Source organism: Pollicipes pollicipes, unplaced genomic scaffold, assembly GCF_011947565.3.
Source record: "Pollicipes pollicipes isolate AB1234 unplaced genomic scaffold, Ppol_2.1 Scaffold_7231;HRSCAF=8579_pilon_pilon_pilon, whole genome shotgun sequence".
Classification (NCBI taxonomy): Eukaryota; Metazoa; Arthropoda; class Thecostraca; order Pollicipedomorpha; family Pollicipedidae; genus Pollicipes; species Pollicipes pollicipes.
In genome coordinates this window covers 17,480,181-17,541,128 of record NW_023597034.1, presented here as the reverse complement: position 1 = coordinate 17,541,128, position 60,948 = coordinate 17,480,181, and the positions used below count along the sequence as shown (strand labels likewise).

The following is a 60,948-nucleotide window of genomic DNA, read 5'->3' as shown; positions in this document are numbered from 1 at the left end:
CTGGGATGCCAACCAGGGTCCCCAGGGTCCCCCCATCCCAGCTTCTAACCGGAAAGGACATGCCATTACAGGTTACACGTATTCCGTAAAGGTCACACCTCTACGGAATGACTGAGGCGAGGCGTTACTATAACGGAGCAAATAAATGGTTAGACTATGGCCGTCGTCTGGCGAATTCACCATCCACGCAACACTTCTGCTAATTCTCCGGTTGCCGACATGTGCTATTGGTTTTTTTAGAAGAATTGGATGGTGCTCGGGTTTGAGCCGGTACACATGTGGAACCGAACTGCCATCTTGGAATTTTCAGGATTCCAGCCGGAGCTCTTCCCGCTTAGCTCCGTAGTAAGCCGCTGGAGTCGGAATCAAGAGGTCCAGGTTCTAATCACTGCAGTTATAATTACTGCAGGGAATTCCGGCTGTGATGCGTACATGGCTGGAAGCCGAAAGCCACCCAGTCTTTCCAAACACTCAATAACACCTTTCGACGGCCGGAGAATTAACAATCTGAAACTTCGTGTAGATGCTAACACAGCAAACGAAGACGACAGTCTGGACCATTATTCCATGGTAATGTACTCGTTGTCATTATTCCGGAAAAACGGGAGAGTCATTCAAGCACGTCCACACATGGCGGTTGAAGCGGATCTGGGAAGGTCCTGAAGCAAGATTGAGACTACCTGTATTGGGCGTTGAAAAGCGTTTTGACGAGATCTCGCAATCAATTTGTAAGATCCGCAGCACTCTGCTGGCTTGGAACTGGCGTTCTCAAATTAGGTCTAGTTTACGCTAGCTCCGTACCTAGTTTTGCCCTACAAAACCCATCGTCATCCGTAGCATTTCCGGAACTCTCACCTTCCACTCCGTCTTTCTCGCTTGCTGCGTTCGTAGAGAAATTATTTCAGCGATAAAGTATCGAAACAGCCTGAAATACCCAGAAGCTGGGCTGGTTGGGAAATATTTAGTACCTTCCAAAACATTCCAAATTTGGTAGCTCTTACTGTGTACAATTTGTAGGTGAACGAGACAAAATTCAAGGACCGGCAATGCCCATAATACTTTCAATGTAATTGGCACATCGCGCACGTTGAAGTCGGATTGTTTTTGCATCGGGTTTTGCGTACATTCTGATCAGATTATCAGTTGGAGATGGAGTTATACCATTTCAAGGACTCCAGACCTATACCGGATAAAATGTTTGCCTATACAGATGATTTGAAAGGCGTCCCATTGGTAATTGACAATGGTGAGTGGTGATGTTATCTTAATTGAGCTTGCACCTTTGCAGTGCAGGAAAATATTCTGGGCCTTTGTTGGTCCCACATGAAATTAATGGTATGTTTACTTTGCTACTTGCTTTTTAATGTTCACTAAATACAGTAACTCAAGCAAATGACAAAATTAATTTTTGCAAATACTTGTCGTGGTTGCACCATGGGGTCACAGTTAAGAGTTAGCTTCTCATCATGTTTAGGACATAATGCACTCAATTTGTAGCCCAATCAAAGGTGCTAGCTATTCTGGTGTTGATATGTCTTTCCTGTTGGATATTATTAAGATGACAATTTTTAGTACATGCTTGATAACTTCCTTAATTATGCATTTGGTCCTTGGTGGATTTTGATGGGCTGGAGCAAATTGTAAGAGTATAGCCATGTGTGCTTTTTGACTGTAAGTGATGACATCTGAGTGCTCATTTGTTCAGGATCATATACTGCAAAGGTTGGCTGGGCAAATCAGCCAGAGCCAGCAATGATTTTTAAAAACCTCATCACCAAAGTCAGGAAGGAAAGGACTAAAAAGGTGAGTGAAATTGGAATTTTATTTGCCTACATTTAATACACAGCATCAAGTATAATATTTTTGCGCTGTTTTATCATCAGCGATATGTTCCAAGTAACATTTGTGAGTAAACTGGAACCAGATGATACAAAGTACATTTTGCTTACTGCTCACTAACTTTTCAATAAAAAATTCAAGATTATCAGAGCAGCATTGCATAGTGCCAGCATTACATCAATCAGCTGATATGCATTTACTTGTCCATTTTACAGCCTGACAGAGTTCTAGTAATGCTTTTTTGTGTCATACTTTGCTTCTTAACCTCTGCTTCATTACTATATGCATGACAGGCAGGACCTCTTGGTACAGTTTAGCTTTGCACCCAAACTGACCCAAGCACATGCTAATTCTGCCATTGGAAGTGGCTTAAGTACCAATCACTATCCACTGATTCCATCCCATCCCCACCCAGGGTCCCTAACCAAAACCAGCACAGCCCTCACCACTGCACCTGCAGTGCCCAGCCCATCGCGACAGTAGCCGGCCGCGCTCTGTGCACAGGACCTGGAGACCCAGATCGGCAACGACATCGCCAACCTGGAGGCGGGGCGCCTGAACCTGCGCACACAGTTCGACCGCGGCGTGGTGACGCATTTCGAGGCGCAAGAGACGCTGTTGGACTACTCGCTGACGCACCTGGGTGTCAACACGCCCGGGGGCCTCCACCACCCGGTGGTCATCAGCGAGCCGCCGGCCAACATCAACCTGTCACGCGCCGGTGAGGTGTACCGCGTCCCGCCCGGCCGGGCTCGATGCACGCATGTAGGCGGGAGCGCGCCGGGACCCGTTTCAATACAGCTGTCGTGCACGGCAGGGGTCGGTGGAGTGACCTGTTGTGGCGATGACATTTTGTAGGCAGTGCATCCGTTGCAGGCTGCCTTTGTTCTCGTGGTTAAGCTTCATTTGAAGTCTTCGATGGAGCTGGGACGTTGCATTGGAGTAAAGACGCCACGAGGCCAACGCACTGACTCAAGTTGCATAGCTCGGCACGGCTCTGCCGAGGAACTCGTTGAGATGCCGCCTGTAATTCCGTGCTTGCCGCCCACCTCCCGTACAACGATCGTGGTCCCGTGCGTTGATCGCTGTCTGGTGGAGGGCCGATGGATGGCTTGGGCTGCCATGTGATAGCCATAGGTCCATACCATACGTGCCGTCCGCAACCGCCTGTGGCCCGTGTGATGGCCGATAGCTGGCAGTGGCTGTGTGAATGTATCAGAGTCTCGTCAGCCCATCGCTGGAGCGGCGGGAGATGGTACGGTGACGGGCCGCTGTCTGCCCCCAGCCATGTCCGAGCTGCTGTTCGAGTGTTACCGCGTGCCGTCGGTCAGCTACTTCGTGGACGCGCTGGCCAGCCTGCAGCAGAACCAGCCGGATTGCCGGGACGCGCTGGTCATCTCCTGCGGCTACCACGCCACCCACGTCATCCCCGTGCTAGGTCAGCGCGCGTGCCGGGTCGAGAGCAGCCGGTCGCTGCCAGAGGGGGGGGGGGGGGGGAGAGCTGGGCACACCGACGCCGTACGCCGTCGCGACGCTGCAATGGCTGTCGGCGACATATGTACGGACTGACCCGTCCGCCCAGCCCACGAACGCGTCAGGCAGTACTGATCGGCCGGCGGCTCATGTCATTGCGGTGTTGAGTGGCTGCCCGTTCGCGACCGCGCTGTCCTGGGGGTCACGCGGAGCGCCGGCCACGCTGGGACCGTGTCATTTCGGCCTAGTTTCTGGGGGTCATGCTGGTGGTGGTGCGCGCGTGCTGGACAGGCAGACCACCGCCCGGTGGTTGGACACCACCAGGCTGTGCCCCGCGCGTGGTGTGCAAATGCGTCATCTCTTGGTGTCTGACCTGCATCGATCTCGCCCATGAGCTGACAGGCGGTATCTGTCGGAGACGCATGCTCGACGGAAGGCTGAACTCATGACGCATCTCCGCGCTCCACAGACGGCCGGATGGACGCGGCCAACGCTCGACGTATCGGCGTGGGGGGCTTCCTCATGTGCAGCTATCTGCAGCGCCTGCTGCAGCTCAAGTTCCCTTCCGTCATGGCGTCCATCACGCTCTCTCGAGCTGAGGCAGGTGTTCCGACCAGCGGACGAGGTCACGGGTGGCTACGCAGCCGCGCCGTGGGCGTCCGGTGCGGTGACGTCCCCAGCACCGTGCTGTGGTGCTGCGGGAAGGACGAAGTCCAGTCTTTTGATCTATAATCGCGGCGTTGTGGCTGGCTGTTGCCAGCATGGTACGGTTTGTAAGCTGCGGGCACGGGCACGGTTTGGGTTTGTGGCCGTCGCTCTACAAAATGCGCGATTTTGGTTTCATTTTCATCCGTTTTGGAGATAAGACGTGTTCTTCAGCAACCAACCACTACTTCCGGAAGCTGATTCTCGTGGCCATGCAATATCAAACGTCATCTGTCCTATTCTCCTGCGTGCAATCATGATGTCGACTGGGATCACTGCTCCCATCCGTTTGATATCAGTCCCAGTCCAACTGGCTGCCGCCGGTGGGCGCGCGCGCGGCAGCTGCCGACATGTCCACCCCTCTCATCTCACGGCCTCGCAGGAGATCCTGCACGAGCTGGCGGGACTGGCGGTGGACTACCCGTCCGAGCTGGCACACTGGGCCGAACCGGCGCACCGCGAGCAGCGGCGGCGGCGGCTGCAGCTGCCGCTCAGCGCCGCGGTCAGCCGGGAGAGCGGCCCGGAGCCGCCGGCCGTCGACGCCGTGCGAGACAGGAAGCGGAACGCCCAGGCGCGCATGCTCGAGATGCACCGCAAGAAGCGCCAGGCCATGGTGAGGCGGGACGGCGCCTCCCAGCTGTCCAGCCGTCAGTAGCTGTCACGAACGGGGCTCAGGCTCGGGAGCCAGCTGTCTCGGGCGGGACGCAGGCTCAGGAGCCAGCTGTCTCGGGCGGGGCGCAGGCTCGGGAGCCAGCTGTCTCGGGCGGGACGCAGGCTCAGGAGCCAGGTGTCACGGGCGGGGCTCAGGCTCGGGAGTCAGCTGTCTCGGGCGGGACGCAGACTCGAGAGCCAGCTGTCTCGGGCGGGACGCAGGCTCGGGAGCCAGCTGTCTCGGGCGGGACGCAGGCTCGGGAGCCAGCTGTCTCGGGCGGGGCTCAGGCTCGGGAGCCGGCTGTCTCGGGCGGGACGCGGGCTCGGGAGCCAGCTGTTTCGGGCGGGACGCAGGCTCGGGAGCCAGCTGTCTCGGGCGGGGCGCAGGCTCAGGAGCCAGCTGTCTCGGGCGGGGCTCAGGCTCGGGAGCCAGCCGTCTCGGGCGGGACGCAGGCTCAGGAGCCAGGTGTCACGGGCGGGGCTCAGGCTCGGGAGCCAGCTGTCTCGGGCGGGACGCAGGCTCGGGAGCCAGCTGTCTCGGGCGGGACGCAGGCTCAGGAGCCAGCTGTCACGGGCGGGACGCAGGCTCGGGAGCCAGCTGTCTCGGGCGGGACGCAGGCTCAGGAGCCAGCTGTCTCGGGCGGGGCTCAGGCTCGGGAGCCAGCTGTCTCGGGCGGGACGCAGGCTCAGGAGCCAGCTGTCACGGGCGGGACGCAGGCTCGGGAGCCAGCTGTCTCGGGCGGGACGCAGGCTCGGGAGCCAGCTGTCTCGGGCGGGACGCAGGCTCGGGAGCCAGCTGTCTCGGGCGGGACGCAGGCTCGAGAGCCAGCTGTCTCGGGCGGGACGCAGGCTCAGGAGCCAGCTGTCTCGGGCGGGGCTCAGGCTCGGGAGCCAGCTGTCTCGGGCGGGACGCAGGCTCGGGAGCCAGCTGTCTCGGGCGGGGCGCAGGCTCAGGAGCCAGCTGTCTCGGGCGGGACGCAGGCTCAGGAGCCAGCTGTCTCGGGCGGGGCGCAGGCTCAGGAGCCAGCTGTCTCGGGCGGGACGCAGGCTCAGGAGCCAGCTGTCTCGGGAGCCAGCTGTCTCGGGCGGGGTGCAGGCTCGGGAGCCAGCTGTCCCGGGCGGGATGCAGGCTCGGGAGCCAGCTGTCTCGGGCGGGGCTCAGCCTTGGGAAGAAGTCCGATTTTGACGTCACATCAGGCTGATGTCGGCAGCGGGGTTTGCGTCCTTACGCTGCTGTATCATTGCATTTAGTGATTGACTGCCACGAGGAAAGCTTATTGGTGGCCTATTAGAGGAGAAAATGGGCGTCGCTTTTTCATTTCGAGGCAGAAATCAAGTAAGCCTGTATGTAGAACTGATGATAAAATAGATCTGACTGAACTGCTGATTATATCGTTTGTGAAAGAGAATGTCTGTCCGTGGTCGTTTCATGCCGCTCCGAGTGTCTGTCCGTTCCATCCCAGCTACTCTGTGCAGCATTACGCCCACAGTAGGTCGCGCCCTAGTCGCCCATCCGTCCGCCAGGTGGCTGACGACGAGCGGAAGCTGGCGCGCCTGCGTCAGTCGCCGCACGCGGAGCCGGAGCAGCTGCGCGAGCTGGAGGCGCGGCTGGAGACGGGCCGTGCCAAGCTTGCCGGCCTGGCGGCGCGTGGCCGGCAGACGGCGCCCCGTCCGCCGCCGGCTGACCTGGACGCCCAGCTGCAGCAGCTGGAGCGGCGACGGTCAGTGTCGGGGCGAGCTCACGGGGACTGGAGGGACTCGTCTCTCGACGGACCCTGTGGAGGCTGTATGGTGATGGACCGGATCCCGCCGGAGTTTCGTCAGGTTTTGATCGATGTTGTTGCTGGTTGTGGCTCAGGTTGTGCGCCGTTTGTCGGTAATACTCGACATTTTGAATGCGTTGTTGATTCCTTTGCTCACAACCATGGCCCTGTATCAGCCATTGACCTGCTTTTCAAGGTCTCAGATCCACCATATATCACTGAGCTCACCTTTGTTCACCGTGAACCTGCCACAACTTGAACGCTCCACGTGCAGATATCTTACTCTTGGGACCCTATCTTGGCTACGGGTACTCTGTCTCGGCGACAGACAGGTTCCGTTCTGCCTGCCGATGCCGATTTCACCCGCTGGCGCCGGCGGGCGCGCCTCGCCCGGTTCCTGACCGCCTTAGTGACCCACCTTCCCCTCCCCACCGGCAGCCGGGAGTTGTTGGATCGGCGCGCGGCGCGGCGCCAGCGGCGCTCCGAGATGGCGCGCCGCCGCACGGCCGCCAGCCAGCAGCGCATGCGCATCATCAGCCAGCTGGCGCAGCGTGACACCAAGGAGGACACGTTCGGTCAGCGCGACGAGGACTGGGACCTCTACAAGACCATCAACACCGTACGTGATGGGCTGCCGAGGCGGGCGCTGGTCCACTCTGTGATGGAGTACTCTCCTAGTTCCCTGATAATGTGCTGCTTTTTGTTGCGGACTCCAGCATGCCTCGCATTGCCATGGAGATATTCGCTCCACCAATGCTCCCGGCTGCCCTTGCCCGGCTGAGCCGAGTGAGGTGGACGAGTGGTGTCTGTGTGTTGCAGTCCACTGGCTTAGCCAACTTCAGTGCTATGTGTGCTGGAGGCAGGCTGCAGGCACCGCTCGAGAGGCGTCTCGGACGGCGGGATTGTCCGCTGACGGCGCGCGCGGCCGGCAGGAGGGCGGCGACAGTGACTCGGAGGCCGACACCGAGGAGCTGGCCGAGCTGGAGGGCCGACTGCGCCAGCTGGCGCCCGACCTGCCGCGGCGCCAGCAGCCGGCCGGCTCCAGCGCCGAGCTCCACCAGATCGAGCTGACCACCGAGGCGCTGCAGACGCCGGAGGTGCTGTTCCAGCCCAGGTGAGCCGCACCAGGCCCTGCCGAGCTCGGAGGCGCTGCAGACGCCGGAGGTGCTGTTCCAGCCCAGATGAGCCGCACCAGGCCCTGCCGAGCTCGGAGGCGCTGCAGACGCCGGAGGTGCTATTCCAGCCCAGGTGAGCCGCGCCAGGCCCTGCCGAGCTCGGAGGCGCTGCAGACGCCGGAGGTGCTGTTCCAGCCCAGGTGAGCCGCACCAGGCCCTGCCGAGCTCGGAGGCGCTGCAGACGCCGGAGGTGCTGTTCCAGCCCAGATGAGCTGCACCAGGCCCTGCCGAGCTCAGAGGCACCGCAGGCGCCAGCGGTTCCGGCCCTGTCCGGGTATGACCGTGTCTTGTTTTGATGGTCGTGCTTGGTGTACGGTAGGGGACGGTATGGAAGTGTCAGCTCATCGTTCAGCATTGTGTTTGTGGGGCCGACGGGCGAGACGGGGTGATGCATGAACCAGCGTTCGTCGATAGCTGCGTTGTATTTAACCTCAGCCAGCTGTGCCTTGGGCCCGGCGGTGCTTGACGTGCCGTGGCGTGGGACGCACGTGGTAATGGCCTCGTGTGAGCTGTCCGCTCCCTCGCCCTGAGGCCGCCGGCCGTGCCGTTTGCCGCAGTCTGCTGGGTATGAGCCAGGCGGGGCTGGCCGAGACGGTCCAGTTCGTGCTGAACAAGCAGCCGGCGGCCGAGCAGCAGCGGCTGGCCGACAATGTGTTCATCACCGGGGGCCTGGCCCGCCTGCCCGGCTTCCAGGCGCGCATGGAGCGTGAGCTGCGCCAGATGCGGCCCTTCCAGACCAGGTGGGTACCACCTGCGCCCGTACCGTACGTACGAGGTACGGGGTTCGATTCCCCGCGGTCCCCGCCCTTCCTGCTAGGGTGAGAGGCGGGCGACGCCATACAGCCTCAGCAGCTGAGTGCGTCGTAAAGCCCCAATGACACACACCCACACGCACACACACACGCGCTCGTACCGCCTGCACCCACTTACCGCCAGATAGGTGGGTACCCATTCGATCCAGTCCGGTCCGGTCCGGTCCCGTACCGTACCGTACAGCACAGCACAGCACAGCACAGCACAGCACAGCACAGCACAGCACAGCACAGCAGTTCAGTCCAGGTGAGCGACATTGATCCTTCCAGCCTGGTGGGTACCTCCGACCCCTCCAGTCCGCGTGGGTACCACTGATCCTTCCAGTCCAGGTGGGTATCACCCAGGGTGATATACACGGTGTAGAACGAAGTTCTGCAAGAAGCAACAACTGTTGTATAAAACAAGACAGTAATGCTCAACGTAGGCTAAATTTCTAGCTGATACTTATTATTTGGCAACTTGCTATTGAGGGTAGCGTGGTGCAGCTGCCTCATAAGTGCACGCATTTAAAATTGAAATAAATGCTATGTCCAATGACTTTGGGAAAAATTCATGTCTTTATACACTGCACTATACTTTATTTTTTATTTATTATTTATTATCCATTTATGCATATAAAACTTTATACACTGGCAGCGTGTACTGGCCGATGGGGGAAACAAGCATCTCGTCTACCGAATGGCAGCTAGGGGCTTCCTTATTGCAGGCGTCTAGCCAGAGCTGACGAGCGCGTGGGGCGCCTGGCCAGAGCTGACAAGCTTGTGAGTTCGGCTTTGGATGGGGAGCCGCCCCGGAGCGGGACCAACGCCGGTCTGGTGCCGGACCGGCCGTGGTCTGGTGCCGGACCAACCCTGGTCTGGTGCCGGACCAACCCTGCTCGGGTGCCGGACCGGCCGTGGTCTTTCGCCACCGGGGAGTGATGCAGGTGTGGACGCACGTAGGCGCTGCGTGCCCGAGAGTCGGGACGGCGGAAACGAAATCCCATGCTTGCCCTCGATCTTGATGACTGGGACTTGAGGGCGCGCCGACGGCCGAGGCTGCGTTGCGCCCTCGTGCCTCTTTTGCTGTGCCGTGCTTCATTCCAAAAAGGAATTCGACTATGCGCACTCTTTGTATTCAGTCGGGCATTTCCAGCACCTATACGGCGACATCGGCTGATAATAAGCGGACAACGATGGCATTGACAACGAAGCCTTGGGTTGGAGAACAGGATCACGCAGCACTACACACTCAAATGGCACCCAGCGCATCTCCCAATCCGTTCAGCGAACATTTATAGAATGACAGCCGCGCTATTTGCAGCTATCTATGCACCAGCACGACACAGTCTCATGAGAAGGCAGGGTGCACCTGGTCTGCGCGAGGATCACACGCAATAGCGTTATGCGACAGCCAGAAATACTGATCGGTTGTGACAGCCATATGCCCCGTCAGGCCCTGGGTTAGTTGCGTGGCACAAGCGTAGCACATCTTGACGATACAACCGGCACGCTCCCTTGACGATAAGCAAACCTAACTCCTTGGCCAGGATGCACTTCATGCAAAGCATTCATGTTCATGCCGTAAGTATCCACACCAACCAGCTACCCTCATAAAACCCCGATCAATATAACGACAATCATGGCGACTAGCCCCAATTGGACCCTGAAGAATACATATAAACTATCTGAAGCTACTCGCTTGGACGTCCCGTCTCTACCCGCATTACGTTGCCAGCTAATATTGCACCACCCGCGGGAAGGACTGGGTTGCCACCTGAGCTGGCGGACGCCGAGCCCTCCAGACCAGACCCGCGTTCCCTACCCTGGTATCCGACCGTGCATGCCTGACCCGAACTTCGGGGAGCAGCGGACTTGTCAAATGTCGCTGCCCGTCGCAGTGACTGCAAGCTGCGTCTGATTGAAAGGGGTGCAAGCGGACAGGCCGTTTGTGTGCTCGGCTAGGGTGTACAGCCACCGCACGTGCTGCCCGCACAGGTGTCTTGTGTTCGTAGTGCCCATCCCCTCAATGTGGTCATTATGCGAATGCGCAAAATGTGGAATATCATAGTATGATCGTGCCGGTATTGATACGGCTTGTGCATTGTGTACCGGTGTACCATGCTGGCCCGCGGGATTGACTATCCTATCGTGTGTTTCCGCCCCCGTGCCGGCGGGCGGCTGTTTTGTGACGCTGCTGTCGGCCGTCCCCAGCTTCCGCGTCACGCTGGCCAGCCGCCCTTCGCTGGATGCCTGGCTGGGCGCGCGCGCGCTGGCCGCAGCCGGCCGGCTCGGCTTTGTCAGTCGACAGCAGTACGACGAGTGCGGCGCCGAGTTCCTCGCCGAACACCTGCTCTCCAACCCGTTCTGGCCGAGTCCGGACGGCGCGCCGCCGCCGGCCGAACCGTGAACGTCGCCCCTTCGTCGTCGCCGACGTGCGGCGCCTGGGACGAACACGCGCGGCCGGCGGCAAGCTACCTCCGGGGACGGGACGAGCGGTCCCTGGCGGCAGGCGCCGCCGCCGCTGGGGTGGCCCGATGGGGGCTTCGAGGGCCCTCCGCGCCCCGGGTATGGAGGCGAAGCCGCGTCGTGACTGCCAACCAGTGGAAGCGCCCGAAAGCCCCAATTACTACTGCCAACATTGAAAGCGGTTGTGTTCGGTAGGCGTGTTCGGTGGCGCATAAACCGCGAGAATAAATCCGACGACCAGGCGACAGACGCAGGTGTCTGGCATCCAGCACCGCATGCGATTCTTAGATCGCGTGAGGGGGGGGGGACGACATAAAACTACACGCGAACTGAGCCCTCCTCCCCGCCAGTTGACCCCGTTTCCTGGGCGGAGGCGACCACCGTAGGCGCCAACAACGGCCGATCCTCGCCGGGTTCGGCGTCGGCGGGGGAGGCCGGCCGTTCTCTCGCCGACGTCTGTGGCGTGACGTCATCAGAATCGGCAGTGGCGGCGGCCACGTGGTCCGCAGCATTTCCGGCCGGCGGTGTGATGTCGCCAGAGCGGGGCAGTTTTGCGGCGTCCCCAGCGAGGCTGGCGCCTGCTGCTGGTCCGGCGCCTGCCTCCAGTTTCGAGCCGCCTTCGGACGGCGGTCCGCTCCGAAGGGCCGTGTGCCGGCGGCCGGCGGCCGGTGGTGGCCGCGTACACCGCGAACAGGCACCAGCTGGGGACGGAGGGGAGGGGTGGGGGGCACGGTCGCGACGTCAGCGGAACACAGAAGGAGCACCGTCTCACAGCTTCTGACAGACACCAGCCGAGGGCGCGAGGCATCGGTACGACCTAACTTGGCGGGCACATCGCCAGCTCAGAAACAGCTGGGGCACAATCCATGCCCGCGGCACTGGACGAAGACGCGTCAGGGAATCAGCGACGTGTGGGCGTCCCACTGGGGCACGTTGGCGAAGGCCGCGCTGCTGATGTGATGCACCCCAGCTACTGACCATAATCGAAATTATTCTAGCGGTAGTCGCGATCATGCTTCACCTGGTGCGGAAGCTAAAATGCCGATCCATGAAGTAATGACGCGTCGGTCCGACAGAACAACCGTCATCGAAACACATATTCAGCATATCTACACACCCGGCTGTAGCTACCTCTGAAACACCGTATGCCACCAATATGGCTATCGATCAGCCATACAACCAGCCGAAGTACCACAGTCGAGAGCCACTCGAAGCCCATATCACTGCCACAAGATGCTAAAAACAGAAACTCACCCTATCACCCAGAATATGTAGGAAAGGATGATGAGCACGCCGAAGTCCTGCGCGTGCGGAATGAACACCACCAGGAGGTTCTTGGCCGTATCCATGGTCATGTTGAGCGCGCTCTGCACGCCCGATATGGTGCCGCGCCGCCACTCTGGCACGCGCTCCTGCAGCAGCTGAGTCACGCTCAGGTCGCTGATCCAAAGCCCTGTTGGCGGCACGACCGGCCTTCAGCGGGTGAGTCGGGCGCCGGCCCCTCCCGCCACGCACGCAGATGAGGTGCGCGCTCCAAAGGCAGGACAGGCTCCGAACATGCGCTGCACAGGCGGGTGTGTGCGGGTCGGCAGGTACGAGCACCGGCCGCGCAGATGAGGTGCGCGCTCCAAAGGCAGGACAGGCTCCGAACATGCGCTGCGCGGGCGGGTGTGTGCGGGTCGGCAGGTACGAGCACCAGCCGCCGGGCACACACCACGGCCATGCTCCAGTCAGGCCGGCGGCCGAGCCGCGCCACTCACCGCAGCGCGCTAGGATGATGCCGCTGAAGAGGGTGATCACCGAGGTGTGCGTGTGCGGCGCGCCGGACCGCGCCAGGGGGGCGAACGCCGTGCCCGGCAGGAACACCGAGGTCAGGCTGAGAGTCTGGGCGAGCACCGCTAGACTGAAGCCGATCACGCCGGCCAGCTGCGGCGCCGAGGAGCCGGCGTCACGGGCTGGACACGCCGGCCCGGGTTGGACACGGGCCGCGGAGCCAGACTCCACACAGGCCGGGACGCGGCTGTGCATAAATAGAACGCTGCTCGCCGCTGCAGGCGGCGAAATGGTGCGGGGTTCGCGGCACTGGACACACGAATCAGAATCTAGCACCGTATGCTGCGACACCGGGTGAGGCCGCCCCGAGTTGCACAGTTGAAGCCGGGATGAGGGCGGACTGACTAGTCGTCACTCTAACAGGGCCACAGTCAGCACTCGACGTGAATCACGGACGTGAATGGCGACAAGCCGCAAGTGAGTGCCGGGATCGGATCACGCGCCATCCGGTAACCTCGCTGGTGCCGTGAGCGCGCATAGCAGACTGCCGGTGTCACCAGTGTGGCGAAACAGCCACGTAGAATACGAGCTGGTCTCGAAGAATGGTCTCGCGCAAACCCTACGGTCTCACTGCTGCTGGCCTCACGTCTCAGGCGGGTCTGGCCTCGACTATCCGGGCCCAGTCCATCGGGCGACTGACCGTTGGCCCGACGACGGAGCGCAGCTTGGGGAAGCACAGCGAGCCGCAGATGCCAGCGACGGCGCCGGCCGCCGTCAGCAGACTCAGCGTCGACTCGGTCAGGCCCTGCGAGTAGCCGTACCCTGCAGGCGACAGGCGACAGACGGCTCACACGTGCCCGTCTGACTTATCTCGGCTGGTAACACCGAGGCAATGTAGCGCTGTTCGAAGGGCGCATTCAGTGGTGGACAAACTCCTGCCGACGGTGTACTGCTGTTCATCTAGGAGGGGTCGCCGTGAGAGACGCCGAGTGACACTGGCACGGGAAAACGAGAGTTCACCGGACAGCTATGAACAGATGTTCTAGCACATCTCTCGAGGGCGCCGACACCTGTCGGCGGTGCCGGTCGCGTGAGCGCGGCCTACTCTCACCAGCCGGATGAGCGCGGCCGACTCTCACCAGCCGGGTAAGCGCGGCCGACTCCCACCGGCCAGATGAGCGCGGCTGACTCACCGGCCGGGTGAACGCGGCCGACTCTCACCGGCCGGGTGAACGCGGCCGACTCCCACCGGCCAGATGGGCGCGGCTGACTCACCGGCCGGGTGAGCGCGGCCAACTCTCACCGGCCGGGTGAACGCGGCCGACTCTCACCGGCCAGATGGGCGCGGCTGACTCACCGGCCGGGTGAACGCGGCCGACTCTCACCGGCCAGGTGAGCGCGGCCGACTCTCACCGGCCGGGTGAGCGCGGCCAACTCTCACCGGCCGTTATGTTGTCAAAGCCGAGCACGGTCATATACAGGCTGGCCAGCGCCAGGCCGGCCAGGCAGAACGACGAGCGGAAGTAGGCGCTCCAGCCCTGCCCCATGTCCTGCAGCCGCTGGCAGCACCAGCCGCCCAGGCCGCAGCAGGCTGCTGGCGCCGCTGCTGACGTCACACCGGCGTCGAGTGACGTCACATCACCGTGCACCAGTCCTGTCGCCGCGCTGCCGATCAGCCAGCGGCGTGGAGTGTTTGGTCGCTCGCAGAGCACACGGACGAACGCGCAAACAGGCGAAAATAGGGCTGTATCAAGCTGCATCAAACGGTGGCTCGCCGCGTACGACGGTGCGCAGTGTGGGATATGACAAAACAGTCAAAACAGGCACAAAATTGAGCTTATTCTGGCTGAATGAGTTCTAGTCGTGAGACAAGGTGCCCTGCCGCGGATTCGACGCGCGTTCCAACAGCCTTGACGAATTCTGAATGGTCCTCTGATGACTATAACGGGCAGTCGGCCTGCCCACCTCAGAAGCGGGACGCGTCGCAGCTGGCGGCGGGTCCGGCACCAGGGTCAGTGAGGCCGGTGGCCGACACCACCCGCAATGAGGGAGCTCAAACAAACAGTATGATGAGGCTGGCACGCCTCTCCCAGCAGCCGGTCCTCCCCAGGGCCGGAGCGGCGGTCGGCCGCCAGCGGGGCGGCGGGGACGCGTACCGGCCGGCGGCGGCGGGCGGCAGACCGTTCTCGGGCGGCGGCGGCTGCTTGTCTTGCGCCAGCTGCGGCACGCTGCGGTACACGACCCGCAGCAGCGCGTACTCCGCCGCCAGCGACACCACGTTCCACGCAGCCATGAAGGCGGCCGCCACCACCGGCGAGAGGAACGTCATCAGCTGGCCGACCAGCACCGGCGCCAGGATGTACGTACCCTGGTCGATGGTGCGGAACGCAGAGTTCATCCCTGCCGGCCGAGACACCTGCGATGAGGACGGGTGCAAATGCAGCACGGAGATGAGGGCACTCCGGAAAAGCCGCCACGGGTCGCAGATTGCTACCAACTACAAAGTTTTGAGCAGAGAACGGTTAGCACAGTCGATTTACATCTGTTTTTAGGACCGTTAGACATCTTCCATAACTATGCGGTCTGGACCGGTGGCTGACCCCGCGGAAGACGTCAGACGGGACGCATGTGAGCAGCCTCCTTGTGTTCACGAGCCTGCACAGACCCCCTGCAGCCCACCAGGTACGAGGGATCCACCCGGCCACTGGCACCCGCTCCCAGGGCGCACACCTGGCACCAGTCCAGACACGTACAAGCCAGCTTGTCGTCGTCACCGTGTGACATCACGACGATCCAGTCCTTCTCGATGGTGATCTTGTTGGCGACGGTGGCCAGCTGCAGCTACGTCCGCCACCAGTATGACCAGCACCTGCAGCGCAGCCGGCCAGTCTCGGCTGAGGATACACATGCTGCTCGTCCGGAGGGGCCGACGCCGTGGAACCAAGCCAGGGGTGAAACAAGGGCGTAGGAGCAAGCAAACGACAAAACATACGACAAACACACGACAAAAGCAATGCTCCCACAGCACCGTAGAAAGCGGCAGAATGTGGTGAAGTGAATCAGGCTCAGTACGAAAGGCGAGCGAACCAGAGAGTCTGCCCCAAGCAACCGCCTTCCGTCCAGGAGCAAACACCTTCACATCCTGCCCCGTGCCCAGTCTGCAATAGAATCCAGACCTTTGCAAGCACAAATAGGTCCCAACCTTGACGCATTCTCATCAAGCCTTATGCAGGACCCGAACCAAGATAGGCTTGCTCTAGGGCCAGCGTGCCGCAGAGCGGCTGGAGCCACTCTATTTGCACGTGAAGGGGCCGGCGGATGACAACACGACATTACGTCAGTCCCAACTCAGCCTCGGACACACGGCTGCCACCATCTATACGGCCATTCCATGAGTGGATATGGGGCCCAACCGGGCATGCTCACCTGCAGCAAGGTCTGCAGCCAGCTGTTCCAGGTGCTGGCCGTGTAGTCGGCGTACTGGAGGCCCACGATCAGGATGACCGCGCACGTGCAGACAGACACGTTCTGCACCACTAGCGATAGCTGGGCGGCTGGCGGTCACGCGGCGACGCCGTCAGACGACACCCGCCACGACCCGACAAGTGTCGGACTTGAGACGTGCACGAGACGCGCACGAGACCCTTGAGAGCTACTCCAGAGCGGAGGAAATCACCATCTCCAGAGCAAAAACATTCACGTCAGACCTGCAGAGGGAATCACCACTCCAGAGCGACACCACCCACATCGGATGTAGACAGGAAATCACCACTCCAGAGCGACACCACTCACAACAGGCCTGCACAGGAAATCACCACTCTCCTCCTGCTGTGCTGATGAACAGCTACTACATATACTGGTCACTTTAGCATTCTCAGACGTGGAATGTACTGCAGACGACAGGCGCACCACAGCCCACTTCCACCAGCCACTGCATGAGAACGCACCCCGAAACACGCACCAAGCGTGACCAGCGTGAGGGTACAGCCACAGGGCGTGTCTGACCTCGTAGCCGGGCGGTGTGGTCGACCCAGCGGCCGACCGGTGCGCCCAGCACGATCACCGACACCGAGATGACCAGGCCGTAGAGGGCGGTGAGCCGCAGCGAGTTCGGCGTAGCGTACACCATGTACAGGCCGACAGCGAACGTCCACATGCGGTCGCCCCAGGCCGACAGGCTGGCTGCCAGGTACATGGTGTGGCGTGGCTGCCAGCGCATCCTGGCAGCCAAATTCCGCAGTGCCCGCCCACAGCAGGTGCTGTTCACACCTGGGAGCATGTTGACAGCATTTTAATCCATTTCAGCCAGCCACAAAAACTTAAGGACCACACAGTGGGATATTCCTTGACTCCCATTAGGACCAAGAGCTCAAGAACTGTGAGTGCTGGAAAAGGAAGAAGGAATATCACCTGAAAGCCTTTGATTTATCAAACACTGTGGGCACTGGAAAGAAAAAAGATTATTACTTGAAAGCCTTTGATTTACGGGTTAAGCACATTTTACCATAACATTTTGGTCAATACTATATTTATCAGACACCATAGAATGCAAAATTACCTAGTATGCTGACATAAGATCAGGGCAGGTTAGGCTGGGTCTGTTCACATGAAGCGAACCTAGAACATTGTTCCCAATGTCGTCAGGATGTAAAAAGCAGGGAAATGCATAAAAACATTCAAACCTACATGTTCAACAACGACAGTTAAATGTCAAAAGATAGTGTCACTATCAACAAACAACAGACATGCCAATCATGGTTTGATCTGTGGTCCGTGACACTGAAAACAGATAAAAAATTACAGCACCCTCTACACGCTCTAAAAGAGCTCTGCGTATGCACCCTGTATCACGTGGGGTGGTTACACACCGGGCATATACACCCTCCGAAATGACGAGTGGCTACGCACCGAGCTTATACACCCTCCAAAAATATGCTCTGTTGTATCACCTACCAAGCTTTTGCGGATTGCCAGCACTCGAGGGAGGCAAATGCAAATATGCAAAATCCCACGTGATAGCTCAGCTCGATGCATGTGACAGGCGATATCTGCATGCGACGACCAAAAGATCCTTCAATCCATTTCGAGCCAGTTCTTCTCTGTTCAAAAATTATAAGGCGCGGCGTTCGTCTCCTCGATGGCCTGATGGTTAAAGTGTCTGTCTCTCACCCGGTGGGTCCGCGTTCGACTCTTGATGTTCGCCTGATACTTGGCGGTTGGCTAGTTCAGCTCTAAGTGTGGCACGGCAAAATTTCATTGAATCATTGTACAATTGTAAATCGTTTTTCGATATCAGCCATGTGCGTAATTTCCAATGCTTTAAGGAAAGGGGTCACAGATATACTGAGGATCTCGTGAACGTCATCCCAGGCGGACAGCAGTTTTATCATAACAGCGCTCTCTAAGCGTTCCATATAAGCTGCACGTGTGCACTCTTAAAAATGTATGGTAGTTACGCACCAGGGTTATACACCTTCTAAAATGAAGAGTGGCTACGCACCGAGCCTATGCATCGTCCAAAAATATTTTAAATGTTTGCACGCGCCAGGCTTACGTGGAGTGACGGTACTGGAGGAGGCAGGCAAGTGCAAGCATGCAAAATCCCATTACAGCCCGGTAAATGAGGCCAGCAATTTGTTTAAACATCGACAACCCTATTTCGGCTGGTTATGTTCAACCTTGAGTGAAAATATTTGAGTGAAAATTGTGTAGCATGTAGTCATCAACATGCGCGCATGCACGCTTTAGAAACGCATTAGAAACAAAACCACGATGCTCAGTGATGCAGTCTCCAAAAGCCGCGCGCTGTCGGTACCGCGGCTATTACTAGGCAGCAGAGGCGCATCCACAGCCTTGGCAAGGGAGGGGCACATTGTTGACAAAGGGCCCCCTGACAGTGAAAGGAGCGAGAGAGAGAGAGAGAGAGAGAGAGAGAGAGAGAGAGAGAGAGAGAGAGAGAGAGAGAGAGAGAGAGAGAGAGAGAGAGAGAGAGAGAGAGAGAGAGAGAGAGAGAGAGAGAGAGAGAGAGAGAGAGAGATATATAGATATATATATATATATATATATATATATATATATATATATATATATACATGTGCTTATATATTGCACATTTTTACTGTCTACAAGTTACAACTGGAAGATAGGCCAGGCGTTACCCCGAGCTCTGCTCAAAGTTTACGGTAAATAAACGAGCACAATCATGCGTTAAATGATTGCATGGAATAAATCGCTGGTGCTCTTCATTCTACAATGGTCCAGTGAACCATTCCAAGCCAACAGAACTCAGAAGTTCTGTCAGAAACATACCCGGGCTGCACAGAAATAGCAAGAATTCCGCAAATGTAGGTTGAAGAACAAATGGGTCAACAGTTGCATTAACAGGGCCAAGCCATGTTTGTCTGGATATATTCAACACTCACCCAGAATTGGCTAGTGGTGCAAATTATAGAATGCAGTTTTGAGCACGCACGCTCTCATATCTTAGCAACAAAAAAAAAAACTCGACGCCAGGCGTTGCAGTCTCCTTAAGCTGCGCAGCGTTAGTTCTGCGACTAGTTTTAGGCCGTGGCCGCCACGTGGTCGAAAATGGTGACGCATCTGAAAGCACCCTTGAACGCTTTTGGACACCAAATCGTACCGTTATAGATACCGCGGGCAGATATCTCACCTGTGCGGTTTTTAGATTGATGACAATAGCGTCTTTGCAGCATCGCGAAATGATGCTGGAATCATAATCTTGGAGCTGCACGAATCAATTTTGAAAGACATTCAAAATTTTTTACGATGGTCATCGTTACGCGCTAGGCGCCCGCGCCTGGCGTCACTTGCAGTGGCCAGCGCCGTTCGGTTTTGCGAAAACTGCGAACCAAGCAATTACTGCACTTGCTCCCTGAGATTACGGGCATGTCATTGGGGGGTTCATGCCGCACTCGCTGCTGGGGCTGTATAGTGCCGCCAACCTCCCACCCTGGCGGGAAGGGCGGGCACCGTGGGGAATCGAACCCCGTACCTGTGGTTTCCCAGATGTGCAGTGGTTAACAGAGGCGAGTCAACCTCTACACTACCGGCACCCGGCGAGTAAGCGCAAACCTTTTAATGGTATTTATTTCACTAGTCAATTATGCAAAATAATGAACGTTCTCAGCGATGGCATTGTGCGTTTCAAACTCATTTCGACCCACTCCATTCAACGCTAATGAGGCTCGTTATTTCTTCCCGCTAAAGGGGCCTCCTCGAGTGCATCACTGCGGGATACATTGTCGTTTCTGGTCAAGAGCTGAAGGACCATTCTGTCCCACCGCAGTGGGTTTTCTGGCCGTCATTCTGGCAACACGGAGCGGCATTCCCTGGCTGATCCGGAGGCCCTTAGAGGGATACATCATATATTATTGATTCGCTCCCTCATGCGGGGGGCCTTCTGACCCGCGCAGTTAACCCCAGATCGACGCATGAAACGACATTAACGCAAAAACATCGCTGCTCGCCAACTTAGACAACTACATTGTCTCAGAGATTCCTCAAATGATTCAAGAGGACCTCTGACTGATATATCAGGTCACGACCCTACAGGCTGCGATTCTTTATGTGACCTACGGCCAGTCCTGCGGGCCCTTATGCCCTCCAGCTGGGCCTTTAATCGTCGTTTCCGGCCCTCTTCGCGCCTCATCCAACACTTTCCTTGCGAGCACAGGGCCCTCTTCTAGGCGCTGTGGGCCCCTGACAGATACGAGGTCCCCAACCAGTGTAGATCACTGGTCACGGCCTTAGAGCTGATTTGGAAGTGGGCCATCAGGCCCATACCGACACGGAGCTGACTGTATGGCACGTTGGTACCTGACCGACATTTAGGGCACCTATCGACTGAGGGGTCCCCGATCGCCGCAAAGGGCCCTCTGACCGTCATTTGACGGTCCGTCTTCGCAGACCGGAGCCCCTGAATAAGACGCCAATCAGTCCTTTATACCTTCAGACTCCCCAATTGGGCCATTCATCGTCGAAACTGTGGGTCCTCTGGACTCTTCGGACCTCCTTATACACTGCCTCTGGCCGACTCGGGGCCCATAAACAACACAGGACTCCTGTGATGCGGTGCAGGGCCTCAACCAATGAAAATCGCTGACTCTGGCTTTGTCTCTGTTTGGGAAATGGGCCCTCTGGGCCATGCCGACACGGAGCCGACTGTGCGTTGCTGGCGATGTCTGACCGAAATATAAGCCCTGATCGACTCAGTGAGCCCCTGATCAGCGCGCAGGGCCCTCTGGCTGACATTTGAGTGCCCGGTCTTGCAGGCCGAGGCCCCTGAATGAGACCCCCGTCTGCTTTTTAGGCCTTTCGGGCTCCCAAAAAGGGCCGTTGGTTGCAGGTTTCGAGAGGCCCGAAGGTTCCGAGAGGCCCGAAGGGCCACTCGGAACCTAAGGGGGAGGGGGGGGGGGGCAAACGCCCCTCGTCCCCCCTCCCTGCCTGCGCTTCTGCTAGGCGGCGTCGAATAGGCAGGCGATGATAAGGAAGTATCTGAAAGAAATACCCTTGGATGCTTTAGGACATCAATTCGCACATTTAGAAGGCAGCCCTGACGGTTTTTTCGCCTGCGTGTCATCGAAGCGGAGAGTAGAGCGAGGCCCATCACAAGTTCAGGTAAAAACTTTCCTGACGGTGCCGATTCCAATATGGGCACCTGTGCTGCCACTGAAAACTTCCTTCTTGCTGCAGCGGGTGACGCACGGGGGACTGAACAATGGGGATCAACGATGATTTGAGGAACCGTGAGGATCCAGAGGAGGTATGCGCTTGTTTGAATAATTTTGGTGAACCAATTGGATGTGGCAGTCGATCTAAAGGACTCGTATTTCAGAGAATCGCTCTGCTAAGCGTGTCATCCGTTGCGCTGGATTCGTCACGTGTTCAGCGTAGAGAATCACTTGTCTGGTTTGCTGTCAGGTATAGTAGGGAAAATTGTCGGTAGTATGCTGCTCCAACACGTTATGATCTTCCTCAAACACAGATTTTTCTTCTGAAGGTTTTCTGATGAATTCAAGGCGTTTTTGCCACATCCAATCTTAACAATTGTGTTATGCTACAAGCCAAGGTATCATCACATTTACCTGCAACTGACTGAGTGGAAGTGATATTGATATTTGTGCATTTGTGTAGATTTGTTACATAATGTTGCCATAAAACTGTTGCATCTATGTGAAGATGTGTACGCATAAATCCAAAGTCATTTATGTTTAGTAAATACAGTAGCTTGAATCATAATTTTATCTTAGATGCTAGCTCATCTCTGGCTAGAGTGGTGCAGAGTGATTCAATGCTAGAGCCACACAATTATTGGTTGCCATAGCTGGTGAATTCAACATGTCTGGTCTTTTTCAATAAGTAATTTGCCTCTTGCCCTCACATGCTTTTTTCATAATACAGTTTGGTGCCACAAAGCCTCAGGAGTTAAGTGAGTTGTAAGTCTGTGATGGTAATGATTGGGGTCAATGCAATTGTGTTGCCTTTTTAAACTAAGGGAGATAAGGCCTAGAAGAAAACACTGGTTGATTACTCTTGAAAATATCATGATTGGTAGGTAAGAAGTCATTTGTTGTAAAGTGAATAATTAACACCATTATGCCAGGAAAAGCACACATTTTCTAAAAATATCTAACTTTTCAAGTTTATATGTTTGTATTCACATATGATCATGCCTTATAGTGATGTCGTTTGTATCCGGGCACGTCCCTTGTTAAACTAAATGCAATAGAGGCCTAGTTCCACATTTTAAGCATAAATTTATTATTTATGTCTCTGCCATTGTTAATTCCCAGCTGTGCATGGTGCATAGAACTGTTGGCTGCTGACAGCCACTCAGGGCAAACTGTCATACAGTGTTTGTACAAAAAATGCCACTCCTCCAAAATCAGAAGTGCTAGAGACATGTCCTTTGCATCAATCCACCCGTAATTGGTGCCCCATAGCCTGCCTCAAAATGTGCACCCTAGGTGCCAATGTAAAGATATTTTTTAAGGAATTTATGCCCTGATTTAATTCATATACTGTCAAATAAAACTGCCCCCCAAAGGTTGCAGGGCTGGTGATAGCTGTTTCAAATATTCATTTGAAACTGGTGTGATTAGTGTTTGCTTTTACCACTGGTATTTTTGGTGTTTGGCTGAGATATAAGGCTGCTAAGACTGTTAGTGGACTATCCAGGCCAGGTGGGCAAAGGTACCAAACCCCTGCTTGACTTGACAATTTGCTTGCCCCAGACTAAGCCTATAATAAATGTACCCATTTGGCGAGATGGGGTTGCATTTACAAAATGACGACAGTGAGGTGCATTGAATTTTGAAAAATTGAGCATGCATTGTCTCTGGGTCTTACATAAGTAACAAAAACGCATTACATTGGATGAAAGATCCATTTGTTAAGCATAAGGTAGGAAATGGAACTATTAGAGCCAAAGCAGAGTTACACCTGTGGACCAAATTTGCAATAGTGGTCTACAATGAAATGGAAGAATGTTTATGATACTTTGTTTGGTTTCTGGACTAAAAAGTAAGCAGATCCTTCCACTTCAACTCCAATTTAAAAGCAATGAAGAATTGAAGGGTTTGAAGTTGGAACACTTTAAGCATGAAAACTGTAATACCCAAAATCCAGAGCGTGGTCAAAAAGTAGTTTCAGCCAGCTGATGTTCCATTCGTCATCTTGTGCGACTTTTGCCACAATAGTTATTCTAAGCTGTATCGACTTCAGCTGTTCAAGTTCCAATATCAAGCAAAAGAAGTACTGTTTAGCTCCTGCCAGGGCTGCTGGTGTCGTTTTTTTTGTGCCCGACCGTAGCATAGGACACAGTGTATCAGTTACAGCACACACAACTCCAGTTTTGAGGCAGTACTCGCTTGACACGATATAGGCGTCAGCAGGTCGGACTTTGATCATTGGTGGTCTCGCCTCTTGTGGGCCGGACATCTGGGTCAGACTCGGGCACACCACATGCATGTTTTGATAGCTGCAACACAACTGCGCGTGGATGTGGTGGAGTTGGTGGTTGAAAACGCAGGGGACAGTGACACAATATATTGGGGTCACGTAAATAGAACGCGTAAAACCTGTGCCTGGAGATGGTCCTCAATGCCAGTAAATTTCGTTCCATCATACATAAGTATCCCGTTTTCAACATGGTCTCCTACATTTACTCTTCAGTTGAAAAACATTGAGTTTATATTGATTTTTACCTTCCCAGACCAGGTGATAGTTTTTGCCTAGCGGAGAGAAATAAACCGCGTGACTGACTGGATGTGCTGTTAGCTCTGACCCGGCTGTGCTGTGAAGGCGGCGTGGCCCTGGCTCGGCTGTGCTGTGACGGCGGTGTGACGTGTCCGATTCAGGAGCCAGCGGAGGAGGAGGAGGAGGAGGACCTCGTAGACCCCCATGAGACCCTGCGTGAAGAGTGTCGCGGCCACGGCGACGCCACCCAGCTGAAGGCCAAGTTCGATGAGTGCGAGGAGCGGGTCAACAGCCGAAGTAAAACGGAGGAGACCTGCGTGGAAGAGCTCCTGGACTACCTCCACGCTGTTGACCATTGTGTAGGTGGCGCCCGGCCCTGGCGCTCAGCGTCATAGGCGTCGCCACAGACTTTTGACGCCACACTGTTGATATCTTGGTGCCGGGCTCAGCGGACGGCGGTAGTAGCAGATAGGGCTGATTGAATCGGCAGTTACACGACCCATGTCTGGAATGGTGTATAAAAAGTAGTTGTCTGTAAAGTGTATGCATGTGTGAGGGTTGTTGTTAGACATTCGTAATTGACCTAAACGCGGTGTCATTTTTAAAGCCATCTTTGCTTTGGTGCGTTAATCGGTTGTGAATAGGTGCTGTCCCAAATTAAGATGCGTGGAACGAGGAGTAAATGGAGCTGTCTCCTTCATCACGTGAACTAACTTTCCGTTCCGAGATATCGGTACAACATACAGTGAACAATGCCGGCATTTCAATCATCACGTCAAGAAATCGTTGGACCCTGCTTCCGGCCACTTCCATGTACTTTTCGTCGCTCGTGTCGTGTCCTTTTCCGGACAACCGCTACTCTCACCATTCATATCTTCTCTTTGTTTCAGGTCGCCGGCAAAATTTTCACCACAATGAAGTGACCTCTTCACTTGCCCTAGACAATGCTGCAAATGTTCTGTTGAGTGCGTAGTGACCGTGCCCCACAGTAATTGTACTCTGCGATTCTTTGGCTCGCAACTTGATCATAAGGCGGGTCTCATACGGATCGAAATACACTGCTTGTCTGTGTGAGAATGGATACGAATACACTGGGGAAAATCAGTGTGGACTTTGGAGCGGTGGGAGGACACAGTGCCGATTGGCACTGCTGTATTGTCCTCCGGCGTGTGCCGGTAGACGGGTACCGGGGTGGTGCCACGCTGCGCTGGATGGGTGACACATTTCGAGACCGGTACGTCCCATCTATCTAAAATGATCCCCGGCTTTAACAGTCGCGCCCGCCGTGGTAGATTCCAACGCCCTGCCAGCCGCGCTCAGTACATAAATGTCCACATTGAAAGAGATGATCACGCCGGCTTGCTTTATTCCCTGCTGCCTCCCAGCACCCACCACGCTGAGGCGCTGTTCACCGGTGGGCGCGGCCTGGCGGCAGTCAGGCGCAGCTCGGAGGTGTCGAGGCCTGGACGACTGCAGGCTATCGCCCGGCGTCGGCTTGTCGATGGCGGGACGCGCGTGAGACTGTTGGTGGCGCGCCCCCGCGGGGAGACATTGCGGTCACGGTCGAATTCGGAGCAGCGGCGCCGGGTCGGCGTATACGCCGTCTCCAGCTGGCTCACCCAAAGGCTCGACACATTCCTCTCGACTGTCGAGGCAGGTGTCAAATAAACACACGCCCAAATTGTTACCCCGTCGTTTGGCAACAGCCGCTGCCGACGCTGAGGGCACCGCGCCGCTCCGAAGCGGGCAGTTGGAACAGACGGTGCCGTGCCATGACACCGTCGCCTCTCCCCCCCCCCCCCCCCCTTCCTCCCGGGCCGACGCGAGGCGGAGCGTCTACTGGGGCGACGCCGACTTATAGACGTCCGAGTCGGCGGGCGAGCTCCAGCTGGAGGCGCCTGCCGTCTCCTGGCTCAGTAGCTCCGGCATGCCCAGCAGATCGCGACACAGGCTGGGCATGGTCAGCGCCTGCCGGCGGCAGCGGGCAGTCAGCAGGCGAGCCGACAGCTGGTGCACGGTCGGCTGTGGGCTAATCGGCCATACGCGGGCCGCGACACGTCTCCGGAGTCAGCTGGCCCGTGGCAGCTAGTGCTTCACCGTGTCCAGTGGGCTTACCCTGGACAGCTGGTGCTCTAGCGTGTCCAGTGGGCACCAAGTGTCATACATCGGGGAGGTGGCGCTGCGCCGTGACAGGGCTAGTGCTACGCTGGCGTGTCCAGCGCGCTCACCCTAGGCAGCTGGTGTTCCACAGTGTCCAGGGGCACTCCCTGCGGCAGCGTATCGGCCGCCGGGTCCAGCAGCTCGGCCAGCACGCCCGCCAGCTCCTTCTCAGACATGTGTTCACCTGAACGACACGACATCATTATCGGCCCTCGAGGCTCGGCACCCTGCCAAGTCGGGTGACATGTCACCCCGTGCGCGCGATCTTCGCCGACAGATGGTTGCCAGGCGACAGGTTCTCAGCGGCCGGTGAGGCCGAGACATCAGCCAGCGATCCGTCGGACGCAGGTGACGGACCGGCCAGCCATGTGCGCGCGGCGCGACGGTCTGACATCCACCCTTAGACTGCAGGGCGCGACGGTCCGACGCCCACCCTTGGACTGCAGGGCGCGACGGCCCGACATCCACCCCTGGACTGCAGGGCGCAACGGCCTGACACCCGCCCTTGGACTGCAGGGCGAGACGGCCCGACATCCACCCCTGGACTGCAGGGCGCGACGGCCCGACATCCACCCCTGGACTGCAGGGCGCGACGGCCCGACATCCACCCCTGGACTGCAGGGCGCAACGGCCTGACACCCACCCTTGGACTGCAGGGCGCGCAGCAGCTCCTTGCGCGAGGCGCCGCCGCTGTGCTGGTAGCGGCCGCCCTGGCCCAGCGTCTGCAGCGCCCAGGCCAGCTGGTCGGCCGACACGGCCACCACTGGCCGGTGGTTGAGGTACAGCTGGATGATGTCGTCCAGGTTAACCTCCTCCACCAGCTGGCCCGTCTCGGCGTACTCCCGGTACCGTACCTCGTTGATCATATCCTCGACCTGAGGGCCATCGCAGCCGCCGGGTGACCGGCAGACGTGCCCAGGAACACCTGGTAGCACGTTATAGTGGGCTGGCCTACAGCGACGGCTGTCGAGCCAGCATTGCGGCTCTAGGAGCATGTACGGGAACGAGCCGGAGACCGCCTGCTCACGGCCAAGTCGGAAACAGGCCAGGGTTGTTCCAACCGCTCTCGTCGGCACCAGATAAATTCGTCACGTCTGAGCGTACACCGCTTTTTAAGGTTTTAAATCAGTTAAGCTTTTAAAGCATTACACCGCGGCTTATTTTAGTACGCAGTATGCGTAGCTCACGCTGTTGACGTCTGTCAAAACTTGCCGTCCGTCAATGTCTGCCTGCTGAGCCGTCACGTCTGCGGGTGGCGGGCGCCGCCGGCGCCGGGCCGCGTCGGCCAGGTGGCGGGCGCACAGCCCGGTTGACGCACCTCCTTCTCGGCGGGGAAGAAGCCGATGGCGCGCAGGATGTCGGTGACGCAGTGCAGCGGCACGCGCTGGCTGACCTGACGCTCGTCCAGCAGGTCCTCTCCCTGACACACCAGCTCCGTGTAGTAGACCAGGTCCTCCAGCTGCTGGTAAAGTTCGCCCTCCTTCCCGCCCGGCAGCTGGTCGTAGAAGGGCGTCATGCCCGAGCCGCCCAGCAGGGACATGGTCTCCAGGGACCTGACGCACACGGGCGCAGTAGCTTGACACGTGCTCACACACTCACCACGCGCGCACACAACGTATGTGTCATTGGGGCTTTATGACGCACTCAGCTGCTGAGGCTACATCGCGTCGTCTGCCTCTCACCCTGGCAGGAAGGGCGGGCACCGCGGGGAGCCGAACCCCGTACCTCTGGTTTCCCAGACGCGTTCACCACTACACTGCCGGCACCCCGCACACAACGTCCGGCAGCCACGTGCCCGGCAAGTTTACACATTCGTCCGCATGCGTGCACACTTCACACTCCCCGCTGGGAGTAGCAGCTTCGCTGGTACTGTCACACACAGCCACTTCAACACGAACGATGTGAACTGATGTGCCCTAAAGCGTTGCGTGGGCGCCTTGATACCGGTGGGCTCGTCATCAGCAGCGCGTCCGCCCGGCAGCGCCCGTGGCTCAGCTGCCATGCGACTCACTCGGGGTACACCTCCCACATGAAGACGCAGCCGTCCTCGCCGCCCGACGTGAAGAGCCAGCGGCCGTCTGCGCTGCAGGCCATCTGCTCCACCTGCGGCCGGGTGGAGACAGTAGCTCTCTGGCGGACACTACCGACAGGCGGCCGCGGAGCGAGCACCGCCTGGGTTGTGACCGCGGGATCCGGCCTGCCGGGGCGAGTCACTGTCCGGGGCAAGCGCTGCCTGGGCCGCGACCGCGGGACCCAACCTGCCAGGGCGGGTCACTGTCCGGAGCGGGCGCCGCCCGGCCCGGACCGCGGGACCCGGCCTGCCAGGCGGGTCACTGTTCGGAGCGGGCGCCACCCGGCCCGGACCGCGGGACCCGGCCTGCCACGGCGGGTCACTGTTCGGAGCGGGCGCCGCCCGGCCCGGACCGCGGGACCCGGCCTGCCACGGCGGGTCAATGTCTGGAGTGGGCGCCGCCCAGACCAGGACCGCGGGACCTGGCCTGCCAGGGCGGGTCAGTCTGGAGTGACCGCCGCTCAGACGTAACATCACGCTGGACTCCTCACGGCACGCAGCAGCTGACCGGCATCACCGCACACAGCTATGGCCGGCTGCCGAACTGGGAGAGCACCACTCGCCCAACGCGCGTTCATACCTCAGCCAGTGCACACCGATACCGCCGAAATGGATAAGCGAAACAACTGATTCAGGCCACCAGGCGTAGCGTCAAAGCTTTGTAGCAAACACAGTTCACACGACGCCTTGCAGGTAGCGTCTGTTCTAAAGGAGCCTTCGGTGACGTTGGTAACGGCCTGGGCGAAGTTCAGCCGCTGGTGGCCGCGTCCCTCACCTTGTTAGGGTGACCGATGACGGTGGCGGCGCGGCGCGGGTTTCCATCCAGCGGCAGGATCTGCAGGCCCAGCAGGCCGCTGGTGGAGAACGCCAAGTACGAGTGCTGCTCCTGTTTGGGCCCGGCGTCACACGACAGGAATCGCGGGATCACCTGCGCCAACGCCGAGTCCGCTGTCACCGCGTGACGTCACACGCTCCCCTGCGCCCGAGCGGTCTAACGTCACACGCCCTCCCGCGCCCTAGTGGTCTGACGTCACACGCCCTCCCGCGCCCTAGCGGTCTGACGTCACACGCCCTCCCGTGCCCTAGCGGTCTGACGTCACACGCCCTCCCGCGCCCGAGCGGTCTGACGTCACACGCCCTCCCGCGCCCTAGTGGTCTGACGTCACACGCCCTTCCGCGCCCTAGTGGTCTGACGTCACACGCCCTCCCGTGCCCTAGCGGTCTGACGTCACACGCCCTCCCGCGCCCGAGCGGTCTGACGTCACACGCCCTACCGCACCCGAGCGATTTGACGCCACACGGCTTCCTGCGCCCGAACGGTCTGACGTCACACGCCCTCCCGCGCCCTAGTGGTCTGACGTCACACGCTCTCCCGCGCCCGAACGGTCTGACGTCACGAGGGCCGCCGTCGGGGTTTGCTGGCAATATTGACAGCGCGTAAAGCCGCGGACCCAGACAAAGGCATCCGGCTGTGCAAGCGTCGCCGCCCAACCGGGACGTGTGGCCCGCACTGCCACCGTCCAGCGGCCCTCCCAGGCGGAGCCGCTGACGGCCGGCGGCGGCCGGGGAGCCGGCTCAGACGTGTGTGGCCGTGCTGGGCCGTGCTGGGCCGGGCCGGGCCGTGTCGTGCCGTGCCGTGGCGGCGTGCCGTGCACACCCGGTGGTGGGCGGTGACGGCTGGCGTCGGCCTACCTTGATGCGCTCCACGGGCGAGCCGTACTGCGGGCCCAGCACCACGCGACGACACATGCGCGTGTGTGCGTTGAACAGCTTCATCTTATACTGCAACACGGTGCGGGCGGACGCGGTCACCGCAGTGAACTGACGGCTGCACCCGACACAGGCACAAAACAAAGCAAGTGAAATGTGACAACCGTGTTGCCGCATTAAACATGCTATTTTGCCGCGCGGTTATCGCATATGCTGCACATTGTCATCACCATTGGGTAATATCTCAAACACGCACGAGCCAGGCTGTGGGGATTTGCAGGGTCACACCGGACCTTAGCCCTCCTCCAGCTCAGTGGGGATGCTTTCAAATCAACAGACCACCAACTACCGCCTGGATGTGGCAAGAAGGCGCTCGAGCACATGCTTAAACACCACCACCACAATATTCACATACGCACGCATGTGCGCACGCGCATCGATACCGAGCACACACACACACACAGAGCGCGTGCAGAGTGGTGACTGGGCTACGGGCCCCTACCTGTGAGTTGGCGATGAGGATGAAGTTTTCGGCGGTGAGAGGCGGATAGAGCACCATGCAGAGCGGTATGCCCGACTGCTCCAAAGTGTCGCAGCACAGCACCACCGGATTCTCTTTGGTGCTGCAACGGAAAAAGAGGTCGGGGCTTCTCTGCCCGGCCACCACGAGCTGATGTGCTGGCTGTGGCTGCACTGGCTGCACCCACAGAATGGGTGCAGATCTTGGAGGGTCTGGGGGACATCCCTCCATGTTTTTGGAATAGGTTTTGCTGTTCCACAAAATCTGATTGTAGAATAAACGTGTAGCAGCCCTTCCGTCAAAACCGGGTGAAGGAATACGCGACCACGACGGACACAAACATGATCATGCGTCACGCTGTACACATATTGTAATATTGTCCCCAATCTGCGAAACATAGCTTCAACTTTACATCACATTCCAGTCTACCGAACCATGCAAATGCGGGACTCGTTTCTATCCGGCCGGCTACGAGCCCGTCAGAATCCGGTCTGATGGGCTGCGCGCAACGTTGGCTCCATGAAAACAGCGCTCTTACAGCTGTAGACAAAACGCAACCACGCGCTCGAGTGGGATATGCTAATAATATGCTAATAACATGGATATTCTAATAATGCTCCGTGGTTCTTGGGCTCACCGACCGATCACATTCCATACAAATCCCGCAGTGTTGGAGAGGCCCGCCAGGGACCAGCAGCTGACCAGCCGTCGGTCTCCACCGGCCACGGTCCGGTCCCACCGCCGGCTGCCGAGGCCACATCCGTCGGCTCACCTGTTGACCAGGTCGTACTCAACGAGCACCCGGTCCTCGCCGAGCGAGAGCAGACGGGGCGGCGCCGCCTCGCCCTGGCCCGGCGCGAACACCAGGTCCACGACCGGCTTGTGGTGCGCCCGGTACCGCCCCAGCGTCGCCCACTGCTGGCCGTCGGTCGTCAGACGGTACACCGACACCACCAGGTCGTCGTCCTGCCGGGCGCGCGGCGCTGGTACAGACTCTGACCAGCCGCGGCGACCGCGCGTGCCTCCGGCGCCTCTGTGACGTGTGCGCGCCAAGCATACCAACATATGCGTTTCCAAAGTCAAGAAGAGATTGATCTTCATGTGAAACACATCTCAAGTTGCAGCACCCAGTAAATCGGTACGAGATTCGCCCAGCGCATGCCTATTTCCACTTCACATGTAAACAAGGTACATCCGAACGGGCCAAGCGATCAGGTTTGCCACGGTGAGCAGCATTCATCGGTGACATGACTGTTCGAGCTCGGAGGAGCTAACAGCTAGCGGCTGCGCAGGCTGACAAGACAAGGGTACCCGTGTGGCGAGCAGGTCCGAGTCGGGTGAGAACAGGCACTGTGTGATGGCGTCTCTGCTCAGGGTGATCCTCTCGCCCTCGGGCCGCAGCGTCAGCCCGTCCAGCACGGCCAGCTCGCCGCTCTGCATGCCCACAGCCAGGTGCAGACCTGTCGCAGACACAGCCGGACACGTTAGTGGATACGGCAGGCCCGGACAGACCCACTTCAGCCACGGCGTCGCGTTCCGGCGGAGTCGGCCAGCCCGGAAACACCATCCGACGATCATGACCCCGTTCACATCGGCTAGCCGGCGCAGGTGGAGCGACGACCAAGCCACATAATGCTCAGACGAAGCGACGGTCAACTCCCACCTCACTCGGTCGTCAGATCTCACCTCACTCGGCGGTCAGATCTCACCACACTCGTCGGTCAACTCCCACCTCACTCGGTGGTCAGATTTCACCTCACTCGGCAGTCAGCCCTCACCTAAGTCGGCGGTCAGATCTCACCTCACTCGGCGGTCAGCTCTCACCTCACTCCGCAATCAGTTCTCACCTCACTCGGTGGTCAACTCCCACTTCACTCGGCGATCAGATCTCACCTCACTCGGCGGTAAGCTCTCACCTCGCTCGGCGGTCAGCTCTCACTTCACCCGGTGGTTAGATCTCACCTCACTCGGTGGCCAGCTCTAACCTCACTCGGTGGTCAGCTCTCACCTCACTCGGTGGTCAGTTTTCACCCCACTCTGGCAGCAGCTTCACTGTGGGAAGAGCGGCCTCTTTCGGTGAGTCTGACGACCAGTGGGTACCCAGACGTCGTCAGAGCCTTCAGCGACTGACCTGATGGCGAAAACGCCACCGAGTGCACCCGGTTGCTGCCTGGCAGCGTAGTCTCGTCGACCAGCTGCCTGCGCTCGTAGTCGTACACGCTCACGCTACCGTCGTAGGCGCCGATCACCACATGCGGCCTGCGGTAAAACCGCCAGCGTTTCACCGCACGGGACTGGCCAAAACGTCCCGGCCAACGCCCACGTGACGGCAGGTACAGAAACGGAAATTACAGCGAACCAAATCGTCTCTTCTCTGTGGCGATCGCATCAACCTCCGGTCCATCGTCGTCGCACAACCAAAGCGTCCACACAGGTGTGAATGGACAACGAGCCTGCACGTAAGGACCTGCACACCCAGTCCCCCGGCAGCGCGCGGCTCTCAGTGCCAACCCAGACGAGCCGGCACGTACTTGGTCATGTGAACGTCCACGGCGCGCACGGTGACGACGGGGAACTGCGCGATCTTGCTGCAGCTCGAGGAGTGGATGTGCACCAGGCCGCAGAAGCCGTCCGTCGTTGTCACCACGATGTCGCGAGCGATGAACTCGGCCGCCTCCAGACTGCAGTCGGCCGGGTACGGTCCCGACTCTCCCTGCCGGCCGCACGTCCAGTGGTCACCTGTACCGCAGCGGTACCGCGCTCACTTGACAATCGGCCGCCTCCAGACTGCAGTCGGCCGGGTACGGTCCCGACTCTCCCTGCCCGCCGCACGTCCAGTGGTCACCTGTACCGCAGCGGTACCGCGCTCACTTGACAATCGGCCGCCTCCAGGCTGCAGGCGGCCGGGTACGGTCCCGACTCTCCCTGCCCGCCGCACGTCCAGTGGTCACCTGTACCGCAGCGGTACCGCGCTCACTTGACAATCGGCCGCCTCCAGGCTGCAGGCGGCCGGGTACGGTCCCGACTCTCCCTGCCCGCCGCACGTCCAGTGGTCACCTGTACCGCAGCGGTACCGCGCTCACTTGACAATCGGCCGCCTCCAGGCTGCAGGCGGCCGGGTACGGTCCCGACTCTCCCTGCCCGCCGCACGTCCAGTGGTCACCTGTACCGCAGCGGTACCGCGCTCACTTGACAATCGGTCGGCGACAAGCACTAGCCCTACAACAGCACAGTGGTGACGGCACTGGTCCTTGAGTAGTGCAGCAGGGACGGGGAGTTGCCCTACAATACAAGAGCACGGTGGTGACAGGCAGTGTTGCAATATCTACGTGGGTGTCGGGGAAGTCAATACTTGTTCCTGCTTTCGCGCTCCCCGCCTGGTGTTCACTGACTGTTGCTTCTACCCTCGTTCAGGGTCGGCCAACCAGCAGCAAGTCGGGCGGCGCTGAGCCCAGCATCCGATCAAATGGCAGATCAGTCATATAGGTCAGATGTCAGGGTGCGGGGTCACGTACAACAGTTAGCAGCCAACGAGCTGTTGTGCGTGTGGAGGCCGCTGGGAAGTCAACATTCTGGTAGCACGGATGGATCTTCACATCTCTCACTCCCAAAACGGATGAATTTCGCACAGCTAGTGACAGAGCTTGTTCCGCTGCAGTCCAGTGATGACGGGGACTGGTCCCGCCGCACTGGTGCGGACTGTGACTCGCTCGGCAGCCGTACCGCGCTGATGGGCGGGGTACGCGCACCCCACGGCGCCCCGGGCTCGCCAGCGTCAGCGACTGACCGCCGGGCCGCCGGTGTCGAGCGTGGCGCGCGAGGCGGCGCTGCTGCTGCTGCTGTCGCCGCCGCCGTCGGCCGAGTGGACCGGCTTGCGGCGGGCGCCGCGTGGCGCCGTCAGGTGAAACGACAGGCACCGCACGGCCGCCAGCTCGAAGTCTTGGTACCACTGCATCAGCCGCAGCTGCTCGTCCAGGAAGCGGATCTGGCCGTCGGCCGTGCCCGCGCAGATGGCGCTGAGGGCGGGCCGGCAGCCGGTCATATTGGGCTCGCAGGTCGGCCAAGATACATGCAAGGCGCTCAAAGAAGTGCAACAAAAACATCCACCGCTCGTCAACGCGCTGATCACCACGATATCTGGCCACAGTCAGTCCAGGCCCAGTGATGGCAGTCTGGCCACGGCCTGGCCGAGCCACAGCCGGATCAGACGAGTTTACGTCACCGTCCCACCTGCAGACCCTGTGTCCGCTGGCCGAGCCACAGCCGGGGCGGACGCGCTCACATCATCATCCCCCCCCCCCCCCCCCCTGCAGACCCTGTGTCTGCTGGCCGAGCCACAGCCGGGTCAGACGCGCTCACATCCTCATCCCCCCCCCCCCCCCTGCAGACCCTGTGTCCGCTGGCCGAGCGGGCGCTGATCACAGCTCAGCCCGGCTGGCTGCCACCCACCCGTCCACGATGCGCAGGCAGGTGATGGGGGACTCGTTGATCTTGAGCACCTTGCGCGCCTCCTTCCTGACGGAGGGCGTCAGTCGCTCGGGGTCGCAGGGCGCCGACGGCCGACGGTCACTCCACAGGATCACATAACCTGCGGGCACGGCGCCGGTCAGGCGGTGCCAGCTACTCCACGAGATCGCTGGTCTACGGTCACAGGACTGGGCCACATGGTGGCAGCGACTTCATAAGATCATCGTTTGCAAGAGCTCAAGGTCTGGAAGATCGGACAGATAATGTCCTTGAGGGCCATACAGAAATGGTCAGTGAGAGCCGGGTTTCAAATAGGTCCTGTCTAAAGGGAGACTGTGGGTTAGAGCGAGAGTGAGAGTAAGAGGGAGACGGAGAGGGAGAGGGAGAGAGAGAAGGATAGAGAGAGGGAGAGGGAGAGGGAGAGAGAGAAGGAGAAGGAGAAGGAGAAGGAGAGGGAGAGAGGAGGGGGAGGGAAGGGGGAGGGAGAGAGAGAGAGACAGGGACAGGGAGAGGAAAAGACAGCAAGAGAGTGAGAAACCGCGGAAGACTGAGACGGCGAGAGAATGAGAGGCAGCGAGAGAGTGAGAGACAGCGAGAGAGTGAAAGGTAGCGAGCGTCTGAGAGACAGCGAGAGAGTGAGAGACAGCGAGCAAGAGACAGCGAGAGAGTGAGAGACAGCGAGAGAGTGAGAGACAGCGAGAGCGAGAGACAGCAAGAGAGTGAGAGACAGCGAGGGAGTGAGAGACAGCGAGAGTGAAAGAAAGCGAGCGTCTGAGAGGCAGCGAGGGAGTGGAAGATAGCGAGCGTGTGAGAGACAGCGAGATAGTGAGAGACAGCGAGAGCGAGAGACAGCGAGAGCGAGAGACAGCGAGAGCGAGAGACAGCGAGAGCGAGAGACAGCAAGAGAGTGAGAGGCAGCGAGAACGTGTGACGGTGGGGCGAGCGTTTGAGAGAGGGGAAGGAAAAGAGGGTGAGAGGTAGGGAGGGAGTGAGGGACATCCGCGCCACTACCTTTGGAGGTGCCCGTGACGGCCGAGTACGGCTCTTCCGTCGAGAAGGCCGTCTGCGAGAAGTTACCCGGGTTGCACTTGAACTCCGCCGAGTATCGATTCTGCAGCTGCGGGCAGTGGTGCTCCAGCGGCCCGTCCGTCTGCAAAGGAGCGGGCACTGTACGCACATCCAACGGTCGGGGAGGACACGCTACAAGCGCAGTGCTGGTAATCCGTACGCCGCCGAGGCAAGGGCGGCACCAGACGCGCGCCACCACACTCCGCTGTGACCCCCGGACAGCACCGGCGCACCGCCGTCGACGAGCGTGCCCATCAGCAACGACAGCTGACTCCGCTGTCAGGGCGACGTGGCGCGACAGGGGCTTTCCTCCGACTTCTTAGCATTATAGAAAGAATGAGTTTCAGCTCAAGCAAAAATTATACTAAAAAGAACGCAGGTGCATTGCTGGGTATCACATTTGTAACTCACCGACTAACGCATCCACAACTTACACATGGGTCCCATTACGTATTACAAGTCGAAGGAAGCAAGAACCAGTGTCCCAGGATTCAGTCGGGCTCATTATTCTAGCATTCGTAATTGACCATCACAAAATATGGATAAGGCACGCACTGGATTCTTAACTACACGCGCCGTGAATACAGCCCAGACTCTGCCTCAGGTCCGGCCCAGAACCGTGCCTGCAGTCGACACTCCTCGACACGCCCCCCTCCGTCCGAAGGCTCACCATCTGGAAGAAGATGACGCGGCAAGCGGCCGTAGTGACGACCACGGCTGGCTCCCACTGGCTGACAGCCAGATGCTCGTGGAAGCCGTGACCGACACCGAACTGGTGCAGTACTGGAACGGCACCAGCGGTCGGACGGTGCGGGTACAGCGCCGTCTCCCACAGACACACGCCATCGCGGATAGCGCGGCACGCGACCGTCTCCACTCCACGGAGAAGACACTGGTACCAAGGGATACTCAAACACAATGGTGGTAAAGCCTCGAACGAGTAACGAAACAAGGAGCACTCGGTTAGCTGCGACTAGTCGCATTATACTCGCTCATATTGGGGTATCATCTAGAAACACACACACACACACGCACACGCACACGCACACGCACACGCAATGTGTTGCGCGTCCCGGTGAGACTTATTCAACCATTACTAAATTCATGAATTTAATATTATTGAAAGGATTAGAACATGCTCCCCCTCACAATCAAATGAACGGGTGTACCACCAGGAGCAGGAAACAAAACGGGCTGGGCATAGATTATAAAATGGAACATTTGTAGTCTAGAAGTAACTGGGTTGGATTTTTGAATGCCAGGTGGGCGAAACTTGAGCCAGTCCGATTCGGTTGTACAGGAATTAAAAATTACGAACGTGAACAGCCTGCAAATTGAGGTCGCCAGATCTCAAGCCGTTGCATTACTCAAGAAATACAGTCCTATCAAAGAACCGTTGAACTTGTATGAGTTAACTAATCCGCAACATAGGCACAATAAAGCCTGGTCTTACGTCTGGCCTACGAATGAGTCCCAAGCGGCCTAACCTTTTGGCATGAACTGATCAGTGGTTGATTCCCCGAGCGTACCGAGCTTTAGGCGCGTCATAGTCCACATACAGCCCCAGGCGAGCCGCCACTAGGAACGGCCTAGCCTGAAGCCCAGCCGAGCAACCCTACCCTCCAACTACAGCTGGCCTTAAGTCAGCCCAGAGGATCCCGCCTTTTAGCCCGGGCTCGTCGGCAGTCCTGTGCCGCGCGTACCTAGCGCACGGCACGAGTTTGTTTGCAGTCGGGCGTTCCGAGTGCGCCCGCGTATCTCGGCGCTGCCTACCCGAACATGCCGGCTAGCCCTGGTTCGTGCTCCGGCCCCGGCGCGTGCCTACCTTTCGGCTCGGCATGGTCGATGGTCCAATCCCAGACGAGCAGCTGCTGGCGGGCGCGGACCGGCGCCGAGCCGTCGGCGCCACTGACGCTGCCCCACAGGCCGAACACGTAGCGGGCGTCGCAGGAGAAGGCCAGTGACAGCGGGCCCGAGAACGCCGCCTCCGGGAAGTGCATCTGCAGCGGCGCTCTGCGGCACACGCCCGGCGGCTGAGCGCGCCGCACCGTGGCCGCCGACAGAATGTGGAGCTCAGTGCGGCACGGTGCAGCCCGAGCAGAGTAGGCATCGCGCAAGGGCGGCCGGGCGGCCCGCCGCGTCCCAGCGGCGAGCTTCTGCCGAACCAGTCCAGGCGGGAGACATGCGAGAGCTGCATTCCTAATAACGCCCGTGACCGACAGTGTGACAGAAGGCAGCATCCTTTTGTAACAAGCATCGTCCATCAGAATTACGTCGCTTATTAACATGACTGGGACGTCGCAGCGGTCATCACTAAGCGTCGGTTATCAATGTCAGTACTCTCTCGGCTTTCTACGGTCTACAAAAGCTAGGCCTGTACGTCTGTTACGGCCCTGGACGACAGTCCTCGCTCGTCTTCTGGCGACCATGGACTAAGTCCCAGGCCGTTCACTGCTGATCGCCGCGCACAGCCGGCGGTCCGTCCGAGTACAGACATGAACAACAGGCAGCGCCTTACGTGATCTCAGTGACATGTTTTCGGCCGGGCGTCGCGTCGCTTCCTTACGGATCCCGAACCGAACACCGCCCGGTCGAACGGCGCGCTGTTTCACCGGCCGCCGCGTCCCACACCATCTAACCCGGCCGCCGCGTCCCACACCATCTAACCCGGCCGCCGCGTCCCACACCATCTCACTGGCCGCCGCGTCCCACAAAATTTTCCGGACGTCGTGTCTCACACCACCTCACCCGACCGCTGCGTACCACACCAACGCACCGGCCGCTGCGTCCCATACCACCTCACCAGGCCGCTGCGTCCTACACCATCTCACCGGCCGCTGCGTCCCACACCATCTCACCTGGTCGCCGCGTCCCACAAAGTTTTCTGGACGTCGTGTCTCACACCACCTCACCCGACCGCTGCGTCCCACACCAACGCACCGGCCGCTGCGTCCCATACCACCTCACCAGGCCGCTGCGTCCTACACCATCTCACCGGCCGCTGCGTCCCACACCATCTCACCCGGCCGCTGCGTCCCATACAATGAGCGCATTGTCCGGTCCGATGTCGCCAGTGGCGATCCAGCGGCCGTTCGGCGAGGCGGCCAGGCCGCACACGCAGTTACGCTGAGGGGGAGAGAGAGAGAGATGGGGCCGACAGCTCGGTCAGCGGTCCGGAGGTGGGGGCGAGGGTAGGTTGGCTGAACCGAGCCGATCAGAAGGCTCTGGCAATCGCAACTACAACCATACGGGACAATACACGCCCGCATTACCAGGCTCGTTGCGTTCGGAATGGCGAAGATCTCAGTCTCAGGCCGCAGATGCCGTCTGTAGTGTTCCGAGCAGTCGAAATCTTAGTGAGGCTTGGTTCACAGCCTGTTTGCTCTTGTTTTGCTTTTTTGTTGTTGTTTAACACAACGCGTCCACAGAGGGAAGCCCATCACATTTGGAAACAATAGACAAAAAATTCGCCAATAACGGACTACTTGACTTTCACTGTTGCACGGGCGTATGCCGGAGCAACCAAGAAAATGTTCTTACATGTCCCTGAAGAATACGCTGGGTGTTGTTCTCGAAATCGTAGATGACTGCGCTTTGCGCCGCACCATACACAATGCACTTGCTCCTCTCGTTGCTGAGGCTAAGGACCGGGGCCCTACACGATCCACCAAAGGCCCATCTTGTCGTCTGGAAACAACCGGCACGGTAGGCAAACAGTCAGGCAGACCCCCAGCCCACGTCCCACCAACCAACACACTCGCACCACGGCCTCGCATGACGCGTCGCGCGCGATGGTCTCTTTGGAACGACACACAGGCGCTGCGATACGAGACGCCCTACCGGACGGGCTGGCGTCTGGTGTCGAGGCAGCCACTCACCAGCGGTCGCGAGGCGGGCAGGTCAGCGTCCTCAGAGGCCGCCTTGTACCGCTCCACGCGGTAGGAGCGCTCCTCGGACGCGTCTATCGGCACCACTGGCGGCTCGACCGCCGGCTGGCTCTCCTCCGTCACGTCCGGCACTGACTTCTGCAGGTTGTCGATCAGCTCCTCCAGCAGGATCTCGGACTCGGTGACGCGGTAGTCGGCGTGCGTGTCAGTCACGGGCGCGCACTCGTCTGCATGCCAGATCTGCGAGAGCACCGAGCGCACGGCCGGGCTGGCCCAGATTTCGCTCAGGATGCTACGCACGTGCTCATCGTTGTCGGACGACCAGATTTGGCTGAGCACACTGCGAATGTCCACCTTGTGCACGGGCTCCTTCCAGATCTCGGAGAGGACGGAGCGCAGCTTCGGCGAGCCCCAGATCTCTGACAGCACCGACTGGACCGCCGGACTGGCCCAGATCTCGCTGAGGATGCTGTGCGGCGGCGGCTCGTCGTTGTCGGTGGACCAGATTTGACTCAGAATGCTGCGGATGTCGACCATCTCCACCGGAGTTGACCAAATCTCGCTGAGGATCGAACGCAGCGCGTCCGAGCCCCAGATCTCAGACAGGACCGAGCGCATGGCCGGTGTGCTCCAGATCTCACTGAGTATGCTCATGATCCGCTGTTTGTTGTCCTCGGACCAGATCTGGCTCAGCACGCTGCGAATGTCAACGTGCACGGGCGGCTCCGCCCAGATCTCACTCAGCACGCTCTTGGGCTCCACCTTCTCCACGGCGTCCTCCCAGATCTCCGAGAGCACGGCGCGCATGGCTGGCGACGCCCAGATCTCGCTCAGCAGGCTGTGGAACACAGTCTCGTCCCGCGCCCAGATCTGACTGAGAATGCTGCGCACATCGTAGAACTGCACCGACTCCCGCCAGATACGCTCCAGCAGCGTCGGCTCGACCGGCGGCTCGGGCAGGCCCATCATGGCGCGCGCCTCCGAGTCGGTGGCCTGCAGCAGCGCGGTTGGCACGTGCACCAGCTGCACCTTCCCCGAGAAGGCTTTCAGCAGCGACTCGGCTCCTAGCTCCGGCAGGCTTTCTTGCAAGGTGCTCGCTGCCAAGCTACGCGCGGCTTCGGCGACGCCCAGAAGGGACGAGCCAGATTTCTGGACATTGCCGCTAGCTGCTGGGAGCAACTTCCGAGAGGACGTGTCCGCCTTTAGTGTACCACTACTGACTGTCGAATCCACGTTCAGCGGTAACGAATCGGTACTTAACACCCCACCACTGCCTGCCGAGTAGACGCTCAGAGGGGATGACTCAGCCTTTAGTGAACCACCGCCGGCCGCCGAGTCCGCGTTTGGAGGAGACGAGTCATTTGGTCCCTCGCCGCTGGTCGCCGAGTCCGCGTTTGGAGGAGACGACCCATCATTTGGTCCCTCGCCGCTGGTCGCCAAGTCCGCGTTTGGAGGAGACGAGTCATCATTTGGTCCCTCGCCACTGGCCGCTGAGTCGACGTTCGGAGGAGACGAATCAGCCTTAAGTGCACCGCCGCTGGCCGCCAACGGTAGGTCACCTGCGCCGGCCGCCGGTTCCTCGGCCGGCGCGTCGACAGCGGGCCCGCTGTGCGCCGACAGATGGGCCTTCAGCGAAGCGCTTGACTCAGGACCATCGCGGTCGGCGGCTGCTGGCACTCCGGCGTGCTCCAAAGGACTCTCCACCACCTCGGACGCCGTCTGTATCACGCCCGTCTCCAGCTGGACTGACTCGACTGAGCTATACGAGCCGGGTGAGTCCGGCGGCGTCCGCGTCACGCCCAGCTCCACCTCATCCGAGACGGTGGCGTCGATGGTTGGCTCCACGTAGATAACGTCGGAGGGCGAGGAGGCCGGCTGCGGCGGCGCGTCCGGCTGCTCCGAGTCCGGCCCGCCCAGGTCAGCAGCTGGAGCCAGGTGGGCATGGTCGGACGGACCTTCAACCCGCTCTGATGCTGTGTCCAGCCGCGCGCCACTGGCTGAGGAGTCATTCTGACGAAACACAAAACAGACGCAATTATACAGTTCTAGGACACTCATAACGCAAGCATCTGTCAATAACAACATGTCAACATTGGAAAATATAAGCTTTGTGATCAGTTACCAGTCAGTTCTGGCAAGCTTTCAATGAACCTCCAAATGCTCAAATGGAAGCAGCACAAACGTTTCGGACGGGCCTGGCACAGACGATTGAGGCAGGGTAATTGACTGAAGCTGCATGCGATTGTTGTAGCATTACAGCCGGACACGCATGCAAACCATGCGAATGAACAACCGCACAATGACGCACCGTTTCCAGCGCACTGTTCGGCTCCTGGTCGTCATCCATACTTGAACACACGATGGCTTAGGCACCAATGCAGTGTCTTGTTACACAAAAAACGTCGCGGCAAAAATTATGTTGAGCTGTTCTGGACCCAGCTCATCATCATGCAATGAACGTAATGACATAAAATATACTATAAACAGAATCAACGTAAGAGCGTTTGACAAATTTGGTGTGTTAAAAACTCAAAGTGACAAGCCTTCACAAAACATTATAGGTCAAGGGTGATCTGTGCCAAAAACGATGCACGACTCCGTCCATGAATGCGAGTTGCTTATAATCACCAACGCGTTGCTAAGCGCGTTGCTATGCGTTGTCAATAGGGATGTTATTAATGTGTGCAAAGGGAGAAGTTAGAATGTCTGGGGTACTGTATATGTATATTAAAAGTGAAACCTTCATAAGCCTTATTCCTTATTCATTCAACAAAATTTTTCCCACGGAATACATTTTCAGAAATATCTTACATTCTCTCTGCCAGACTTATTGCGTTCGCTTTCAGCATATCTGAGCAGAAATTTGCATCACGTTCGCGGGCCACGTTTGCGTATGTCAGCTTATCCCGTTGTTGATTGCTTCTGAGCCTCGCCCTGCGAACGTAGCTGATTCGTACCTGCCGTCAAAACGTGCTACATACCCAGCGCTTTACAGACAAATATAACCAGCATTGCAGACCGAAAAGATCACGAAGAAGTTGGGGTTGTGGTGAGGGTGGTGTTGGTCTGGGTGGCAACCTGGGCTGTAATCCTGATCATCATTTGTAACACGACATTGGATCTGATGATCGTCATGTTTTAATTTGGAGCATGGGAACTCAGTTATAGTTCCACCCATTCTGTCCACCGAACCGCGTGGCGTTGGCAGCCAAACAAGTACGGTGTTCCGGTGATAAGTTGGCAGTCACCTACAGGGTCATCAGAACAAGAAGGTCAGAAGGAGGTTAGGCTAGTTCAGTCAGCGAAAGTAAGACAGTATAATCATTATTATGAAGGTGAACTTCATCATATGCCATTTTTACCAGTATAATGAGCTATGATCTAAGCTGACGGCTTATGCTGAGACTAAACTGATAGCTTATGCTATTCAAAATTCAAGTTGTATTTACCCAATGCCACATTGACCTCTACACACAGCAGAAATTGTTTGACTCATTAGGGCCCATTTCACATTTAAAGGGTTATCAGATAAACCAAGTGTTTCAGATATTTGGAGTATAATGTACATATCCATCACTTTGCACATGTGAAGCAATACCTAAAACATAATTTGGATGGTGAACAGTTTTGTTTGTAAACATTTCAACACAGAAAGAACTCCATCATAGCCTGCTCATACCATCTTCCGCATGTGAACACAAATTACTGTGTGTGTCATCAAGCAACTTTGTGGATTATGAGTGTACAAGTTCTGTTAAAAAATGCTCCCAATGTAAAGCCATCTGGAAAAAATATTTGGAACACCATTACAAAATGCAACCAAAAATTAACCAAGTAGGCTGCTGGTAACAGTTCAGACAGAATACATTTTTCCATGGGGGCCAGATTTGTATGCCAAATTTGGGTTATGGAAAGGGTTCCTATGCCAGTAAGCCAATCATAACAACTTAATCAAATTCATTTGTAGATAAATTTCTTGTGATAGTCAGAGTGTTTTGTTAATGCTGCTCAGACTAATCTTGTTTTCAGAAAAAAAACAACCATTGCTAATGTTCTGCCACAAAAGACATTTGGCTCTGTTTGTGCCTGACTGACTGCTGTGCATGTATGGCAGATGAACACATCTGGGACTTTAAATATTTCATTCTTTTTGTATGCCCAGGTACAGAAATTGAATTTCATTGGTGCCAGATATCACTTTAACATGGAATGTATCAATGACATTGATTTTAGTGATAGAGCAGCCAAACATGGCCTTATCTATTATGTCCTTTGAATAAAGTTGTGTTATGTCTTAGGGGCTGTCTCTGATTGGCTTGGTGCTTGAGCTTAAGAAATGTTGATCCATATTTTCCTTGAACAACATGTACAAGCACATCACAACAAAGCTATCAGGGTTATGCTTCAAACTTATCATCACATTATTGTGTGCCCTATAATGTGCTGTTGTTGGCAGATAAAACAGCATGTTGCATTTTTTCCTAATAGGACATATGGCCCTAGCAGTGTTATATGGAAAAAGTTGACCCCAGATCTGATGTGATGTTACCAACCTGACAGCAGCACATTAGGCTGTGCCATGTCTAGTGAATGGTGAGAATTACATATTCTTTGGAGGCTAGATTTTGTATGTAGAAGGTGTGTGGGCTTTGTGAGAGATGTATTTGTAATGTTCATGAAATGCGGTTGACTTTGAACATAGTGTTTAACTGAGCTTAGGATGCCATGGGATGGTCATACCAAAAGGCTTCAGGGTGAGTGCCCTCTTTGTTGTGACTTATAATGGCTGGAACCTATTCATGCTGTGCACTATTCACTCAGCTCAAACCACTGAGAGTCTGGCTATTGTGCCAAGAAAAATGTACAGCACAGCACCACCAACATGTCAAAAAATGTTACATCATCACTGGTTTCATCATTCAAGATCACTGGTTTTATTGCTTGGGGTGACTGGTGAGATGACTTGAAGTGACTGTAAGATCACCTCATCACAATTTGTGATGTGGGCTGGGCATGTTCCATGCAGCTTGCTGCATCACCAGGCGCCGGCCGCCACCGCCCACTAACGTCCGTCTCCGGCCGCAGGGGGCGCAGCCCGGCGCCGCTCGGTAGTGGGTCAGTTGCCGGCCGCCGGCCATCCACTAACGTCCGTCTCCGGCCGCAGGGGGCGCAGCCCGGCGCCGCTCGGTAGTGGGTCAGGTGCCGGCCGCCACCGCCCACTAACGTCCGTCTCCGGCCGCAGGGGGCGCAGCCCGGCGCCGCTCGGTAGTGGGTCAGGCACCGGCCGCCACCGCCCACTAACGTCCGTCTCCGGCCGCAGGGGGCGCAGCCCGGCGCCGCTCGGTAGTGGGTCGGGTGCCGGTCGCCGGCCATCCACTAACGTCCGTCTCCGGCCGCAGGGGGCGCAGCCCGGCGCCACTCGGTAGTGGGTCAGGCACCGACCGCCACCGCCCACTAACGTCCGTCTCCGGCCGCAGGGGGCGCAGCCCGGCGCCGCTCGGTAGTGGGTCAGGTGCCGGCCGCCGGCCATCCACTGACGTCCGTCTCCGGCCGCAGGGGACGCAGCTCGGCGTCGCTCGGTAGTGGGTCGGGTGCCGGCCGCCGGCCATCCACTGACGTCCGTCTCCGGCCGCAGGGGACGCAGCTCGGCGTCGCTCGGTAGTGGGTCAGGTGCCGGCCGCTGGCCATCCACTAACGTCCGTCTCCGGCCGCAGGGGGCGCAGCCCGGCGCCGCTCGGTAGTGGGTCAGGTGCCGGCCGCCGGCCATCCACTAACGTCCGTCTCCGGCCGCAGGGGGCGCAGCCCGGCGCCGCTCGGTAGTGGTTCGGGTGCCGGCCGCCGGCCATCCACTAACGTCCGTCTCCGGCCGCAGGGGGCGCAGCCCGGCGCCGCTCGGTAGTGGGTCAGGTGCCGGCCGCCACCGCCCACTAACGTCCGTCTCCGGCCGCAGGGGGCGCAGCTCGGCGTCGCTCGGTAATGGGTCAGGTGCCGGCCGCCGGCCATCCACTGACGTCCGTCTCCGGCCGCAGGGGGCGCAGCTCGGCGCCGCTCGGTAGTGAGTCGGGTGCCGGCCGCCATGCTGGACCTGCTGTCCTCGGCCACGGCCCTGGTGGCGCTCGGCTTCACCTTCTACCTGGTGAGCGCTCAGTGGAGCGCTCGCCGCCGCCAGCGGCAGCTGGCGCGCTGCCGGCGCGCCATGATCGTGTGCGCCCACCCCGACGACGAGTGCATGTTCTTCGGGCCAGCCGTGGTGGGCCTGCTGCGCGAGCCCGCCTGCGTCGTCTACCTGCTCTGTCTCTCGACAGGTGAGCACGTGCTTGCTGTCGGTTTTGTGGAATGATGGTAAGTGCGAAAGTTTTGGTGCAGCCATTGTCTTTGTTTTTTTGTGTTTAATTCGTGGTTGTTTGTCTTTCTGTATGCATTTTTGTTTGCTTACCCAAGTCTGACATGTAGTAATCCTGTTGCCTCCCTTACAGGATGTGTTTTAGAACCGTTTGATTACTGGGTGTTAAAAAGCTGACCGCTCCCGCGACTGTTGTTCAGGTGACCACGAAGGGTTGGGGAGAGTGCGCAAGGAGGAACTGTACAGGAGCTGCAGCGTTCTGGGAATCAAGCGAGAGAACATCATACTACTGAGGTAAGCATACCGAGGTTTGTAGACGGCTTTCGCCAACAACCTATGGTGTGGGCAAGAGATCAGGCTCGGTACAACCGATTGGCGTCGCACTCCTACATATCCATTCACTCATTGCTTAATGGCGGGTTTGGATGAGCTGCCATGCGGGCGCGTCTGCGTGCGTCGGCATTGCTAATAGATGTTTGAATGCATGTGCTGTTACATAAGCGAAAAATGGAGGCATATATAAGTGTTAGGGAGTAACTGTGTTTTTTAAAATAAAAACTGACGGCTGCGTCACCAGGATTGGCGGCATGTGTTAACAGCCTTCATTACAGCAACTGAAGTGGCATTCCAGTTAATTTTTGTACAGCTCCAGCCTGGGCGCGATCCCTGGATCTGTACAGCTCCAGCCCGGGCGCGATCCCGGGAGTCGTGTCACCAAATTGTCCGGTCCATCCTTCCCCTGCCAACCAATGACCGCGTCTCCAGCGTGTCTGGTGCGTTCTCTCCATGGCCGCGTCACTGGCGTGTCTGTGCGTTCTCCCCATGGCCACCTCACCAACGGCGTGTCCGGTGCGTGCTCTCCATGTCCGCGTCACCAGCGGGTCCGGTCGGTCACTCCAACAGACACTCCCGGCTGCCGGACAACCCGCAGCGGATGTGGAATGACGCCCTGTTGGCCGACATTGTGCTGCACCACATCAGCTCGCTCGACATCGACACGGTGGTGTCATTTGACCACCAGGGCGTCAGCTATCACCGCAACCACCGCAGCATCTTCTACGGCTTGGTGCGCATGGTTAGCCAGGAGCTGCTGCCGACCGGTGAGTGGCCCTGGGGTCTGGGAGGGTTCGGTGTCGACCTTGGGGCACCGGGAGCCTTTCACGTCGGCTGCGGGTCGCAGGGGGTCGTTTCTCACATTTTTGGCTCACGGGGAGGATCGTGTGCCGCCTGTAGTTCCGCCGCGCGGGACTGGTGTCAGCCGGAGGTGGAGTTGGGTGGCGGCTCTCTGGCTGCGGCTGGGCAGCGCGAGTCAGATTTGAGAAAGAATGGTGTGATTTCTGGTCCCCGCAGACTCACCGTATGGATGGACTGACGATTATCACCGCGAGTTGGCTTGTTGAAATAGTGTGTCGCTCAGCCGAGAGTCTGTCTGGCTCACCACGCTCTGTGTTGTACCCTGCCTGGCTTACCACGCTTTGTGTTGTACCCTGCCGCAGACTGTTCGGTGTACTTTGTGCCGACCGTGAACCGCGTGCGCAAGTACAGTAGCTTTATGGACGTGCCGATCACCTACCTGGCCAACGACATCGTGTTCCTGGCCTCGCTGGACGAGTGGAAGCGGATCCAGGTGAGATCCTGTCGCGCGCCGCCGGTCGCAGGCGCGCGGCGGCCGGCCGCTGCTGCTGGCCACACCGGGCTGGGGGAGATCCTGTTGCATGCCGCCGGTCGCAGGCGCGCGGCGGCCGGCCGCTGCTGCTGACTACACCGGGCCGGGTTTGTACGGAGGTCCCTTGATGAGTGAAGCTGTGTTTTAGGAAGGCAACGCGAGGGGTTGTTGCAATGCTGGGACTCGTTCTTTGTGGAGTCCCAACCACAGAACCTCGTTTCTCGGGGCTTTGTGGCTCGCTCGAATGTCCAATACTGTCATAACGATCGACCTCAGCTTTACATCCAAGACACCCATTTATACGCTATATTGCCCCCCCCCCCCCTCCCCGCCGTCGTCTGGGGTACCTGACTCGTGCTAGGACTGGCCTCTGTTGTGGTCTTGTGGCCACACACCGCACGCTGTAGAGTGGTGCCCCCTATGCCGCCGCCGCCGTGTGGGCGCGCCGTGGTCCGCCATGTTGTCTCGGCTCTCTCGGCCGCCGTCTACCACCCGCTGCCCGCCTTCGACAGCACGCCATGGCCCAGCACCGCAGCCAGCTGGTGTGGTTCCGGCTGCTCTACATGATGTTCAGTCGGTATGTGTTCATCAACACGTTGGTGCAGCTACGGGCGCCGCCGCCACCGACGACGACAACAACGACGACACCGTCGTCAGAGGGCTCGGACGGCGCCGCCGACGCCACAGACGCCGGCGACGAGAGCTCCACCGGCGAGTTTCTGTCGCCGCCCGAGTCGCCCGTGCCGCCCGAGGACACCGAAGGCCACGAGCCGGTCACGTGATGGGCCGAGCCGACCGGGCCGGCAGGAGCCGTATAGCGGGTCGGGCCGCGCGAGGCTGAAGCGTCCCATACGACCGCTCGTACAAGCGACGGTCCGTGCCATCAGCCGAAGGCGATTGCTCTGACTAGTAGGCAGGACTGGTCGGGATGGCCTGTTCGAGCATGGCGCGATGAAGAAGACAATTTAGAGCTGGTCGTGTGTGATGTGGGAATAATTAAAGCCTCAGGTAGGTTTGGGTGTGTGGCTGAGCGTGATTGGCGCACCGTCCGTCTGGGGTGAGGGCGTGTCTTTCGCCGTCGAAAGCAGAGGACGCGCCGACCTGTAATTTTCTAGGAAATAAGGTCTTTCTTACGTTCGATCATCGACGTCTGTGCTTGTTGTTACAGTCCTTATTTAACAGTTTATGGCCCGCGAGGTGCACAAGCCGACTGCAACTCGAGAACGGGCGCAGCATTGTGGTGCCATATAGCTTTCGTGATGAGCAGGTCCTGTGAATAGCGTTCGGACGGGTGAGGGATGATTCAACTGACGGGTATCAATAATTCCGATCGTTAACGCTGAGAAATCCGTGCACGCAGCCCGTGGCTGTCATCCATGTACAAAATGTAGCCAGAAATGCAGGCGGAAGTCGCACCACTCCACGGGAACAGGCATTGTTGGGCTCTCTCGTTGTGTTGGTATTCTCAACTGCGTTGCTAGGAAATTGTTGGCGCCTGATCTTTAGCCGCGGAAGCCCGCTTTGACCGGTGGACGCGCTCTGCAAAAACACAAACTTTTTATATAATTGTTTGTTTGACAGGAAACTCCTGCACTGATTTATGGTCATTTAACGATGCCATACCCTATCAGACTGGTAGACTGTCGCCGTTCTCACATTGCAGACAGCATGCATGTTTGAGCATATCCCCAATAGCATCGACGTAAGCGCAGTAGTTGTGTACCACGTGCTGAACCAATGTGTGCCTGCGTGAGTTCGTAGTCGCGTCCCAATTTTGCAGTCCCGTTCCTCGCCCTTTCGCCGCCTGCTGCTGTCGCGTGCTGCTGGCGTCGGTACGTCCTGCGCTCACCCCTGTCCGGTGGGCGGCGGCCGTCAGGGTCGGCGCGGGTCTCCCGTCCGGTGGGTGGCGGGTGGCGCTAGGCGGCAGACTCGCCGCCGCCGGCCGACACTGCTGCACCGCCATCCTCCGTGCGCTGGTCGTTGTTGGCAGAGGCGACCCAACGCGGCGTGACCGGTGACTTCTGTCCGAGCCGACTTCTGGTTTTTTGTGTGCTTCATTCATGGAATGGGCTCACTCTCAAATGTGGTCCCATTGGGGCCCACGACCCGTTTGGAACTTGGAAGGAACTCGCTCGTGCAGGCCTGATCTTACTCTCACCAGTGCTAGGAAGAGCGTGCGGTGATTCTTGGTGCCAGCTGAGCGCAAGTTGATCGGAACCGGCATCTAGGCTACCCCATAGGGTCTCGGCTACCCCAGATGCGGGCTCCTGCGCTGCTGCGGGCTCACACTCGGCTGTTAAGCCCCGCCCAGGTGTGAGACTCCGTCCCAGGTATGGTGCCCGCCTCAAGCGGTGTCCCTTCCCGGGTTTGGTGTCCCTCCCCATGCGTGGGGTTCCGCCCCAGCTGTGGAGTACCGTCCCGGGCGTGAGGTCGATGCCCTGCCCTCGGCACCACTTGACTGGCTCTTCGTCGTCCAACACAGGGTCGGCCCGGCCCTCAGCAGGTGCCGGGGGCGTCGGCGGGTACCCTGCTGGTGCGTGCAGCGAGGCGACGCCCTCCACCGTCGGCCGTGGGTTTTGTCCAAGCGAAATCTGGAGGTGTCGACGAGGCTGTGTGATGATGATCCCGCCCCGCCCTGTCGTCAGCTTTTGACCACACTCTTCAGTCGGACAGGAGTGGTGGGATCACACGGGAGTTCAAACGGTGACAGGACCTGCCATTAACTGTGCCTTACTCGGTGCGCGCCTGCATCGCTGTCAACAATGAAGCCGCATTTCTTTCGGATGCTCATGTTCAATGGCCACTTAGCCAGTGTTGGTTGCCATATCTTTTCCTGGAATAGCCCTTACGTGAGCGGCGATTGGGGACGAACATCGTGGGCGCATGAACTAAAGCACGTAATCTCCGTGCGAATTGCCAAACTGCGTCACCAGTGCGGTATGTTCGTTGCGCGTCGATTTAGTCACTGAATCACAGGTGCGGTGGAGATTGAACGTCCAAGAATAGCCCTGACGCCTATAAGATGCATGAGTTTAGGATTGTGCCGGAGTGGTGCTCGAGCTTCAGGGTGCCCTATTACTCTTGCTCACGTTATTGGTTTCAGCGAAAGCAATCGTTCGCTCTTTTGTGAAAAACAACTTTGTCATAAAGTGCTGCGGTTTGGAGGCCATCCGCTCAATTATGCACTTTCCGATCGCTTGCTGCCATTTCTGAGTCTGTAGTCCCATGTGTTTTCGCCGTAGACTGAGGATCTTGAAGGAACAGAAAGCCACTAACGGATTGGAGTGTTTTCGTGGTTGCGCCATGTAGGAACCGCACACGGTTGTAGCTAATCGCAAGAGCGCGACTGCGGTGTCTATGTAATCGCGTGTTTGTTGGCCTGTGTCGTCCAAGGATCTCTGGCAAGGACGGAGAAGGCTTCGTTTGGAACCTTGCCTGCCTGATGCGAACCCTGCCAAGGATGTGATGTAGCACGCCCCAGGAACTGTGGTGACACCTCTGGGCATCGATGCAGAACCTCTGGATTGGTGTTACCTGCCCCCGGGATTGGTGTGGCACGTCTCCGGTGTTGATGTAACACGTCTCTGGGATTGGTGTAGCACCTCTCCGGGAGCTGGTGCACGCTGCTGTTGTTTCTGGGGGCCGCTGCCGCACCACGCCCGGGGATCGGTACAGCAACGCTCCGGGGGCAGGTTCGCCGCTGCTGGGGGCCAGCACGCTGTCCCGTGGCACCGCGTGTCACCTGGCTGTAGGCGATTCGCATGCAAACTAACCTCGGGCCTGTAAGCCCCTCGTGTGTTTGAGTACCCCACGCCGACACGCTGGCTATCGTCGCCGTTCCTTGTGGAGTGCTGCCTGATTTGTAAACACTGCTGCGAATTATGTAATATATGCTCAATGCAACCTGTGAAATGTGTCACGCGATTGTTCTGCCGTCGGTCTGCAGGTGCAGCACTGGGATCGTTGCACTGACTTACGCATGCAGGGTTACGTGAAATTCGTAGGGGCTGAGAACCAGGGATCTCCAGTAAACATATTGCTGTCGGCAGTGAGGAACTTTTGATCAGGTGGGTAAACTACCGAGGGATCGACTCGAGACAATTATTAAGCGAAATTGGCAAGGCCCATCCCCAAGCAATTCATGACTCGACTCGGGACTTTCTATTCTTGCTTCGATGACGACTCCCTGCTCGCGACTAACCCTGACGCCGTTCTCCGCGCTTCCCAGCTCGTCCGGGAATGACGGCCTGAGCGACGGGCACACACGGCTGATATGACGGCCCGAGCGACGGGCACACACGGCTGATATGACGGCCTGAGCGACGGGCACACACGGCTGATATGACGGCCTGAGCGACGGGCACACACGGCTGATATGACGGCCTGAGCGACGGGCACACACGGCTGATATGACGGCCTGAGCGACGGGCACACGGCTGATATGACGGCCTGAGCGACGGGCACACATGGCTGATATGACGGCCTGAGCGACGGGCACACACGGCTGATATGACGGCCTGAGCGACGGGCACACACGGCTGATATGACGGCCTGAGCACCGGGCACACGCGGCTGATATGACGGCCTGAGCGCCGGGCACACGCGGCTCATATTTCAGTGTCGACATCACTTGCCGCCGCCTCGCCGCAGCTACAACACGCGGCGCCGTGGCGTCGGCCGGTTTTTCGGCGTCGGTAGCCGGTGACCGCGTGCCTCTGACAGACGGCAGCGATCACCGCCGGCGGCCAGGACAGCCGAGGACCGGCCGGCCGCCGCAGGCAGGGGACCGTCCCTGCCCACGCGCCATCTGTACCCATTAGCCTGTTTGCGATCGCGGCTGTGCGTCGCTGGCGGTGGGCCAATGTGGTGGACAGTGTCAGATGTGGACAGTCGCCGTTGAGGACGGTCGCCACTGTTGGCGGATGCAGCCGCGGACAGTCGCCGCCGTGGACAGTCGCCGCTGATATGACGGGCAGCCACTGCTGTATACAGTTGCGGTTGTGGACAACCACCGTTGCAGACAGTTGCCGCTGTGGACAACCTCCACTGTGGGCAGCCTCCTCCAGCGGCGTAGCCAGAATTTCTCCCAGGAGGGGGCCATATATGTTTTTATTCGCGGGGACGTTTTTGGGCCGTCTCTATTTTTATGATTTGGAGCCCCGTTTTTATGAAATGCCTTAGTAACATTACGGGCTTCTTAAACTGGCAAGACGTGCTGAGACCATCTAGGGGCCCCTGGCACCTCGGCGGCGACGGGGGCATGGCACCAAAAACTCCCCTTGGGTGCACCACCGGCCACCCTTGTGGACCTCCGCTTCTGTGAGCCTCCGTCGCTGTGGGCAGCCGGCGAGGCAGGGCAGCGGACCGCCTTCATCGCTATGCGCCGCGGCGTCTGTTTAGCCGACCCAGCGCTATTTTGTCTGCGTCTCTATTGCCGGGGCCGAGATTCCCGCGCACGTCGGCGCTAATTCGATAGATGGTCGAGTTTTCGCCGCCGTCGAGTCGGCATGACAATGGCGTCGAATCTCGTTAGCAGGGGCAGAAGCAGGCCACTGTCCACTGGCTCCGCGAAGAATCGGCTCCGCAGCCGGGCTGGCCTGGCCTGGCCGCCGAGCGGAACCCAAACGCACTTGCTCTGCACTGCGGACAGTGACAGCGTCCCCGTATAAAGCCATAGACATACGTATTTAGACAAAGAGATCGCGCCGGTAGCAAACGGTCGATACGAGATGTCGTCAGATACCAAGGCACACGCACTTTTTGGCTGGCGTTGGGCCCCCTGCAGTGGCAGGAACCCCACGTACCGCGTGCTGCCGACCGGCGGTCGTGCCCGTCGCCCGGTGGGACAGACAGCGGCCGCCGGCCATATGGATCCAGCTGATGGCGTGCCAGCGTGCGCCGGCCGGCACGAACATATTAGCCGCCCATTTGGCCGTCGGGCGCCATTGTCGGCTCGGCCCATACATTTTCATATGCAGGCGATCCGCGGGCTGGCGTCAAAGGCTGCCCGCGTCCTCCGGCCGGCCGGTTTACGCTTCATTACGGACGGGCGGTCCGCCGAGTGACGAGTGGTGTCGGCCGGTGCAGCCACCGGCGCTCCTGGCCGGGAGATAGCCGCGGCGACGGTCCCGGCGCGGGCGGCGTCAGTGGCGCGCCGTCCGCGGCCACCCAGGCGTGGCGCGCGACCTCCGGCGCGGTGCGCCTGGCCTGGCAGCGATGCTGAAGGGCCTGTGCGGCTGCCCCACGGCAAGGATAGCCGAGAGGGCGGCCGGTGCCAAGTCGCAAGAGGGACGGGACCGACGCCGAAGTCAACTAAATTGAGGCCGAGTCGTAGTGGCATCGACTACTTTGACACGCCACGGGGTCGGTTTCGGGGGTAGTTCACTCACGTTTGGAGTGATTATGGACTAGTTGCCTCCAAAGCGTGCGATTTTACAACTTAGGAGTGATAACGGCCACGTCCACATAGTGGTAGCGACTGGAACGATCGTGTGGCGTCGGAGTAAAGGAACTACCGTGTCATGACGGCTTGTCGAATAAATTCTAAGGACGGGCTTCATAAGGCACGCTAGCCGGGGACCACTAACCTAAAGCAGGTCACACGCTTAGGATACGCAAAGCACACTATCCCAGCAACTGCAGCATTGGTTTATCATGAACCTTCGTCTTACTTGTCGCCACCCTCGTTGACGGCATTGGAATCGATCGTTTGTCTCAGCCCCGTTTTTCATCGCGATTGAACAGAGTGCTTCCGGTCGCAATCGACTCAACATCGTACGACGCTGCGCAGTGTCGAGTTCAATTAACTCAAGCGTAGTAAAGTGGCGTTTACTCTGGAACAGCATCAAGGAACCCCTGCTATTCTGACGTTACATTGGTAAGGATGGCCGTTTTTCCGGATGGTAAAACACCGTTTTTTCATTCCAAATGTGATGCAAAAGGCTGTAAAACGTGATCTGAATTTATCTATTTTTGTTCTTTGCGGTTGGTTCTTTGAGAGCGCTCCCTATTGCTGAAAGATGGCCTATCGGAGTCTAGCTCGTTTCAATCGTTCTCCGGCTGGGTGTATGTCGTCCGTTCGTTTGCTCGTTAAATCCTCAGATACGGGTAAATGGCGCTGGTTCCGAAACCTATGATCCACTCGACAGCACACTTATCTGTACAGCCTCCTTCCTATGTCATGAAGCCTGACTGAGCCGTGTTCCTCGCACCAAACTGCTTCAGAGGTGCTTTGAAGGCCTGAGCGTGCCCGCGGCTGTTTCCGGCCCAGTCATCTCGGGTCACAGCTCCGACTGCCGCCTCCGGCTCCCCACACAGCGGGGCGGTGCCGCTCCGTCGCCGAGTGTTTGATCTGCCGGCTTGCAGCAGAAGGAAGCCGGCATAATGAGACAGTGGTGTATGCCGGATGCGCTGAAAGGCCGCTCCGGCCGGCCCGGTCGTGTAATGGAGCCGCCACACTTGGCCGGGGTGGGGCTGACCCGCCCCTTCCCAGTCAGCTGCCATTAGGCGTCACCGCCGGTGGACGGTGGGCGAGGTCCGGACAGCCCGCGGCGAACGGTGGGCGAGGTCCGGACAGCCGCCGGCGGACGGCGGGCGAGGTCCGAACAGCTGTCGGCGGACGGTGGACGAGGTCCGGACAGCCGCCGGCGGACGGTGGACGAGGTCCGGACAGCCGCTGGCGGACGGTGGACGAGGTCCGGACAGCCGGCGGCGGACGGTGGGCGAGGTCCGGACAGCCGGCGGCGGACGGTGGGCGAGGTCCGGACAACCGCCGGCGGACGGCGGGCGAGGTTCGGACAGCTGTCGGCAGACGGTGGGCGAGGTCCGAACAGCTGTCGGCAGACGGTGGACGAGGTCCGGACAGGCGCCGGCGGACGGTGGACGAGGTCCGGACAGCCGCTGGCGGACGGTGGACGAGGTCCGGACAGCCGCCGGCGGACTGTGGATGAGGTCCGGAGAGCCGACGGTGGACGGTGTACGAGGTCCGGACAGCCGGCGGCGAACGGTGGACGAGGTCCAGGCAGCCGACGGCGGACGGCGCTCGCACGCACCACGTGACGCAGTGGCGCGTCGCGGGCATCACAGGGCATCTCTCAGTCTGTCGTGCGCTGGTGGATCCAGCTGCCTCAGCCCCGATCCAAGCTGTCGTGTAGTACCGTGGTGCATGGGCCATGGATCATATCGTGACCATGGACTAAATACGCCTTAAATGTGCCGATGATCTCTCCGTTTTCGTGCCATTTGATATGGTCGCTTTAACTGTGGTGATTGGTAAGGTCCAATCGATGAAATCCTAACACTGGTGCGCATGTTTATGGTTATGCCGTTGCATGGTGCATATCTCTGGACTGAAAGCTCAATAAATAAATACTGGTAATTATGAAATGCAATAACACGCGTTTTACTTTCATGCACGTCGATAGGTAAGTATAGTTTCTTTCCTGATGATTCACTTGACCAACACGCAAAAGTGCTCACGTCTTGCCGCAACCAATTCGCTCCAACAATATGCACGCAATGGCACCCGAAAGAAGCTCCCCAGAAAGTATGATATAATCAGCTATAGCTTATTCAGTTGAGTCCGGTGGGGGGTAACTCTTCGGCACTTGAGATGTGCATTTGGCACCGGCCGTCGTCTGCATTGAGGCCCGGCTGATGAAGCTCCTCATAAGTCCGTAGTGGCATATTTGTCCACAGAAACCGCCGAAGTCTGAACAAGAGGCATCTCTGGCCAATACAAGTAGAACGCAACTTAGCTTATTCGCTGGCGTAATTTCCACCCTATTCCTCGTTACACACGAAAGTTTTCGAGTTCAGGACTTCGGCGTGTGTTGATGTGTGTGTCCTGTTTGTGTGTTGCGGAATGTTATTTGTACGACGTTGTGACCTTTCCCCTGCTATGACTTTCAGAATCGCCTGTTTTAGATAGGTAAGTGTTTTATGATCACTATTTATGATTATTACATAAAACGAGTACATACGTACGAGACTAAATCGGTTTTGCTCGGCAATTCACTGATGTGAGAATCTTAACCATTGTTGCGATTCGCTACGAACGAACTATGGAGCTTAGTTACTAAATCAGAGAACGTCTGGGCTTACCGTGCGGAGGTGGAAATGTAGAACAAAGCATGCGGAGCCGCTATACTTAATCACCCTCATTATTCATCTCTCGTGCCATGCCATGCCACCAATCGGATTATCAGCATGCGGAGCAAATAAAGACAGTGAACTGTTTAGTAACATCCGCTGGCTTACTTTTCTGGGCGTGTGAGCTTTCTATTGTCACCGACGTCGTATCCTGCCAAGCTGGCTGCCGTGGGTCGGCCAGTGATCTACCCGCACAACGCGGGAGGCGCCACTTACGTGCAACTTATCAAGCTTAGTAATGTACCTTTAGTCAACCAATTTGCGAAGCAATTAACCAAAATTGCAAGGTCTGTAAATAGGCGGTGAATAGCCACGACGGGCCCAGTCCCTGTCCCTTTGCAAGGACAACATCTGACACAAGCGCGCGGTTCTTCTACGAGAATTAATAGACTCAGCCCGTCTGCCTTATGACTAAAGCCCGCTGATGAGTTTAGCACATCGTCCATTAGGTCGGCTCATTGTCATCATCCTAGTTTCAGGCTGCCTATTAGAAGAGAAAGGAGCGATCCCATTTCCTATAACTGCCCAGGGCATTACATAATTGAAAAGATGGGCGCGGGATGAAAGCAGGATCTGATCAAAGCGAACACTGATCCATTTTTAATGTCATCTACCGGCAGCCGGGCTCGTCCGCCCGCGCTGCGCGTTCCTCTGCATAATGAACTGTCCCCCACGCCGTGACCGAGCCTGGCTATCGGGGGCGAGCTCACGTGTGGACGAGACCGGCCCCGGAAGATAGCGGTGCGGGTGGCGGGACCGGGCCGGTCCGTGTGCTCTGGACACGGCTGGGCCCAGCCAGTTATCCTGGGACCCCGTGCCGTCGGTCCGGGCCGAACACGCATAAGCTCATTATTGGTCACTACCAGCACCGCACAGCTAGTCGGCGTCGGTGAGCTCGTTTAGTGAGCTCGGTCGGTGAGCTCGCTTAGTGAGCTCGGTCGGTGAGCCCGGTCGGAAAGCTCGGTCAGTGAGCTTGGTCATGAGCTTGATCAGTGAGCACGGTCAGTGAGCTTGATCAGTGAGCACGGTCAGCTTGATCAGTGAGCTCGGTCAGTGGGCTTGATCAGTGAGCTCGGTCAGTGAGCTTGATCAGTGGGCACGGTCAGTGAGCTTGATCAGTGAGCACGGTCAGTGAGCTTGATCAGTGAGCACGGTCAGTGAGCTTGATCAGTGAGCACGGTCAGTGAGCTTGATCAGTGAGCATGGTCAGTGGGCTTGATCAGTGAGCATGGTCAGTGAGCTTGATCAGTGAGCACGGTCAGTGAGCTTGATCAGTGAGCACGGTCAGTGAGCTTGATCAGTGAGCATGGTCAGTGAGCTTGATCAGTGAGCATGGTCAGTGAGCTTGATCAGTGAGCACGGTCAGTGAGCTTGATCATTGAGCTCGGTCAGTGGGCTCGGTCGGTGAGCTCGGTCGGTGAGCTTGGTCAGTGAGCTTGGTCAGTGAGCTTGATCAGTGAGCACGGTCAGTGAGCCTGATCAGTGAGCACGGTCAGTGGGCTCGGTCGGTGAGCTCGGTCGGGGAGCCCGGTCGGCAAGCTCGGTCAGTGAGCATAGCCAGTGAGCCAGATCGGCGAGCACGGTCCGTGAGCTTTATCGGTGAGCACGGTCGGTGAGCTCCGTCAGTGAGCTTGGTCTGTGAGCTCGGTCGGTGATCTCGGTCGATGAGATCGGTCGTTGTCCCTGGTGGCGTTCGCGTTACGACTCCTGCATTTCTTCCAACAAGGTGACGAGCTAGTCTTGTTAGCATTTCGATGATTACTGCTGGTACACATCTCGCTATTCGGTGACCTTTCTTTTAGGCATCAATCTGTTTAGCACAACTGCACTGCATATGCTGCAGAAGGGTTTTGTGCCTGTCGGTTTCACCCGCGCCCGAATGGGAGAGTTGACTCCCCCTTACGGGGTTTCGAGGACGGCTCAGAAACGGACGCTCGCGACACCGCATTTTCAGTACTGGTCTGTTCACTGTACATTAGGGTGCGTTATCGAGCGGGTGGATCTCTTGGAATTAACTGAGACAAAGTTTGTCCTGGGCACATGGATTGGTGATAACCTTCCGGTGTGTCGCACCGCACCAGTGTTAGTATTTGTGAGGCGAGAGCAGCTTTTCTTTGATGTGCCAAGAAAATCATATCCTATACTAGCACCACCATTTTACGCAATGTGGTCATCCTCCAACCCTCAGTCTCGCCACTTTCCACACTTCTGGTACCTGGTGGATTCAGTATGAAATATATGTCTCGAGGAACACCAGCAAAACGTTGCTAAACGGCTATTTAGTTTACTTTTGATTAAAAATATTATTTCTTGGTAAAAACAAAAAGTGCAGTCATGAGAGTGCTTCACCAAACCGGGGTGAGTTCAAGGTTGCAGTTGTTTACGTATCAGCGTGATATTATCTTGCAGGTGATATGCTCATTGTGTTGGTGATAACAGTTTATCAATTTCGTTTTGTCAGTAATGGAACTTTTCTTGCGAACAGTTACTCGGATAAGCAATTGCCGAGGGCTAAGCGGTCACGCGTAAAATGGTTTGTGATAGACCACCCGACTCCCCTGTCCCACCACCAACTACCGACTACGGTGAAGCCATAAGTTACATTAGGTGGCTGAGCGAATCGAAGAAGAATCTCACTAATACCACCACCAAGACCGTGACGGTAAAAATCACAAAACTGTAAACCAACGAAGCGATACTTGTTTGTGATCTAAAATGCGTGACAAAAGCGCTCAAGAAGAATTGGTATGATTCATACTGAGCCATCAGCAAGAAATTAAAGAAAGAGAGGGACATAATAACGCCACCATGGCGAAATTCACAAGCTTCTCGGCGTCGCGAAATGCAAGTGTAAGTCCCAGCGCAGCTCCCAATGCCTTATTGCCTACAGAGTGTAGTAAGAGGAAGCTGCCTTCTTGAAGGACCAGTCCAGGCACCCGAACCTTGCCCTTGGGTCATATGACCGAGCTACGTCGGTGACTAGGGACGCTCGCGAGTTGCGGAAGATGACCAGACAACTCCGGGGGCGTCGTGCCTCGGCCGCCAGTGAGACGGTGTCTGCTGCTGAACCTGAGTCGCCTCCCCCACCAGCTGCTGAGCCCGCGCCGCCTGCTGAACCAGTGCCGGCTGCTAGTGCTGAAGTCAAGCCTGCTACGGGAACAAGTGGTCTGAGCGCTTGCGATTCAGCCGAGAGCACGGATTCTGACACGACTCTGGACAGTTAGAAGGTGGCGACTGTGCATGGTAGAAGATGGCGACGACACCCATTGCTCGGTCCGGGTGAGATCGTAGTCACTGCAGGTCGTAACGTTAAATAATCTGACGAACACCTCTCTGGCGGTTGACAGCTACCGTGGCTCGAACCATGCCGCTGCTGCTGTCATCAACGCTTTCCAACAAGACAACAGAGACGGACTGGCTGCTTGCAATCCAATATCGTAGATCCTACGAAAATCTTGCGCACGAGGGACGGCGCGAGAAAGGAGACGGCTCATCAAAGTGCTGAATCAACCTACGAGTCAGGTTTGACCATCCTCTACCTCGATGACCGCGAAAACAGGACCTTCATGAGCGACACACGCCCACGCGAATGTCGTAAAAAAACACGTGAATGTCATCGCTAACTCAGGCAGCCGCTACGTGACTCACTTCGTGCTCGAGTCCGGCCGCGCCCTGTACTTCATCAACGAGCTGCACCCGGTGAGCCTACAGCGCGACGGTCACGGCAATGTGCTCGGCTGTGACGGCACGGCCGTCAACACCGGGACGACAGGAGGTGTGTTCCCGCTGTTTGAGCTGGCCGCCGAGCCACCCGTACACTTGTTCGTCTACCATCTGCACGGCAACGAGCTGCACCTTCACCACCTGCTGCTGAGCCTGGACGGTGCGACCAGCGCACCGAAACCTTTTTCTAGATCCATTGGTAAAACCTGCGCCAGAGGTCTGAGAGATGGACGTTGTGGCATTCGAGCCTATGCCGGGGCACGAGCCAAACTTGCCGGTCGACCTGACCCAGCAGCTGAGCACCGACTAGCAGCTGCTGTACCTGTT

The 60,948-nt window shown here is 58.1% G+C and overlaps 5 protein-coding genes across 5 annotated transcripts; 3 read left to right on the top strand and 2 right to left on the bottom strand.

Annotated features, from left to right (window-relative positions):
* The first annotated feature begins 848 nt into the window (after positions 1-848).
* On the top strand, positions 849-11,113 carry Arp5 (Actin-related protein 5). Its single transcript, XM_037233547.1, has 12 exons — positions 849-1,246; positions 1,706-1,803; positions 2,344-2,560; positions 3,125-3,277; positions 3,782-3,912; positions 4,400-4,630; positions 6,193-6,240; positions 6,931-7,050; positions 7,364-7,545; positions 8,164-8,346; positions 9,168-9,180; positions 10,469-11,113. Exons 1-12 carry the CDS (start codon positions 1,150-1,152, stop codon positions 10,805-10,807), a joined length of 1,812 nt encoding a protein of 603 aa, XP_037089442.1. The 5' UTR covers positions 849-1,149; the 3' UTR covers positions 10,808-11,113.
* A 96-nt stretch (positions 11,114-11,209) lies between these two features.
* On the bottom strand, positions 11,210-17,701 carry LOC119109791 (solute carrier family 40 member 1). The gene is made up of 10 exons (XM_037233546.1): positions 17,593-17,701; positions 16,645-16,908; positions 16,066-16,193; positions 15,412-15,508; positions 14,828-15,039; positions 14,081-14,237; positions 13,340-13,461; positions 12,627-12,792; positions 12,121-12,319; positions 11,210-11,567 (listed from the first exon to the last, which is right to left on the bottom strand). Exons 2-10 carry the CDS (start codon positions 16,856-16,858, stop codon positions 11,339-11,341), a joined length of 1,524 nt encoding a protein of 507 aa, XP_037089441.1. The 5' UTR covers positions 16,859-16,908; positions 17,593-17,701; the 3' UTR covers positions 11,210-11,338.
* Positions 17,702-21,333: 3,632 nt separating this feature from the next.
* On the top strand, positions 21,334-24,961 carry LOC119109712 (cytochrome b-c1 complex subunit 6, mitochondrial). The gene is made up of 3 exons (XM_037233454.1): positions 21,334-21,421; positions 24,018-24,215; positions 24,747-24,961. The coding sequence occupies exons 1-3, from the start codon at positions 21,377-21,379 to the stop codon at positions 24,777-24,779; spliced, it is 276 nt and encodes a 91-aa protein (XP_037089349.1). The 5' UTR covers positions 21,334-21,376; the 3' UTR covers positions 24,780-24,961.
* A 712-nt stretch (positions 24,962-25,673) lies between these two features.
* Positions 25,674-42,324, bottom strand: LOC119109790 (cilia- and flagella-associated protein 251). Its single transcript, XM_037233545.1, has 22 exons — positions 42,048-42,324; positions 39,731-41,749; positions 39,393-39,539; positions 38,875-38,978; positions 37,678-37,865; positions 36,523-36,635; positions 35,796-35,934; positions 34,767-34,905; positions 34,190-34,333; positions 34,105-34,147; positions 32,849-33,030; positions 32,449-32,576; positions 31,629-31,777; positions 31,090-31,283; positions 30,300-30,420; positions 29,780-29,869; positions 28,863-29,015; positions 28,028-28,119; positions 27,335-27,569; positions 26,660-26,891; positions 26,085-26,200; positions 25,674-25,824 (listed from the first exon to the last, which is right to left on the bottom strand). The coding sequence occupies exons 1-22, from the start codon at positions 42,084-42,086 to the stop codon at positions 25,693-25,695; spliced, it is 4,899 nt and encodes a 1,632-aa protein (XP_037089440.1). The 5' UTR covers positions 42,087-42,324; the 3' UTR covers positions 25,674-25,692.
* A 468-nt stretch (positions 42,325-42,792) lies between these two features.
* On the top strand, positions 42,793-51,646 carry PIG-L (phosphatidylinositol glycan anchor biosynthesis class L). Its single transcript, XM_037233982.1, has 6 exons — positions 42,793-43,011; positions 45,769-46,044; positions 46,283-46,376; positions 46,986-47,182; positions 47,579-47,709; positions 48,261-51,646. The coding sequence occupies exons 2-6, from the start codon at positions 45,816-45,818 to the stop codon at positions 48,528-48,530; spliced, it is 921 nt and encodes a 306-aa protein (XP_037089877.1). The 5' UTR covers positions 42,793-43,011; positions 45,769-45,815; the 3' UTR covers positions 48,531-51,646.
* Positions 51,647-60,948: the final 9,302 nt, after the last annotated feature.

Excerpts from the sequence above, each read along its gene's own strand:
- Arp5 (XM_037233547.1), top strand. The coding sequence starts at position 1,150 with ATGGAGTTATACCATTTCAAGGACTCCAGACCTATACCGGATAAAATG. Across the intron at positions 1,804-2,343 it reads GGAAGGAAAGGACTAAAAAG|GACCTGGAGACCCAGATCGG; the intron begins GTGAGTGAAATT and ends CTCTGTGCACAG. Across the intron at positions 3,278-3,781 it reads CCACGTCATCCCCGTGCTAG|ACGGCCGGATGGACGCGGCC; the intron begins GTCAGCGCGCGT and ends CGCGCTCCACAG.
- LOC119109791 (XM_037233546.1), bottom strand. The coding sequence starts at position 16,858 with ATGCGCTGGCAGCCACGCCACACCATGTACCTGGCAGCCAGCCTGTCG. Across the intron at positions 12,793-13,339 it reads GCTCCGTCGTCGGGCCAACG|CTGGCCGGCGTGATCGGCTT; the intron begins GTCAGTCGCCCG and ends TCGGCGCCGCAG. Across the intron at positions 12,320-12,626 it reads CATCATCCTAGCGCGCTGCG|GGCTTTGGATCAGCGACCTG; the intron begins GTGAGTGGCGCG and ends TGCCGCCAACAG.
- LOC119109712 (XM_037233454.1), top strand. The coding sequence starts at position 21,377 with ATGGGGATCAACGATGATTTGAGGAACCGTGAGGATCCAGAGGAG. Across the intron at positions 21,422-24,017 it reads ACCGTGAGGATCCAGAGGAG|GAGCCAGCGGAGGAGGAGGA; the intron begins GTATGCGCTTGT and ends TGTCCGATTCAG. Across the intron at positions 24,216-24,746 it reads TCCACGCTGTTGACCATTGT|GTCGCCGGCAAAATTTTCAC; the intron begins GTAGGTGGCGCC and ends TCTTTGTTTCAG.
- LOC119109790 (XM_037233545.1), bottom strand. The coding sequence starts at position 42,086 with ATGGATGACGACCAGGAGCCGAACAGTGCGCTGGAAACG. Across the intron at positions 36,636-37,677 it reads CGACCATGCCGAGCCGAAAG|TACTGCACCAGTTCGGTGTC; the intron begins GTAGGCACGCGC and ends GTGCCGTTCCAG. Across the intron at positions 33,031-34,104 it reads TCGACACCGGCGGCCCGGCG|GGAGAGTCGGGACCGTACCC; the intron begins GTCAGTCGCTGA and ends TGCGGCCGGCAG.
- PIG-L (XM_037233982.1), top strand. The coding sequence starts at position 45,816 with ATGCTGGACCTGCTGTCCTCGGCCACGGCCCTGGTGGCGCTCGGCTTC. Across the intron at positions 46,045-46,282 it reads CCTGCTCTGTCTCTCGACAG|GTGACCACGAAGGGTTGGGG; the intron begins GTGAGCACGTGC and ends ACTGTTGTTCAG. Across the intron at positions 46,377-46,985 it reads GAGAACATCATACTACTGAG|ACACTCCCGGCTGCCGGACA; the intron begins GTAAGCATACCG and ends TCACTCCAACAG.